Raw genomic sequence first — 72,089 nt, 5'->3', positions numbered from 1 at the left:
ACTAATCATCTAATTACACCTTTACCAATACTTTTCTTTTGTTTCTTTTTGGACGGATGATCAATTTGGTGAGCTCGTTTCATGCTTTTATTTTGAATGTACAATATATTATGAAGCGTATTCTTATCATGACAATGGTAGGAATGTTATTTATATGAATTAGTTTAACTAAATATGAACAGTCCGTCACTATAAGTGTCGACATATCAGGTATCAGAAAACCGGCTCCAGAGGCACGTTCCCGCCGTTTGGGAGATTTGTGCCATCGCCATATATGAGCTTATTTCATCATCTACCCGATGGGAGAGGAAAGGGAAGGGAAAGATGCAAGGAAATAGGAGTGGGGTCCCTTGAAGATGGAAAATCGCATAAGCAAAATGAGAGCATGTAGCTCCATACCACAATGGGTTCGAACAGCGCCCTAAAAAGGGCACTACAAAACGCATGAGCATAAAGAGAGCCTATAGCTCATTACCACAGCGGGTTAAGAATAACAGAAGATCCTGAAGATTCAGGTTTCTGCATTCAGTTTCACTTAGTGTTTACCAAGTAATTGGAATCGCATTTATGCGAAAACTGGACAGTTACATATCTGGTGATAAGAAGTTCCATAATCTGAATCACAACTATCACACACACGAATGTATCAGCTCGCTGAATATTCGCCATGTGATAGTTAAGTCGGCAGTGGCCAGTCAAGGTTGTAACCAAAAGACTGCAATTCTGCTTTGACAGATTTGTCAAATACACGTCCACTCGTCCCACGAAGGGAGTTGTGAGGAACATTTCCTATAAGCAAAGTGACAAGTGAGATTACTTTTTTTTGTTTCTTTATTAAGGTGAATTTTAGCACATTGACGAATGGCTAGTTCTTCACCTGACTGGAAATGCCAGATGGGCATCCCACGAAAAATGAGTAAAGAAGGATGGTCAGAGGGACCAGCATTTGAGCCCAACCAACGCAATCTTCCGGGGAGCCCACCGGTCGCGGCGGTGTGAAGATTCTTGCAGGTTTATTGAAATGATGGTGTGGTTGGGTTAGGAGTTACGTTGGTTGGATGGGACTTACCCCCGAAAGAAAGGTCTTCAGGGAGCCCACCGATCGTCCGATCCGTATTCTCTGACGTGGATTAAGTTGAGATCAGGTTGTAGAGTCGTCACGTGCGGTAGTAGAGTCTGGTTTCCTTAAGGAAGCAAATTAGGGCCGACAATGATGCGGGGTCATTTGCGAGGGCATCGTGGATGCTTCCGGGAATGTTATTAGTGCTTCTGTGGTGTCCGTAGAGAGGGCAGTGGCAGATTACATGTTCCGCTGAGTTGTGTACACCGCATTGTTCACACTCTTTACGGAAGGATCTGCCATCAAAGTTATAGGCAAAACGGGTATGTCCGGTCCTAAGGCACGAAATTATTTTCTGGTCACGGAGCGAGGAGAGCTCTTCCCAGCTAGAGGTATCTCCTTTTACCTTCCGAAGCTGAGTCGAAGTATTTTGGTGCCACTCATGGGCCCAATAGTGTTTGATGGATTTAGCGATCTAGCGTTTGACGTCTGGTGGCGGAACGGAAAGGGTAAAACGAGACATTTGGTGTCCCATACCAGCTAACAAGTCTGCAGCCACATTTCCTTGAATACCGCAATGCCCAGGAACCCAGGTAAAGGTGACTGTCTCTGGAGTATGGGCTCGTATACCCTGTATCCACGGGTGGGACGGCCGTTCTGTCTGCAAGGCTGATAGGACGCTTGCGGAATCGGTGATGATGAGGATTGGAGCACTCGCTGGTGAGATGGCTGCATAAAAGATGGCCGCTGCTTCGGCAGAGAAAACCGAACACTCAGTTGGAAGGCTTTGACAGAGTGTTAGATCAGCACCAGAGATGCCGATACCTACTCCACGCTGCGAAAGAGAGCCGTCTGTGTAACGGTGTATGTGTTCCGGGTATTTAGTGCGCAGAAGTACTAACGCTCTAAGCACCGTAGAGTCATCGCCACTACGGAAGGTCTTTTTTATCTGCTCGTCTACGATTGGAGGGGGAAGCTGCCAACTGCTCGCTCCGTGCCAGTGTACTCTAGCCACAGGGGGAAGACTGGAATTGGCAACCTCACGGAGGATACGATCTGCGTGATCAAAGAGAGCGACTCTATCGTTTCCAGCTGCTTTTGAATCGTAAGTAGCCGCCTTGCGGCAGATGGCTGCGTTCACTCGATGGCGGAATGGGAGGATACCAGCTTCTGCACAAGCAGCGTCGGCGGGGGTTGATGGAAGTAAACCGGAGATAGTGCGGACGTACCCGTTGAAAAAAAAAAGCAGATTTTGTTGGCTCAAACAGGTGATCTCGAGGCCGTAAAGTAGCCTGCTATCTACGATAGCTTGTGCTACCCTGAAACGCGTGGACCGATTGTTGGATCTATGCGGCTTGGATATCGTTTTAATGATGTTCAGACGGGAACGACAGTTCGTTTTGACAGCATTGAAATGCTCCTTAAACTGCAGATTACGGTCAATCAAAATTCCTAAAGTCCTGACAGTTTTCCTGTTTGGAATGGGTTGCCCGTCAATTTTGATTTCTGGACTCACTAGTTTATGTCGCGAGTTACAAACATGGCCGCGGCCGCTTTTAGCTGCGGAGAGGGAAAAACCAACAGAAGAAGCCCATTTATGTACTGCCGTTACTGCTGCTTGCGCTTTGACTCTAGTGCGCCTAGGAGTATGACCAATGGCTACCAGCAAGATGTCGTCAGCATATAAAAATATGGAAATGTCTGGCGGTAAGTTTTCAAAGACTCCGTTCATCGCTACCAGGAACAGCGTAACCGCGATGACCGAACCTTGTGGGACCCCAGTTTCTTCGGCGAAGGCGCTTGAGCTGTGGTTCCCTACTGCAACCCGAAAAGATCGATGCAGAAGAAAGTTTTTAAGGAGGCCGATCAGGTTCCCGGAGAAACCCCATTCCGTCAGTTGTTTTAGTACCAAAGGCGTCCATGTTCTATTGAACGCCTTGGAAATGTCCAGTGAAACTAGGTCTGCATGCTGTCATTTTGTCCGCGCATCATGAAGGAGATCTCCAAGGGAGGCGAAGTAAGGGTCAGTGCCGTATCCCGGCCTAAAGGCATGCTGTCGATGACCGAGGCGACCATTCGCTTCGAAATCGTCGGTTAACCATTCTCTCGACCACCTTGGAGAGGCAACACGTTAGAGATATGGGACGATATTTAGATGTATCCCGAGAGGCCACGTTGGTTTTGGTAATAGGGACGACGAGACTTTCTCTCCACTCGTCCGGGAATGAGCGCTGGTGCCACATACTATTGATTAGCTCCAACAGTTTCGCTTTACCTCCGAGAGGGAGGTTTTTTATGAGGGGGTAGCCAATACCATCGGGGCCGGCGGATTTGCCAGTACTAGACCCGAGGGCAGGAGGAAGCAATTCAACGGAGAGGTGCCACGGTCCTCCGGAATCACGAAATTGGATAAACTAGATTGGTTGTTAGCGATTCTTTGGCGAAAAACTGGATCGTATGCATCGATGCTGACTAGACTACCAAATTAATTTCCCAGGGCTTCGGCAACCGCAGAAGGTTCGGTGATCGTTGACCCTTGGATGTCCAGGGAAATCGGCGTGATTTTCCTTTTACCACTTAGGGCGTTAATCTTCCCCCATAAATCTGCCGAGGTTTGGGAAGAATTCATGGAATCAAGAAATTCTTCCCATGATAACCGCTTAACTGTCCTTATGGTGGAACGACATTTTATGTTGACGGCTCGGTAAATCCTGAGTTTATCTTCTTTCTCCGGATGGTCGTTCTTTTAAGTGCTCTCAGGGCTTTCCGGCGTGCTTTTACAATGGACCGGGTGTCATCAGACCACCAGCGAAGAGCTTTTCTTCCTGGTCTGCTAATCTTTTGGGGATGGCTGAGGCAGCTGCCTTTGTAATTACATTCGAAAAGCTGGTTAAAGAAGCAGGCTCTTCTAATTCGAGAAGATGATTGATGTTTGACTGGTAGATTTGCCAGTCCGCCCGATCGTAACACCACCTGGGGCGTCTGGTGATTGGCGGAGACGTGACCGCTGCAGAAATCTGAATCGGATAATGATCACTACCGTGCAAGTCGGCGCATGCTTGCCATAGGAACTTGTAAGCTATGGACGAAGCGACACGGCCGTTGTAGAAGGTGGGTGAACCGTCATTCAAGGATACCATGTCCGAATCTTCTAGGGCGTTAAGGATAGCTGTTCCGCGTGGATCTGTCCTATCGCCACCCCAGATTTGATGGTGCGCATTGAAATCTCCAAGGAGCAGTCGGGGCTCTGGAGTAGTCCTGATTATGTTTAAGATTTTCTCTTTGATTCCAGAGAGGGAGCCGCAAGGAAGATAGCAGTTAATGATCGTTGGCCTAAAGCTACCAACTAATCGAACAGCTACAATGGGTAAGTCACTGTCGATTTCTATAATTTCGAAAGGGACACTCAGCAAGACGCCGAGGGCTACGGTGTGCCGCACATTCCCGCTTTTCTTCATTGTCCTTCTGTATTTTCCACTCAGGGAGCGGTTCATAGCGGTAGTTGACGTACGATTCACCTCCTGCAGAGCAATAACCCAAGGGGAACTGACATGTGTCAAAAGCTCTAGATTGCTCAGATTGTGGTAAAAACCGTTAATATTCCACTGGAGGCAGAACTTGGTTGGATCGGGTAGAGTTGGTGTGGGGAACCGGGATCGGAAATCACAGTTCTCGGATGGCGAGTTTTTTGAGTGGGTTGATGAAGATGATGTGTCTTTGCTGTTCTCAGAGTGATGTCTGGGCAAATTCGGAGGAGTTATAGCAGTGGAACGATTCAGTGAATCCCCACCAGAGGGATACACCGGAGATCTTGACGACGCATGCCCCGGGCACTCAAACGTTGAGGTGTCAAGCCATCGGTGGTGATCACCCAGAAGCGGTGAAATAGGGCGTACAGCTGGTGTGATAGCGGCAGTGCTTGCATCGGAGTTGATTTGTTCGGAGAAAAGGGACCGGTTAAACAAAGAAATTGACCCGGGGGTGTCTGATGATGGTGGCAATAAAGCGGGTGGTGGTGGTGCCACTGCAATGGCGTCGGGGTTAAGGTTCTCAGAATACAGAGCACTGAAACTCCGAGGCTGGTCATCCATTAAAAGCGACCTGGGTGTCCAGTTGAGGCGTAACAACTCTGGGATCGGACGTCCGAAAAGGATGGCCCGGGAGGCTCTCAAGGTGGCAGTTGATTTACGATGGGGTCCGGAAAGGGGCGCTCGGAATGTATTGTGCTTATGACGGGGTGGTACTTACCACCCGGGTTGGAGTGCCCGGGGTGCCCAGGATTTTTCACGAAAGAATCAACTGATACGCTGGTTGACGATACGGCATCGTAGCTGGTTGGGTTGCTGGTATAGGTTACAGTATTTGCTTGATGGAAGAAAACTTGACTTCCCACGTTGTCCTTTGGGGTAGCGGGTAGAGCCCGACGCGTCCCAATTACTTGAAATACTTGACTTCCCACGTCGTCCAGGGAAGTAGGCTTGGCAACTTGATTTCCCTCTTCCAGGTCTTCCCCCAGCGCCAAAGGTTGTCCGTCAGTTCCGGAGTGGGAAACGACCGCACCGACGGGGCTCTGGCTACCGGGGGTTTTAGCTGGGCAACGAAGTAAGTGAAGCGGGAGCTCTTCGTCCATGTCGTCTTCAAGACGCCGGAGTCGGCCCAACGATTCCGGTAGGGGTAAAACGTCTGGTACATTGGCGCCCCGACTATCAAGAGAGACGGCAGGACTGTTATTTTGGGCTGCTGCGTGATGGACATCAGTGCAGTGAGAGACAGGTTTATGGCGTTGGGGTGGTGGTGAGAAGATGGATAGGATTGATGGACTTACCTTTTATTGGAAATCGCTGCATGGCCCTCGGCAGATTTTATCTTCGATTTTTTCTGTTGCTGAAACAGGGTCTCAGTGCGGTATATTGAGCTTATTGGCCTTTCACCGGGGGTTTTGGTGGGATCAACAACTTCCGCTACCTCTAGGGAGTAGGGCCCTAGTGGGGGATCGGTTTGGGAGTTTGAGGTGAGAGTGTGTTTTTAGACTGATGGGGAGAGAAGAATTCAATATTTGTGCTGTGGTCGGAAGACGTAGTGTCAGAGTGTGAGGGATCGTTGTCAAGCAATTTGTCTGGGTGCTGTTCATTAGAAGTAACGCTTCCAGATAAGATGGTGTCCTTGGCAGCTTCTAGATCGACAATAGGTTCGTGGATTTCGTTTTTACTGGTGGTAGGCGAGTAATTAAGGGTAGTGGCAGAAGCGATGTTGGTAGTTGCAGATGGCTCGGAGGTGTCAGTTTTCTCATTGATGGTCGCAGAGGAAATTGTTAGAGCTTTGGTTGTTGGTGAACGATTTGTTGAGCTTATAATGCTTGCTGCCGGCATGACAGCTTTTAGAAAAACTGAGACTTGCTCGGTTAGGAGCTGAATTTGCTTAGCCTGGTCAGCGACAATGGTCTTCAGTATTTCTATTTCGCTACTAACGGTGTCCGGAAGGGCTGGACGAGTAGCAAGCGCAGCCCGGAGCTCTGCTATCTCAGCGTCCTTGGCTGCTAGAACGGCTGATAGTTCTTCATTTCGTTCTTTTGGTTGTTGGGAAACCTTAGTAGCGTAGCTAGCCATAGTGGCGAAAATTCCACTGCCTCGGTTTTGCTCAACCAAGCGGCGAGCTGCAGGGTACGAAATCCCCTGATCGACCTTCACTTTTTGAATAGTGTTTTCATATTGCCACCGAGGACAAGAGCGACTCGATATCCTGTGAGATTACTCGAAGCATGGACAATTATGTCCCAACTCACCGGAAAGAGAAAATATCCAAATCACTAGGAATTCGAATGGACGGAGAGAACTCATGGAATTTGGTCACAACCAATTCCCAGTTTGTGGAGTATCAAAAATGCAAAGTCTGCGAATTTACATTCATATGTTCATAGAGACGTAGCGATGATCAGATAATGGTTCATTATCTGATACATACCAAATCGTCAACTCGTGACTGATTCTGTTGGAGCAGAGCATTATGACTAACTCTTCTTCTTTAGCAGATACCATGAAGGTTGGGCGATTTCCCATAATAAGTCATCCAAGATTTGAACTACTTAAGCATTCCATCAGACTGCAGATTCTCAAATTGATATCTGAGCTGCTCCAGATAATGTGATGAGTATTAGCATAACTGCCCACAATTAGCCAAAGTCTTTTCATAGGCAGCGTACGATAACTCGTTTGGAATCATCCGTTGGAGAAGGTTCATCATGTGGTAAATAGACCACAAAACGAAACAAGTACTTCCTATTGAGGTCACCAACAGAAATATCAATTGTGAAAGCACGTACATCTCTAGTTGTTAACCCAGAATTGAGTGTAGCAATGTTAGCGCTATTTACGAGCACGCAAGCACTAGGCCTGGCATGCGAGTTTACCATTTCATGTTTCTGAAAGTAGCAAAAACTAGGTCCACAAAGTTCCCCTCACAAAGGTTTTTGAACTAGCGCCAATTGAGCAGTATCATTTTGCATGAGTCTACAAAGATTAATCGTTGCTGATACTTTACGCTGAAGATTGATCTAAGCTACCCTAACCGTAGCCACTACCCAAACTGGACAGGATTAAGCTTTTCGCAATCTCAGCACAAAAAAGACCAGCAGCGAAAAAAAAACAGATCGGTATCTCTTAAAAGTCGCCAAAGGTGAAAAGCACAGAATACACGAAACCATAAAGGTGGAAATTTAAACTAAATTACAACGTATTAATAATCCCTCCCTTAATTAGCCTCAGGGTTGAGACTGAAGAAGAGCAGCCGACCATCTCGGAGAAACATAAGGTCACCTGAACCATTGATCCGGGTAGCACAGGAAGTACATAATACTGTAGAGGGCGTCCTGGTACTCCACAGGCTCCGTTCACGGTTAGGTTTTATTACGACCCCCCTAACCATTCATTCTTAGGCACGGTAAGCTTAAAGCCGCATGAAGTAGGGATCACCTGTGAGGTGGAGTTTTACCACCGGTACAGGCAATCCGTTAATTCTTAGCCAATTGAAACAACCGCTACCGTCACTACGCGGCAATCTAGGCTGATCGGGAAAAGGAAGCTAACATTGATGATAAACTCCTGACGTGCCCAAACAGCCAACAAGGATGGATGATCAATTTGGTGTGCTCGTTTCATGCTTTTATTTTGAATGTACAATATATTATGAAGCGTATTCTTATCATGACAATGGTAGGAATGTTATTTATATGAATTGGTTTAACTAAATATGACCAGTGTTGACATAAAATTTTATACATGTTTTACATGACAGTAGAAACCACATATCTTTATGATTATTAAACAACCTTTGAATAGTTCGACGATAAAAACGTCGACTTACCGTATGATCACGTTGTCCTTGAAGTACTAATAGGTAATTTCTTTACCTGAGGTTGCATGAATCGCATCACTTACTAAGGTGAATCCTGATCATGCATGTTATGAGAAAATTCAGTTTTAAAAGTACAGTCAATGATCAAAAGAAAGAAAAATCTTTTATGGAAATGTAAACAAGTGTATTACAAGTAATATTTAGAATAATATAACTACAAGTCAAAACCTATCGCGGCGCAATGGACGAGGGAAAGCTCACCGAAGCCCCTCTTGAGGACTGCTGGATTAGTGTCAAAGCAGCCTTTAACAACATAGCGGAAAATGCCATTGGGTTCGTGGAAGGAAATCGACGGAACGGTTGGTTCGACGAGGAGTGTCAGAGAGTTTTGGACGAGAAGAATGCAGCGCTGGCAACAAGGCACCAGTCAAAACGTGGAACGATACAAACAGAAGCTAAGGCAGCAAACCCATCTATTCCGGGATAAAAAGCGTCGCCTGGAAGAGTTGGAGTGCGAAGAGATGGAGCAGCTGTATCGTTCTCAAGAAACGTGAAAGTTCTACAAGAAGCTCAATGCATGCCGCAAAGGCTTTGTGCGGCGAGCCGAGTATCTTTGCAGACGAGCGTGAGGTGATTGAAAGGTGGAAGCAACACAACGATGAACACCTGAATGCGACAGAGGAGGAAGACCAAGGCAGCAGGAGGAATGGATTCATCAGTACGGTGGATGAAAGAGGCGTGCCAACTCCCATGATAAGTGAAGTTAACGATGCTATCCAACAGCTCAAGAACAACAAAGCAGTTGAGAAAGATGGTATTGGAGTGGAACTTATTCAAATGGGCCCGGACAAGTTGACTATTTGTCTGCCTCGATTGCTGTGTGAAGGTATCGGGTGCGTTATCGGACCCATTTGAAACACGAAAAGAACTTCGACAAGGCGATGGTCTTTCCTGCTTCCTGTTCAATATTGCGCTAGAAGGTGTTATGAAACAAGCGGGCTTCAACATTCGGGCACGATCGACGCGTAATGATCGACGGAGATCGACGGATCATTGGTAACGTCTGGTAACAACTGCAGCAGAGAAATTCGAAGACATTTCATTGCCGGAAGTCGTGCTTACTACGGACTACACAAGACCGTGCGGCCTGGACCATGTATAAGATGCTGACAAAACCGGTAGTCATCAACGGGCATGAGGCAACAAATAATATCAAGAAAAAAATAATTAAAGAATCTCTACATATATGAATCAGTATATCTAGGTTTATTCTCAAACTTCTATACGAAGCATGCACATATAACTTGCAGCAACTCTGAAATCGTCAATATTTTCATGACAAACGCGTCGTTCCTTTCCTGTAGATCCCCAAATCACCCACCCAGAACCCTCTCGATCGTCGTCACCATCCTCGCCTTCATCAGTATCACAAAAGCGGAAAAACCCGGGTCCACGCGCGTGTTTTATGCAGTTTCCATCAACCGGATGGAACGCATTAGCGTGGGCTCGCAGTGTTCAGCGTGCATCTTTTCCTGATGGAAAAATCTCGCGCATTTCGCACGAAAGGCTTAGGGGGTAGGACTCGGGAATGGGGGGGGGGGGGTTCCCAGCACTAGGACAGGATTTTGCGATTCGATTTTTCCTTTCTCCACTGTTTCGCAGCGCAGCTGTTGACGAGAGCGGGACGTGTTCCGAGGGCATGTGTTAGCTGGAAGCCCTTTTTTCTCGATGCAATTTCATCCGCGAGCTCTCTAGTTGGTGAGTCCAATTCATTGCATCCGCGATAATACCGAGTGCATGGCGTTTTGGTACACATACATACAGGCAAAAGCAATGGCAACTCATATGCACATGCACTGCATACAGGGTTTCAGTTTGCTTCGTAGTTTCTGCACAATCCATGTTTGCCAATCTAAGGGTATGCGATATGTATTTGTGTTTCGAACACTGTTGAATGCTTTTTCTATGTCTAGAAGAGCAAAACCAGTAGCATAGCCTTCAATTTTGTTGGAACGAGTATTCAACGGAATCATTCTAAATATCACATACCCTTACCATCAGCAGGCCGGCGAGCCTCGGCTTCCATCCAGTTCTGTGCCCGCGTGTGTAGATGTATTTTGAAAATGCATTTTTGTCCTTGCGTGGCATGCGAACGCGTTGCATTTGGAAGATGACGCGAATGGACAGACAGACGGATGAACGGACGGAAGTAATGAGGATCAAATTCGCAGTACACAACGGAACGGACTGGCAGAGGTCAGAAGTAGAGCGGTGGAGGATTCATAAAACAAAACAGGCCATATATAACCGCGCGCTTGTCCCGTTCAGCCTACGGCGCCTTTTACGAACGACATCAACGAGAAAGGATGGGCGCTATGGCGACGGTGATGGTGAGATGCTGGGGAAGGGTTTGACTTCGACGCTGACGTTGGCGAAAAGTGACGAGAACTATAGGTGTTCTGTTTGAAAAAGTTGATGCTGGTGAATCTTGAAAATGGACAACTTCTATTTTTCTGTCTTCAATGATTGTGTTATATATTTCCATATTTAAATTCCATTTTGGTAATAACAGAAGACAATTGAAAAAGGTGCAATGATTATCGTGTAAATTGAAACTTTAATTTTTAGATTTTGTTCATTATTTATTTTATTCCCCTCTCGTGCCTTCCAAGTGGTCTTGGACATAGAAGAAAATTTATACTTGTAGCAGCAGTCCCCCAAGAGTCGAAATCGTTCTCTAGATAAATAATCAATAACGGAACAAATTTGTTTTGGTATCTATTCTAACCAGAAATTCCCTAAATTCACCCACTATCTCAAAACGCACTATCGCATTTTTCGCACTGCCTCTTCAAATTGCATTTTTGCAACTGAGCGTTCGTTTCGCGCTCGCGTTTGTGAACTGATATGCGAGTCCCAGTCCATCCACTTCTGGCGTTTCCCAGATCTTCCGCCCATTCCTGAATATCCCGTCCCGTAGCAGTCTCGCCATCTCGACATCGTACAACCGACTTACAGTTATGGATCAACTAAGGGTCTTTTTCAAAACTTTGATTGAAAATCGTGGTGATGCTGTACAAACCAAATTAGCTTTCTGGAACTGAACATAGTTGTTTTCATAAATACACCTACAATTTTATGGTTATTTGCGAAATAGTCTGGATTTCAAGACAATTTTCAAAAGTTGTCCACCCCACAAATGTGCATTAGCGAGAAAGAGTAAACCCTTTATTATGGATCATAGAGATTCATATGAAATCCGTGTATTTCCCTATATGATTGACATTTTATTTACAATTCATAAAGAACAATATGGTAAAGCCCATTTTAATGTAATGTGAAACTGTAAAATTGACTAGTTCACACAGGAAAAACGTTTTACGTGATTGGAAATCTATTTGATGAGAGATTGTGTTTTTATTCCAACATTGATCTATATCTCTTGGGCGACTGTAGGTATCGTCGTCATGACGAAATGCATTTTGCACCCAACTCCCAGGGTGATGTCGCAGTCGCCGTTGGCCAATACCTAGAACACTATGTCCCAGTCCCATCATGGGAGGCAGAAGAGTGGGAATACGGTCAGGATAGAGAAAGGCTGGCTTTTTTTATACGATGCAACCCAAACCGGACCGGATGCGAGGTTGATATTTGCCTGCATCAGCGAGACGTTTGAGGTGCTCTTTTAGCGAGTTGCGCGAAAAAATATACAGGCATTGCTCAGATAGACATCGCTTGAAGAGTGTCCTGAGCGTGTATTTCGCGTGTTGACGGAATGCACGCAGCCCTACGCAACGGTAACCCTTTCGGGATGAGTTTTCTTGCTCAGACCGTACCGTCTGTTAATACTCTCCCTAGAAATCGAACAAAGGCAGATGTTAAAGAAAAGTCTTTCAAAGATCTTGAAAAAAGCAATTGATATACTCAGTAAGCACATGATTGCTTCTGAAATCCATGCTAAGACCTCTGAAAAAGTCCACCAAGAAGCGGTTTATCAATCATTTCCCCCATGATTCACGTCCACAAAACACGCAATCATTTTTTTTTATAGATTTTGAGCCCCTAAGGTGGGTACTGTCCATACACAATTTTTGAAAATTATATGAACCGTTGTCAGTGACCAGATTCCTCCTTTCCACCCACATGACCACGCGATTTATGGACGATCTTCCGGATATTGTTGGGAAAAGCCCGGTAGCAATTTAATAATATTTTTTCTTAGAATTCGTTGTGATTTTCCTCTGGAATATGGGTGTTTCAGGGTAACTAGTATTGCAAATGGTCTAATTCTACGTTCAAAATTGAATGAAAATCCAAGTTTTCAAAATCCTTGATGCCCTGGATTTATTTTAAAATACGTTTAAAGTTAGAATGAAAGACATTTTCGAATCATCCCATTATGACGAGCTGTCTTGATGTGAATTGAAATATTAACAAATTGAATTCTTTCTTAAACATTATAATATCAAAATTAAGATATTGAAACGTAATAAAATTCTGTAACTGAGCACTTTCGTGCAAGTTACAAAACACAACACAATTGCTCGAAAAGATTGTCTCAAGATCATTCTGAAAGTTCTCTTGCTAAAATGACATCAAAAAATCGCGCCAAAAATTCTTAAAATATAATGCTAGGAATCTATCAGGTATCAGTTCTAGAAACTTCAAAGAGAAATTGCTAATAGAGGATTCAAGGGCTCATTCAGAAGAATCCATGACAATCTTAGCATGAACTCAATAAAGCAATGAAGCAACCCGCTAGGGATCTGTACTAAGACATTATGACATCAGTCATGAATGTGAAGAAAACTCCTTCTGGTTCCCGCTTGGTGCTACATGATGAATACTCAAGAAACCCGCAACCATCTCTAGCAGGATATCTCCTGAAACAACCTAAGAGTAATTATACTAGGCTGGACACCGTTAATCGAAAAAGGGATATTAAAATCTTCTTATCAGTATAAGCGTAGTTTTAAAATAAAGCTTCGCACCCCCTTTCTCACCTCCACCTGAGAGGTCATCACGGGGTCCACGGACAAATTTAAGATTGACTGGAGTTAACGAACTGAGAATGCACTTGAATTTCTACCGGAAGTGACCAGAATCTTTTTAACTGTTCAATCTCAATGTACTAATTTCAACTGAGTTACCCAACCACGTCCTTGCAGTCAGGTGAGAATTAAGGAAGCGGTGATGGTTGATTCACACTCATATTTCAATCATGGAGTTCTCCCGTGAGAATAAAATTTATTTCAATTGAGACCATCTTCGCAAATCTAACGCATGAGATTTTGATAGAAAATTACTTGCTCACGATCATGTCGTTGTTGCAGCCTGTTGGAGCAGAGAGAAAACGAGACAGATATAAAATGGAAATAAATCTAATGATTCAAGTTATTTGCGACAAAAAATCGATTATGACAGCCATTAAAAACATTTTAGCTTAGCTTAGCTTAGACTGACTACACATATCAATGGTTGCTATTCCGTGATTGACCGAAGTCAGTGAAAATGCACAAAGAATCAACTAGAAGTTCGGCTGGGTTTAGCCATAATCTTCTTCAGTGTGCATAATTAAGTGCCTCTATTTATACATGGTCAATAACGGCACCGGCCACGTCCTTGCAGTCAGGTGGGATTAGGGGAAGGAATGTTAGTGTGTAACCTTTGCTGTTTGGAGACCGTGTTTGCCTCTGCATCTCCACAAAGGTTACTGGGAGGGATGTTTGTTAATGGGGAGGATCGTTGGGTCACAGGATTCACTTTGATAAGTGATTAGACCATGATAAATAATTATTTGTGAGATTTAACCCTTTGGGGCCTGATTTTTTCCAAGAACTATTACACAGTTTTTTGAACGCCTTTCAATAGTTTTAGTGCTCAAAATGCTAAACATAACAAGAAATGATGACAAATATTTTTTTGGGAGGTTCTAGGTCTTCCAAACTGCTCTTGAGTTCATAACTTGAAGTCTATGCTTGTAATAACAACCTTGTTCATCATACAAGGTGATGAACTGTAATCTACCGTATATTCTGAACCTTCTGAGTGTTCAGCAAATATTATCAGATCACTTCGAATGTCGGGATGTTCAGTACATAAGATCTACAACGCGATGAGAGTCAGGATTTAGTGGTAATAAATTAATAACCACGAAACGAAGCACTTCCGAAACATGGTGTATTCGACAAAGTTTCCAGTCATAATAAGCGACATTTATTGTGAAGCATCCTATATTATGTCACGTAAAAATATACGATTTTCAACCCCCTGCTTCTCACCTTTTGTTTGAGAACAATTTGTGAAAACGTCAGTAGAGTCTAAATTTTGCGAATCAATTTTGTGTGTGGCAATTTCACTATGCCCAAGGCAGTCAAGAATATTTTCATTACGAAAAGATCCTGGACCAACCGGGAATCGAACCCGGAACCCTCAGCATGGTCATGATGAATACCCGCGTCTTTACAGCTTCGGCTATGGGGGCCCTATATAACCTGGTAGATTATATAACTGAACTCTATTTAGCGAAAAAAAATCACTGCCACAAGGGCAGATTTGAAGTTCTGAGCTCCAGGATAGTTTGGAAAAGCTTTTGAGATTCTCAGAGGTCAATAGATTCCGTTTGAGTTGAAAATATTATTATTTGCAGCGTTGCCAGATCTACGGAAATTTCCGTAGATCTACGGAATTGAGCACTTTCTACGGATCCGTAAGATAATTCTACGGAAAATGCATATTTTCTACAGAAAGCTGCGGAAATTCTCATTATTCTACGGTAGTTTACGGATTTTTCCAACGGAAATCTACGGAATTGCAATGCCGGGGATCTCTCCCCCCGCTTATCACTTTTCGTCTACGGAATGATTTCCAAAGAAATCTGACATCGCAGATTATTTCTAGCGCAAGCAACTACTGCTGTAAATTTCGAAAATTGAGCTTCGGGATAGTCTGAACATCGTAGAATATCCCAGGACATGAAAAGGCATGTGAAGCAGCGTTTTTCTTGACATAATAGGTATGTATTACCAAGTACGAACATCAATTGTATTTACAAAAGGCATTTTAAGCTCTTTTTATACTAATTATTCTATTTGTCAGACTTCTGTATGTTCAGGATGTTCTAGGTTGCCAAGTAGGACATTAAGGCATACACCTAAAATTTTTCCCTGACAGGGAAGTATATTTGCAAGGCCTTTTCCGAAGACAGTAAATTTTATTCATTTGGTTCTTTTTATACAGCCATTTTCCGACTGCGGTCATAAATGACCGTGCCGGCCCCAAAGGGAAAACTTTGATCATTTTAGCGAGAAAAGTTACTGGAACAAGGGTAGACCTGAAGTTCTGAACTCCAGGGTAAATTGGAGGGCCTGGAATATCACCAACGTTCCTTGAAATAGCCAATTGGTCTGTGAGAAGATTCAGTGAACATGGTAGATTATATAACTTAACTCAGTTTAGAAGGAAATATTACTGGAAAAATAGTAGACCTGAAGTTCTGAAGTCCTGGGGAAATTTTGAAGGATCTGCAATACCTCAATCGTTCCTTGAAACAGCATTTTGATCCATGAGAAGGTTCAGTCAACATTGTAGATTATATAGCTTCACTCAGTTTAGAAAGAAAAATAACTGGAACAAGGGAAGACCTGTAGTTCTGAACTCCAGGGTAATTTGGGGGGCCTGGAATACTCCAAACGTTCCTTGAAATATCTTTTTGATTCGTGAGATAGCTCAGTGAACATTTAATAACTTCATCGTTTAGTAAGAAAAATTACTAGAACAATTGTAGATCTGAATTTCTGAATTCCGGAGTAAGCTGGGTGGCTCGGAATACCCCAAACGTTCCTTGAAACAGCTAATTGTTCCGTGAGAAAATTCAGTGAACATGTTAGATTTTATAACTTCACTCAGTTACTAAAGCGAGATAAATTACTTGAACAAGTGCAGACCTGAAGTTCTGAACTCCAGGGTAATTTGGAGGGCCTGGAATATCCCAAACGTTCCCTGAAAGAGCTTATTGATCCATGAGATTGTTTAGTGAGCATGTTAGATTATATAACTTCACTCAGTTTAGTGAGATAAATTACTGAAACAAATGTAAACCTGAAGTTACGAACACTAGGGTAATTTGGAGGGCCTAGAATACCCCAAACGTTCCTTGAATTAGCCTATTGATCCGTGACAAGGTTCAGTAAACTTGGTAAGTTATATATCTTTACTCAGTTTAGCAAGAAAAAATACTGGAATAAGTGTAGACCTGAAGTTCTGAACTCCAGGGTAATTTGGAGCACCTATAATATCCCAAACGTTCCTTGAAACAGCCTATTGATGCATGAGAAGGTTTAGTGATCAGGAAAGATTTTATAAATTCACTCAGTTTAGCGAGATAAATTTCTGGAATAAGTGTAGCCCTGAAGTTTTGAACTCCAGGGTAATTTGGAGGGCCCGGAATATTTCAAACGTTCTTTAAAACATCCTTTTGATACGTGCGAAAGTTCAGTGAACATGGTAGATTATATAACTTCACCCAGTTTAGCAAGAAATACTACTGGAATAAATGTAGACATGAACTTCAGATCTCCAGGGTAATTTGGAGGGCCTGGAATACCTCAAACATTTCTTGAAGTAGCCTTTTGATCCGTGACAAGGTTCAGTAAACATTGTAGATTATATAACTTCACTCAGTTTAGCGAGAATAACTACTGGAACAAGTGTAGACCTGAAGTTCTGAACTCCAGGGTAATTTGGAGGGCCTGGAATATCCCAAACGTTCCTTGAAATAGCTCTTGAGATTCTCAGAGGTTGGTAGATTCTATTTGAATTTGTAATGTTACTGTTTTTAACCCAAACAATTACTGTCACTGTTGTAGATTTCAAAGAGTGTGCTTCAGGACAGTTTGGACGTCCTAGAACATCCCAGGACATAGCAAAGCAAGTGAAATAGTGTTTTCGTTAAAAGAGTAATTCTGTATTATCTAGCCTGAATATCATTTATGTTCACAAACAGCATTTCACGCTTCGTATGTACTTATAGTTCAATTTTCCAAACTTCAGGATGTTCAGGATGTTCTAGGTTGTCAATTAGGTCATAAAGGCATATACTTCATATTTTTCTCTGATAAAAGAGTATATTTGGGACAACTTTGCCGAAGACAGTATATACATTTGTTCATTGGTTCTTATTTTACAGCCTTTTTTGTACTGCGGTCATATATGACCGCGCCGGCCCCAAAGGGTTAAACTTGCTTATATGTAAATATAATATTTTCATTTGATATGAACAATAATTATGCCGACATTTCAGGTGACGAGCCTTTCAAAGTTTGTTGAATAAAGTGAACCTCTCGCACGTCTACATTTGTAGTGTCGAACCATTCAAAGTATTTTTCAATTACAAAAATAAAGGTTAAAAGAAAAAGAGTTTTGAAAAAAAAAATAGATATAAATAATTTATGAATCAGAGTTTATGTTGACACTCACAGTGACAAACCTTTCAATGTTTGTTGAAAAATCATATTTACGTCTCAACGTTTTAACGATTAAAGGTGCAGTCATGCATATTTTATAGATTAGAAATAGTAGCATGAAACGAGCTCACCAATTGATCCGTCATCCTTGAGCAGCAACAATCCATTTTCAGCTTCACTCGATTGCTCGGCTATATAAAAGCACTCAGAAAAAATAGGCGCGCGACCCGAGAGGGAAAACAACTGACGACTTATCGGGCTTTCTTGACGCAGTGCCCAGGAGCAAGCGTCAACGTCGAAAGAACAAAAAGAACTAATCGAACGCGGCACTTTTTCACTTTACTCGACCGATGCGCGACATGTTTGATCTTGCCCTCATCGCCGGCCCCAGCAGGAGCAAGCGTCAAGGTCGAAGGATCAAACACAACTCCACAGCCATTAAAAACATTTTAGTAATAAAAACTTTTTTTAAACCGTTCAGAAATATGTCAACTTCATGATCAATTTGTTATATTTCCAGTAAAAGTGCGTGAAAAAGAAACCCTGTGAAAATGCATGCAAAAAAGTCAAATGGATAGGGGGGTCCGTAGCCTTGAGGTTACGCTTTCGCTTCATAAGCGGAAAGTCATGGGTTCATTTCCCAGTCACTCCACAAAAAAAAAACCCGTCCAGCCACCAGAAGACGCCGCACGGAAGACCGTGCTTTGGGGGAGCACATCCATCCTCTGTCAGCATCAGATGCTGACTGAGACAAACTGACCTCTTCGAAAGGCAGCTAGCCTCAAACGACTTAGGAGCACGGTAAAACGAACCACCGCAAGATCAATGGACTATGGCTTATGGAAATCGATTGGACTAAAACAGCAGAGCTTTCTCCTACCTGCTCGGTGTGAGAGTAAAAGAGAAGAAGAGAGTGAAAGCAGATGTAAATATAGATTAGTTAAAAGTAGATTTGTATCGGTAAAGTAGATACCCAGTAAACCACGTATCGTATAAGAATGTGCAACCAAAATCACATATTCATGCGTCCAAAATCATAATTGCACAAGATGCCATATTAAGCGTTCTCAATGTCAATACAAGTTGTATATAAATCCCCAATACGATTCATAAACGACAATCTGTTTTGACAACAAAACATGTCGTAAAAAGTGCAACATAGAATCACGTTATGTTATACAAACTGACAGATCATATATCAATCCAGTAAGCATCGTTTGAAATCGCAATAACTTAGCAAAAATTTCTCCCCAAACTTTGTCTATCTGCTGACGATGGGCCTCAAAGAACCAAAGTATGTGTCGCTTTACATGAAACATGTATTAACATCGGCAAATAATCACCATTCAGATAAGTAACCCTTGGTGGTATAGTGGTAAGATGCCCGATTCCTGATCCAGAGGTCCCGTGTTCGAGGCTCGCTGGAAACTGTTTTTTTTTATTTTCATCCAAATTTTGTGGCATCGTATATCTAATCGCAGAAAGTCCGAATAAGTCGTGCCAAGTACGCATATAGCCTCCACTTTGGTAGGTATATAGCCTTTTTGTGCATTCTATACGATTGAATTGATTCGTATAGAATGATGAATAACAAAAGTTATACCAACCAAAATGTTGACTGGGTACAGATGAACTGATTCCGGCACAGTAGTGGCCACGAGCACGGAGTGCTTTAAAAAAAAGGTAAACTGGATGAGCCAACTCATGCATGACGTTTTGGCTGTTTCTAATTAAAACAACTTAGAGCAACGTGCGGCAAAAGTTCAACCTTAGTGTTATGTATAATCATAATTTCCAAAAAAAAACTATACCAGTTGAAGAGAAATAAACAGGAAACAGTGAACCTTCAACATATTGACCATAATTTTGCTGAACAAACTTGTGTCAAAATGGTCACCTGTTTTTGGTTACAACAGTTTCAAAATTGATTGTCTTAAACGAACTTTTGAGCCACCGGTGGGGCAAGAGTTCAAATCTAATGTGAAGTAAAAGTTCGCTGTTTGAAACACGAAACTTTTATAACAGGCATTCTTTAAACCAGCCATAAACTTATGTTTACAGAATAAAAAAGCACTAAATTCTCTTCAAAAAAAATGCACAATACGGGTAAATTGTAATATATAAAATAAAAAAACAGTTTTCCAAAAAACATAATGAAAATGTGAAATTTTGGTGACTTTTTTGCACGAACAGGCAAGTTTCGCTAAATTTGAAGATAATATGAAGATAAATTGATGTTAATATGGTTATATGTTAGGCAATTTACATTTCTTCTTCATGGCATTAACATCCTCACTGGGACAGAGCCTGCTTCTCAGCTTAATGTTCCTATGAGCACTTCCACATTAAGGTGAAGCGGCGTGTAACTCAAAGAGTCATTAAAATCATCATTGATGTAATAGTAGTAGTGTCGCCTTTCCATGTATATTTTCAAAACAAACAAACAAAAAATATAACATTTTTGTTAAGCATATTTTTATGTAAACACATGGGAAATTCAGTAGATTGGCGAGTATTGGAAATCAAAATCAACTGTTCAATCGTACATATCAAAAGAAAACATTACAATTTAATGAAGGGCAACGGAATTTCTCTGTTTTTTATTGGATTTATCGCATATTTTTGTTATGCATCGGTACGGTTTATGTTTGCAAGGGATGACGGTGTTGCCAGGTGAATGGTGACAGATTTTTCTAGCAATTGTTATATGCTTGTTTTCGGAACATTTGCTGCATATTATAAAAACTTATCATTTTGAAAATAGTTTTCCATCACAAGATCACTGATTTAATAAAATTTTAATGATTTTTGTGATCAATCCACAGATAGAAACTCTGACATCACTGCGCTCAACGATCGCGATGATTGTGCACACACGATAGACGCGTCCCGACGCATCCCGACGCATCGCACTGTGGAGCTTTTAGATTATTTTGGGTGATCCAAATTGATAAACACTTGGTATGATTTTATGCTTTGTAGAGATGGTTTCTGTAATTTGAAAAAATTTAAAAACAAACAGCGTATGAGTTTCAAATTTCTATGCTCTACCCAACCTTTCCGCACTGAAAATTAATACATCAGAAAAAAAGTTGGATATTTTAGACTATAAACACAGGCATGTCTCAGTGTGCGGTGGCGGCGTCGATTCGCAGCAAGTGAAAACCATCGCCATAATAGTTTTGAGTGATGCGGTTGATAAAACTTTATAAATATTTGATTCCCGTTTGAAATGTGATCCTTTAAGGAAAGTGAATGAAAGATTTGTTTAGTGGAAGTGTAGTGAAGGCAAGAAGAAATCCAACAAACAAATGCTTGCTGCAGAATAACAATGGAAAAGGTAAGCACCTTTTATTTACAAGTGTAGTTGTGTGAGGCAATGAAATGCGGCATGAAATCGGAGATTTTTTTGAGAATATAAATCTCATGTATATTGTCGCTAAATTGATAATGCTATATTTGAAAGTGTTGATTAAATATTGAAATACCACCTGAAGCATTTTTCTTCGCATAAATTATCCATTGAATCAGGTGATAAGCAGTTATATTTCATCGATGTTGTAATTACCAATACCATCATAACAATATGTCAATGATTTTGGAAGAAGCCATTTTGTGATGACGCACCAAAAGGCCTTAAGGCCGCACGGGACGTCATCATAATCACCCTATCCATTTCAATAAGCAAATCCCAAGAACAACTCCATATATCGATGCGAAAATGTATCACTATGATTCTATATATGTAGTGCACAACCCGATAAATTTTCAGCTTCATCGGTTCACTAAAACTCGAGATTTGCTTCCACAAAGTGTTGATGATTATTGTTAGAGTGAGACGAAAGATAGGGAAAATAACACGGTCTCCCGTGTCCCCTTAACTGAGAGCTTTCTTTGCCAAAGTTGCCATTTTCGCATTCGTATAACGTGTGGCAGATACGATGATACTTGAAGCCCAGGGAAGTCAAGAAAATTTCCATTACGAAAAGATCCTGGGCCGACCGGGAATCGAACCCAGACACCTTCAGCATGGCTTTGCTTTGTAGCCGCAATAGAAATATTAGTAGTAGAACGCTAGTGGCGCTGTTGTCACAAAACTGATTTTAATTATTATTACCTCAAATTATGGGTTTTCATTGTTTGTTCAATACCATGTCGTTGTTTTGGTTTTCAAAATTATTTTGACACTTTGAGGCCCGGTACTCACGCTGTCAGTTCGTGGCAAACTAGATGTTGATTACACGAACAGCAGCGACATTAGCATTCTTAGGTTAATGCTTCTACTGTAGTCGCGGGCTCTAACCACTCGGCTAAGGAAGGCAATTTACATTTCTTTTACGTGGGCTTATATATGGGTCGAATTTTTGATCACTGATTCTAACTTTTGCTTCACTACGAGCCAAAAATTGTTTCTTAGCATTTATGCAAAAATTAATACACCACAAAGCTTCCTTATGATAGCACTGCGGAACACGTTTTTGTCTCCAGCATCAAAATACCTCTATTTGGTTAATTAAGGGCTGCTGAATCCATTGCCGTTTACAGAAATATCATAGCACGTCTAGTTTTTGAGATATTGGTTGTTGAAAATGCAAAAATTGACTATTTCAGCCAACTTGCATGCAAGTTTGCCAGCTTGTAAGACAATTTATTTGCTTAATTTGCCACAGAATTCAATTTTTATGTATATAACAATACTTATCATCGAAGTTTATAATATTTATGATGCGGAAAAGTTATTTTTTGATGGTTTAGAAAAGTATTGTATTTTGCCATACAAGAGAAATGAAGAATTTTTTATGGAGACTGCAAGCATGTTTAAAAAAGATCGGTTTAATCTAAATTTAATCGTAAAATTTCAACCAACAAACAAACAATTTTCACGTCAAAAAAATAGCCATGACTTTTTTTTAATATCAATCGATTTTTATAATATAGAGTAAGGTGGGACAAAAGTTCGATCTTAATGGAATAATCAATATTTCATTCATTTTTAGTTTATATATCAGTTTAAAAGAAATGAATACCATACATCAACATCAACATATAGGCTACGATTTTGCTAAACATACTTTTGTCAAAATATTTACTAATTTTTAAATATAACATTTGTAAAATTGGTTGTCTTAAACGAACTTTTGCCCCACCAGGGCAAGAGTTTGAATCTTGTGTGGCGCAAAAATTCGATTACTGAAAGACAAAATATGGCTATTTTATGACAGGCATACTGTACTCCAGCCATAAACTTTTGTTTGTAGCAAAATACACACTAAATTTTCATCAAAAAATTACCGAAAACAGGGTTTTATTGGAATATACCCAAAAATAGCAGTTTTTCGCAAAACTAAGTAAAACGTGAAATTTGGTACATTTTTCCGCACGATCAGGCATATTTTACTGCAATTAGAGGTTATATTTGGATTTAAAGCAATTTGTAATTTTTCCGTTCGGATGCCATTTCGTGAAATACAAACACCATTCCATTTTTATTTATATAGATTCTTCAGAAAAGAACTTACTAGATATATCTGTTGCAACTCCCAAATGAAATTCCTATTAGTCTTTTCGGTTAATTTTTAAGAAGTTAGATTTTAAAATTTTTAAAGGAAAACATAGAGCAATTTCTCAAGAAGATTGTGATATGTCGGAAACAATATGTTGGAGATTTATTGCACAAACTATTGAAGAATTTTTCTAGCACGAAATCTGAGGAAATTTTTGAAAGATTCATAAGAGTAATTCACAATGGAGGATTTCAAGTATAATTTTTTGAAAGATTCGTGAAACTCTCCAAAGAGATCATGAAAGGACCTTGATGCGAAATCTTTAATAATTAATGATTAAATTCCTGTAAAATCCACTAAACTTTCCCGAAGGAATTGAGTTTAGAGGTACAGGTATGTTCCGTTTTTATCGACACGATCGGCAATTTTCAGTTGACAAATACGTAATATTTTTTGGACAAAATATTTTACAAATTTGAAAAGGATATTGGAGTTTTGTCAGGATAAGACACATTTTCATCATATAAATGCACAGTATTGATGTTTAGGAGCTGTGAGAAGCATTTAGCTTGCTCATTGTTATAAGTTCGTTATGAAAGTTGATTGCAGACTCCTTTTAATCAATATGATTTTGTAATACATCATTGAAAGTTTGTTTTCTTGGTTAGAATGCAATTAATGTGATATAGAATATAAAAAAGATAATCGCATATATGTCCTTTGCACCATATTTGTAAAAATAACAACAAGGAAGTGAGTAAAGCCGATCATTATTTTGTTTTATAAGAGATTAAACAAGAAGCAACTTTTTTTCTACTATTCACCCTCATCCTTCTACTTCTTCTTCGTATTTATGACATTATATCTCAACTAAGAAAGAGCCGTCTTCCTAGCTTAGCGTTCTTCTAAATACTTCCGCAGTTATCATCTAATAGATATTTTGCCAACGTAATTTTTTTTCGATGTTTTGGCCAATTGAGGCGATTAAATGTAGAGTTATGTTGCAAAAGTTGTGAATTGCCAAAATTTTATCAGTTGTTTGAGGTGATGATCTTTCTTCTAAAGTTTTTACTGCCAAACCTACATGAGTCGATGTTTCATGAATCGATATTGACTCTTAGAATCTTACTAAAATAAAAACTTCATGATTACTTTGATGGCCCCCTCAAGCAGCTTTCCAAGTAATTTCTGTTCCATTAATCGATATTTCCCTGATGGGCCCTTCAGATATCGACTCATGGAGGTTTAACTGTATTATCAACTTCGACAGGGATGCACAAATCGCCAATCTAGAACATGCGCTACCATCGCCTTTTAGCTTTACGATAGATAACGAATAGACTAGCAATAAACTAACCCAAAGTTCTAGTTTTTTGGTAAGTAAAAGTAATATTGAATGCTAGTGATCCCGTCAAACTTCGTTTTACCATCAAGTAGGCTGCTGAAAAATTATATGAAATCTCCCATACAAGACGACAGATTAGTTTTAAGTTGTTTTTTTAGTTAATCCAGAGAAATTTCCAAATCCATTTCTTCACTCAAACACGTCAGAACACTTGACCAATGCATCAGTTAAATAATCATGTAAGTCTATTAGCCATGACATATAATCACCATTCCATTTTTATTTATATAGAAGTTCATCAAAAATACAAAAGTGTACAAACTCTACATCAAGCATCACCAAATTAGATTTTTTTTTTTGTAAGAAACTTTTTCGTTAAGTTTTATGAATAAGCGTATAAACGTGTTGCTAAAAGACTCCTTATTAACCTTTTAGTATCCATGTGAGGAAGGGGTTCATGTCTGCTCAAAGATCAAGATCCCAGCAAATTGGATTGGATGGCAATGTGCGTGACGGGGGAACGTCCAGTATCAACAGTTTTTCAAATGGTCGGTCATTTCAGACCTTCATCCTCTTCCTCGATGCAAACTCATTATATGGAGGATCCAAAATTTTCCATAGTTTGCTTAGTTCTACTGAACCTCCCCCCTACCCCTTGGGACAAGATCTTATCAATGTCTGTCTACTATGATTTGTGCAATCCTATCGAGTTTAAGAGATAGAAGACAATGTCCAAAATATGATGGGGTCGACAGTCTTATCAAAATAAAATAAACTCGATCATGTCTCTTGCCGTTGCCCAAACATTCTTTATTACATTTCCAAGTGTATCCGTTATAAAAAAAAAGAACTGAACATATAAGCGATTGTCCATCGATCATGTAAGGAATTATAAGGGAAAGAGGAGGAGGGGGGGCTTGAGATATAAGTTATTTTTTATTTTCATACAAAAAATCATACCATAGGTGGAGGGGGAGGAGGGGTTTCGAAAAACCGCCAAAAATAATATTACGTAATTAATAGACAGCCCCTATGTCTATTAAATTTACATAGGAAATTCTTAGATGTCATGTTGTATAAGAAAAAGGGGAGGTCTCTGTGACTCTCCTAAGTTCTTACTAGGACATGGCCAGATCAACTTTCGATTGTTGAAGGATGTGTCAATCTTGTGCAACAGAACATGCTATGTTTGAAAATTGCAATTGATTAGTGGATAGGAAGGAAACAATCCTTATTGAATCGTTTATGACTTGCCACCTACCATGGATTGCAGGTGCTCAACATTAACATAATGTCGCAAATTAAAATCTGAGGCTATTGAAAAGCATTTGAAATGCTTCAGAATAAGTAGGAAGACTTATGGTTTCGGCACCATTCGTCTATTATCGGCAAGCAAATTTCAAACACCAAATACACAGTTTCTTTTCTATCAAAACACAGCAATGGAAATATTCAGATGATTCTTTGTTCTGTCAGCTTCCCGCTGATGAGATTAGCGTAACGGAACAAACAATTTCGCCAGAGATGTCATCAATTCAAATGAACACGCCTCTAAATACGACTGACTTGGAGCTGCCGAACAGATTCGCCTGCAGCTCTTAGGGGTCATGCACAAATTACGTCACGCTCCAAGGGGAAGGGGGGGGGGGCAAGCCAAGCGTGACAAGGCTTACAAATTTGCGGAGGACTCATACAAAAAGTGTGACAATGGGGGGGGAGGTCAAAAAAGTTAAAATTTAGCGTGACATAATTTGTGTACCACCCCTTATGGGAAAGTTTCCGAAGAGAATCAGGCTGCCGACAACAGTCACACTGACAAGAGACGTTCGCAGCGTTGTAAAAACATTTCAAGAAAGATTTAACTAGTCTTTAGGTGTGAATCGATAGAGGATTGAGTAGCGCATAAATGTAAACAAACAAATACGTAATTTGTCTGCTGATGTCCGAGAAAATTACAAAAAAAGCGCGGCATCGGCTTAGACTGCCGAGAATACGTAAGTTCTCCTATTTAGTTTATATTCTCAACATTTTGAAAATTTAAAACAAAATCATTTTTGTGTGTTGATAAAAACGGAATAATTTGTTGACGAAATCGGAGCTTGACAAAATCGGAACGTGATAAAAACGGAACATACCTGTATCAAGTTTATTGCAAGTGGACTAATGTACGAGTTCACTGTTTGGCGTTTGAGCGGTGCCGTGTTTTTTATGTGGCCATGGTAACGAGTGAATTTGGCACTGCCTTAACGTCATATTAGATATCTCGTGCATGGATCCATTCTGTTTCTGCGTCAACAATTGGATCGCAGTTAGCCGTGCGCGTAAGTGGCTGCATTTAAAATTCTCGCGAAATATTACTAAAGGACCTATGTACAAATGAAAGATTCTCTCCTCTCTCGCTCTCTTTCGATTATTACAGTGGAATAGTAATGCTTTTGGGGAGTTTTTCACTACAGATCGAAATCCTTGACTAGCGTTTCATACAAAAAACGCAACAGAAGAGGTTAATGTGACTCAGTTATTGATCAAAGAGAAAGTAAACAAAGAGAGCCTCTCATTTGTACATAGGTCCTATAGTAATGTTTCGCAAAAATTGTCTGTCGCTTTTACATCGGTTTGGCATTTTTATTTTTTTTTATTTTTCATTTCGGCCGGAGAGAATTTGAAACGGGTGATGCCATAATCATTTGAAGAAAAGAGTTTGTGAAGTTTGGGCTGTAGTAGATGTATAACAAGGGGTGGATCACTCCTGATGCATTGAAATAATTTTATTATTTCAAATGCATTTAAATGCACACTCAACAGATTTTCAATTCATGGCTTGCTCCGACAATTGGCTGTTGATTTTTTGAAGTGTCAAACTCGTTTTTTTTCACAAACTCCAGTACACTGCCCATAACTGCAAAACAGTCACATTCGACATTTTTGACAAATTAGAGTTAATACCATGGAGAGTCATCAAATGATAAATACTTTCAATCAACTTAGTAAAATCTGTGAGATTGTTCTAGAAAATTCGAAAAAAATACCAAGATGTTTTGTCACATTGGCAATTGTAACCGCATAACAGTCACATTGAGGTTATACATGAGCCTCATAATATAGTAGTAACGAAATTTCTATTAGAATTATTTTTTGGCTATTCACCCAATATGCGATATGAGTTGTACAAAATTTCAGCCTCAAATAAGCTCTTTTGAATTCGTGATGAATTTTTGAAATTTTAGTTTCCTCCCATACTACAGTAAAATGAAAACTTGGTGTCCCATTTACTCAATGCCTACTTTTGTCGAATGTTACAAATATGCAGTTATGGGCAGTACAGTTGTCACCTCATCCAAAAACAGATTCAAAGAGGGACTGAAATATTTCTTATGGCTTATTTGACAATTAGTGAGCTTCTATTTCAAGTTGTTCATTCAATAAATGGTGAATTATTCTTGTACTAGGGATTTCGGTTAATTCCAACACCCTACTTTTATGGCAACAATCGCAATGCAACTTCGACATTCAACGGAATGTCAAGTTTTTGGATGCATTTACAATCACGTAGATGAAACATGTCCTACTTCAGAGGATAGCTTTAGTTGTGTTCTCTTTATTAATTACAATAAACAACTTCAAGAGTTTACCGTTCCCAACCTGTCCCCAATCCAAATCGAAACTGAAGAGAATAAAACAATAGATAAATATAAGAATCAGGGTAAATACTGAATATTGAAGAGTTTTTCGGCAGCCTGTCGCAAATGGTGCATGACTACTTTAAAACAATTAGTAACGTGGTTGAAATTTTCAGATTAAAAAAGTTTAAAGTTCTTTTCAAGGCATGAATAAAATATTTAAATAAATGACCGAAAGAACGTTGGGCTGAGTCATCATAGTTATATTGTTACAATGATCATTGGTGCTAAACTGATCATATTTCAAACATAATTTTCCCTTCTTTCACTGAAAGGCTGTTCTTTTTAGTTGTTATTCGACATTTTTCCGCAAAGATACACTATTCATATCACTGAGCCCATCCAACTAAACCGATTCGTGCCAAACGTTTTAGCTATTTTTTTCACAGGTCAGCTTTATAGCAAGAAAAGGTAATCTTACGTCAATTCCGCTACACATCTTTCAAATAGTGAAAATTGCATACAATTATATGGGAAGGATTTTGACAAAACAGATTAAATAACATGGATCGATCAGTCGCATTGTTTTATACTTATTATAACCAATCCTCTTGATGTAAATAATCTGAAAGTTGGCTACAGAATGTTTCATGCCAAAATGACAAATAATATGAGTACATATATTCAAGATACCAAAATGACAAATATCGAAAAATTCGGTAGGCTAAATTTTTCCGTAAATTTGTCGATCAATTGATATCAAGGTTGAAAATTAATTACAAAAAATGATTCTGGGGAATGGTTTTCTGGCAAATGGTCCTTTTTGGGAAATGGATTTCTGGCAAATAATACATTCTGGGGAATGGTTTTCTGGCAAAAATCATTCTGGCGAATTGATTCTGGCAAATGTCATACAATCTTAAATGCAATTCGATGTGCATTTAATGTACATTGAGAAAGTGATCCACCCCTTGATGTATAATATGTATGATTAATATTAGTTTGACGGCCTCTTGTTTAATAAAACAAGTGTTAGGCGAGGAAATTTGCAACGGTATGTTTTTTTTTCAAATCTTCAAACGGCTGGTGGCGCTCTGCTGTGCAACCCAGGAGATAATTAATAAAATATGAAGTGATTCCTGTGGTCCAGTGGAGATTAGAGTTAGTCTAGTCTATGTTTAAGAACTGACTAAAAAAATTTTGAACAAATAAGATTTACTCGATAGTGCAATTTGTTCCTGTAGAGATGTAAAGGAAAGAGGTGATTTGAAAGAATCACCAAAATTCGATGAATTAGTAAATGATAACGCAATGTGTACATCGGCAACAAGGAACTGGACAAGAACTACCTCCTGGAATCAGGAATTTGCAAGTATTAGTACAACGGGTGAGATCCTTCTTATATAGATTGATGCTATCATTGAATTTAATGTAACTAGCTGCGTAAAATTTTAAAACAGTTGTTTAAGACCATCTTCAAATCCTCAGTTTTTTTTTTTTTTTTTTTTGAGTGATCCTTCGCTCTCCCCCACACCAAAAAGCTCCAAAAGAGCCCCCTGGTAGTGGACACTCTTTTCTCAGCCATAGGCAACACGGCAAAATTGGAAATAAATCTACATTAAACGGCTGAGAACAAATAAAATAAAGATTAAACAAAATTAAATGAGAGTATAATATAAAAAACAAATAGTGCGCTTCTAGTGGATTGATTATCCTTTTAAAGAAGAACACATATACACATTTAAACTACATTAAAACATTACACCAAAATATATCGAATTGTTTGTAGACGGTTAACATACACATTAGGAGAGAAACGAAAGAGTTTTTTTTAAATTAACAATTGAGCTACTTGCGTTAATAAGAAACGTTTGATTCTATATTTGAATAACGAACGACTTATAATTATCTGTAAACCGCTAGGTAGATTATTAAATCTTGATGGCCCAATGAAAGTAAACCGTTTTTGTCCGAAATTTGAATACGCCCGAGATCGTGAAAGATGATTGATTTGCCTAGTGTTGTGTAGCCTTGGCATTACATTTATGGTTAAATTATGAATGCATCTTGGATTACGCAAAATATTGTGAATCATGAGTAATGTTTGCTCTTCACACATTCCTTGTAGTGGCAAAATATTATGTGGAAAATCTGAATACAGTTGAACTGATGGAAACAGGAAGGGTAAATTATAAATTTGTTTTATTCAACGATTTTGTAATACTTGCAATTTTTTCAGTTTTGATTTGCATGCTCTTCCCCAGACAATGATTAAATAATTAAAATGATAATGTATATGGGCGTAATAGAACATAAGCAAAGCTTTCCGAGAAACAAAACTGCTAACTTTTTTAAGAATGCCACACATGTGCGAAATCTTTTTTGCAATTTCCTTAATATGAGAATCCCAAGACAAAGTACAGTCAAGATATAAAACCAGGCATTTGAATGAATTAACTCGCTCTATGGCAGTGGTACCCATCATTAAATCTGGGACAATTGGAATGCTTTTTCTAGGAGGCCGAAAGATCATATGTTTTATTTTTTTCAAATTCAACGTAAGCATATTTTCAGAAAAATATTCTTGAAGCAATTGCAGGTCTGCTCTCATGCTTGAAATAATTGTACATGGGTTGATATTCGGGTAGAATAAAGCCGTATCATCGGCAAATAATCTTGGAGTGCCTACTAGACGAATCTTGCTGATGTCGTTTATGTAAATTAGGAAAAGTAAGGGTCCAATATTACTCCCCTGAGGGACACCAATGTGTAAGCGCCTCAATGAGCTCTTTTCTCCGTTGTATACAACGAATTGGCTTCTATTTTCTAAGTAACTAGAAATTATTTTGTTGGCAACACCTCTTATCCCATATTGTTCTAGCTTCCGCAGTAATATTCCATGATTTAAAGTGTCAAAAGCTTTTTTCAAATCTAAAAATAAGGCACCAACATACCTCTTGGAGTCGGTTTCCTCCAATATTTTATCGACTTGTTCAGTTATGGCAATTGTGGTACTACTTCCGCTTCGGAAGCCATATTGCAAATTATAAAGAGTATTATTGCTATCAAGAAAGCTAACAAGGCGGTTCATCAGCAATTTTTCAAATATTTTATTGAAAACTGATAGAGCCGACACAGGTCTGTAATTGTCCAATTGAGAGGAATCCCCTGATTTGAATATTGGAATAACTTTGGCAGTTTTCAGGCAGTCCGGGTAAAACCTTTCTTGAATCATTAGATTAAAGCATTCCGATAAAATACGGGACAATGTGATGACATTACTTTTAATTATCTTTGCCGGTATTTGGTCAGGACCTGGGCTCTTATTAGTTTTCAGCTCATTGATCAGAAGTACTACTTCATTTGCGGATGCTGGTTGCAAAAAGATTGAATGTGTGATAGGTTCTATGTGTCTTAATGGATTAGCACAAATTGGAGTAATGTTTTCTGCTAACTTTACTCCAACTGTTGAAAAATGTTCATTGAATGCTTCACTGATCAGTTTTCTATCACATATGCGTTCATCATTGATTTCCAGAGCTATTTCAGTTTTGTTCTGCAATTTACCCAGGATCAAATTAATATTTTTCCATAATTTTGAATGTGACGTATTATTCAGGAGATTTTCATAGTAATTCTTTTTTGTTTGTTTTTTAGCCAAATCTAATTTTTTTGAGACATGTTTCAACAACCCTGCTATGTGAGTGTTATTTGGATTTTGACGAGCCCTTTTCAAGTAATTGTTTTTCATTTTAATTAATGTCCACAAATTTAAGTTCATCCACGGGGATTGTGTACCTTTGATTTTAACGGATTTTCTCACTGTTTTGGTACAGTTTTTCAAAATTTGACAATATATCTTGAAGACATGTGTTTACATCTTGAATGGGTTCAATACTGTCAATATATGTTTTGAATTCATTTTCTAGTTTTTCATGATTTATTACCTTCTTGGATAATTCTATTCTACTTTTGTCAAAATGTATTTCAAATTCAGATAAAATCAAACAGTGATCGCTTAACTCATTCAATATGGTATGGTTGCGCAGACGATGTGCGTCATCCATTTTACATATAACGTGATCTAAAATATTTGAACTACATGGTCTTGTGACGAATGTGTTCGTACAAATGAAACCGTATGACTGTAGAAGATTTGTATTTTTCAAAACAGTGTTATTATTCGATAGATTAACCTGTACATCAGTGCTTCCCAAACTTTTTCAACTTTCGCCCCCTTGAGGCCAATATCAATCTGGAATCGCCCCCCTGATACGTGATTCAAATATTTTAATTAGGATAAAAAATGTCTTCGACTCGCATATCCAAAGAATCATAATAATCAATAAAATAATAATTATGTACATTTAAAAATATTTTCTTAAATATCGGTAACCTGGGGTGTAAATTATAATATCAATTTTAAAAATATCTTGCGTACATTACAAGCTACTGATTTAGTCGGTAAAAGTTTGGTCTAGTTTAAACTTAACAAATGTAATGTATTCATAGGCGCCTTGTGACGTAGTTGGGGGCAAAGTTCTCCAAAACTGAACCAATTGCAATGTTTTCCAAGCAAACGCATTTATTTATACATGAATATGTCATATTTGGGTGAACTGCAATTGTTTTGTTCGCAATTGTTCGTTTTTGAAAGATCTCACCTCGTGAATTATGATTTATCTGCTATTTCTAAAATTACTGGAATAATTTTCAAAAATTGTGAGTAATAAATGCCTGACGTTTCTTACGCTTTTCTTTATCCAATCCAAAAACCCTGAAAATTATATGAAAATCTAAAAAGTTTTTAACTCATTTATCAATTCAATTTATCAAAAGGGTATTTTTCTAACACCAAGAAAAACTCGAATTTTTCGTACGTTCTGGAGGTATAATACCAACGCATCTCTGAAATTTCTTCAAATCCATTTATAAATAGAGTTTTTTTTTTGTCCTTAGCATCACTGGAACGCGATTTTTGTAGGCTAAATTTTCCAAAATTTGTTTATAAAATGATTAAAAACATCACAAATGGTATTGTAGATTTTTTTGTAAAAACTGGATACCAGAAATATTAACTTCCAAACCTTTAATTTCTCATACAAAAAAGTATATATATTGGGCATCTGCAAAATCTCGTGAAAATCTCAAATGCTGACCATTCTTAAAACTCACATGATATTTTAAAAGCTCAATGAATAACATAAATATTTTGTGTTTGACAATCATGTAATGTTGTCTATAATAATTTTAAAATTACAATGATTAGAGATATAACGATCTAAGGTAAAATAGTCCTGGGAATATTTAAGTTTGGAATTGATTAGCCTTCAGATGTGTGCCTCCAAAGGTTATGAGTAATTATTTTAAAATGCTCCCATGTTAGCTTTTTCGCCCCCTTTCTGGATTTTTCGCCCCCCAAATTCTGTTTTACAAATTTTCGCCCCCTTGAGCCTGAAAATCGCCACTTTGGGAATCACAGAGTACATTCATGTCTCCAAAAATTAGGCAAGGACGATTTGTATTGCTATTGTTCAACCATGTTTCTAAACAATCATGAAAACTATTAAAATCATATGATGGTGGACGATATACAGCATGAACATCAAATACTCCCACAGGTAACAACAATTCTGCATGAATGTGATGGAAACCGTCACTACATGTATTTTTAACAACATTGTATTTAATTGTATCTCTAACAAACATAGCTAAACCACCCGATGAGCTTTCTCTAGAGGAAAATATATGTTTGTAACCTATCATAGTATACAGCGCAGTATTTTCAGCTTTAAGCCAGGTTTCTCCAATAATAATGACATCAATCGGAGTCACAAGGTGGTCTACTGCCAACAGTATTTCCTGAAACTTCTGAAAATCATTGATCCCACGAACATTCCACTGCATGACACGCAATTGTTTCGGACATACACTCCCATTAAACAAATTAAAATCATCAATATTGCTATGACATAAATTCAATGTTTGATCCATTGCGTCTACTGTTTATACACACAAAAGCACATAAAATACAAACAAATTAAAAATTGAATTATCTAAATAATTTTCTTATGAGAAGCTGCCTGTTCGAAAGAGGTTGAGTACCGGTCAATTAAATCTGCTAGATCTTGCCTGGTTCTAACTAAATCTGGTTTAGTATTCTCATCTTTTTTAACAAATATGCCACCTCCTCGTGAAGGCCACACGAACTTAATTTTGAATGTTTCCTGGTACCTACGCATTTTTCGAAGCAGTTCCGTAGCTAGCTGAGTTAGCTCATCCCTTATTGAAATGTTAGTTGGCTTGCCATTAATCAGGAAAGATTGGTCAATGTTCGTGGACAAAATTGAGCAAATGTCTGTTTTACGAGAAAGTACAATTTCCTTGACGTTTTTGTTTTTGAAAATTATTTGTATGGGTACCACCGCATTTGATTTGTTGTCAACATACAATCTTGTTGCAGATACAACGGAATTCGGAGGCAAGGTGATTCCAACTTGATCAAAAGTTTTATCAACCAAGTTCATGGTATTTTCATTTTTAACACATGGGAGCCCCATCAAAACAGCATTGTTTGAAATTGCTTTTCGATCAAATTTATCAACGTTATCCTCCAAACCATAGACAAAATTCAACAACTCGTCATGTGACTTTGACAAATCGGATACCTGCTGTCTCAAAGTATCATTTTCAATTTTCAGTTTATGGAAATTTGCCACTATTTCGTCGAACTTCGAAGACAGAAATTCTTGTGATCTCTCAATGGCCGCGGTTGCTAAACGCACCTCGGATTTCAACTGAGCCATCTGTGCTTCAACAACACTCGCAACAGTATCTTTCAATTCAGAGGCCAGTATGCTTATCGTTGAAGATCGACTGTTTTGCATCTCTACGATCCGTTTGTATATTTCCGAGCAGTTCACAGTGCAAAAGAACATATTTGATTTAGCTCGATTGATAGCACCACCAACAATATTTCGGCACTTAAAGTGAGCGCAAGAGAAACAATACATACACGAGATAATTTTGTTTACATCATGTTCACATTTCTTACATACAACGCAAATAGTTTCATTATCCATCTCAACTGATAATGCACAAGAATGAAGCAGAGAGAAAAACAAATACTTAAGCAGCGGAAGACAAACACAACTATATAACTCAAAATATACGTTTAGGCGTACACAGAACAATCTACTACTCTATATGGGTATCTAATATTTAGTGAACTCTCTTTACCGTGGAAAAATCTATAGCTTTTTTTAGTTGATTATTCAAAATTTTACATTTTCATATTTATCCAAGCATACTACCAGACAAGCCATTCCATCAAGGATCCCACGACTCTACTTATCATAAGCTAAGAATCTACTAGCTATCGTTCGGTGTTTGCTGAATCAGTTGCTTCTCCGACCACAGCCAACTCTGTATGCATGCAAACTGTCTGAGCACAGCCGCATACAGTGAGATTGGCCCTTGCCTTCCACGACAAACCACAAATGTGTGCAAAGGGACGTACTAGAAGAGCTTCGAGATTATTTTTTAGCCTAATAACTTTCCGCCACGGAACCAAACAATGATAGAACAGATCACCACAGTAGCAGCAGCAACAACAACAACAGCAGATGAGTAATATACAGTAAGGTATTACACTACGCCAAGCAAACTATATCATTTCCCAACTGAATGAGTATTCACCAAATTTATAACTCAATTTCTTCTGTAATTTCACGCCTTACCGTACTTATTATGAGTAACAGTGAACAATAATTACAAATGACACTCAACTATATGAAATGTTGAATTTTAGGTGAAGAATGTAATATTATTAGTCACATTTAATGAAGCACTAAAATCACTATATGTTAACCGCCACAAACAGTGTTGCCAGGAAATCCTCAGTTAATATAATAGATCATTTGATCCAAACTGCAACTGCCAGAAAATTGAATTATGCGCTAACACTTGACTCACATATAGTCATAGAACATGTTAAGATATATCTCGTTATTGAGAAACCAATTGCTCTTATTGATTCAGTACATCGTTTGTGGTTGGATATGTACTTTCAAAAAGTGGACAGTGATATTCTTGGAAGATCAAGTAGATCAATTGACATGAACTCTCGGATTTTTTAACGGACTTATAACATCTCATAGAAATATGAGTTAAATAATTATAACGCAGATAAGCATAAAGAACATGTTTGAACATGTGCCACTATTGAATATTGTTGAAATAGAAATTATGAATACAAATCTGATTACTCTAAGACCCACAATTTTCCAAACGTTTAGGATATCTTAACTTTTAAGATATAGAAAATTTGTTTGTTCATATTTTTATGCAACTAAAGGCACAACTTTACCGATGTGAAAGTGCACCAATATTTCTTCCATGATTTTATACTGCCCTGGGATAGAATCCTGAGAAAATTGAGATCCCATCTTCAGCTCTGTTTAGATCGGGGAGATATCAAGGCATGATTAAACCCATCTAAATAAGCTACAAACCTGGGGGACACTTGTTTATCATGCCAGTAAAATAAAACACTTGCCCCCCCATAGTAAAAAAATCGAGAAAATGGGGTTTATCAACGCTCCTTTTTTGAAGCTTTAGGATGTTTTACTTATATTGCTTTGATCGTGCTTCGAAATCAACTAAAAACGAATTCTGCAATGCCTGATACTTCTATATTGAAGTTGGGTCAATATGACCCATCCGTCCTGAACAGGTTAAACGAAAGTGGAGGCTGCTATGGAGAGGTGGCATGATTTTTCCCGGGGATCCCAGAATGCCAGAAGAAGGTGATGCAAAACGCAATGGTCGGTCAACTGTTATCGCAAAACAACTGCGTCATCATCATCTGCTGCTGCAACTCGGGCTTCCAGTTCGTGCCTATTGGTGTGTGCAATGTGCATGCGTACACAACTGATGAAAAAACCGGAGGGAAAGGTACCTTGGGGTGTTCGTGGGAGCGAGATGAATGAAGATGAAAAGCGCATGAAAATTATTTGCTCTACAATAAATATGCGTCTGAAGGTTTGAAATTTACAGCTTTTTTAAATTTCTGTCAAGAGATGGGCGAGCTCGCGATGAGCAAATAGGGGTGACAATGAGGGCGGGTGAATGTTTTCGCCAACGACTAACGTGTCAGATCCAATGAAATCCATAAATTGTCCGATGGAATCATTATGAAATTGTTGGACGTTGCATTACAATGCACTATGGTCCAGGAATCAGTTTTACGCGGAAAGATGCATTTTGAGCTTTAGAATGAAATATTAGACAAAAACGGTCTTCTACAAAGTTGCTTGTATTAGTTGAGCCCTTTGTTTGGTTTTATTGAAAATAAGGGTGGACCACATTTTCATATAAATTGTGTAACTAACTTTCTTATTTGTAGAAATTATATTATACATGCTTCAGCAAAGTTGTAGACCATTCAATTTCAAGCAACTTTGCCAAAAAAAGTTTTTTTGTATCTCTTAAATTGACCGATTTAGAGCTTTTTTCCTACGGTGACATAGGGTGGTCCGAAAAAAACTGGTTTTCTAGCTCTAGAGTTGTCAATTCAAATTTCTCATCAAAGTAGTCTATGAAACACTTTTAGAGCTTTGTAAAATGCGTAATTTGGTGAGTGAAGAAACTCGCTATCTCTTTCCGTTTAGGAGTTATTGTTGTTTTTCTCTCAAAAACATGCCTACTTTGATTGTGAATATCTCTGATTGGGGCAAACATAAAAAATATCTTTTGACGGCGTTCAAAAGACAAAATAAAATTGTATATTATATTAAAAATTACAGATGTGTTATTTTTGTAACTCTAATAAAACGTTTTGAAAGTCAAATATTTTTTATCACAAAAACTTTAATAACTTTTGAACTAAAATAGATATCAACAATCTTTTTGCATGAAAATTTGTGTTTTGTTAAGTTCTAAAAGTCGTTCATAGACGACTTTGACGAGAAAATAATATTAAAAAAACTAGAGTTGAAAAACTTATTTTTGTTGGACCACCCTGCGATGATTAGGAAAAATGCTTTAGATTGGTCAAATTTGGAGCTACAGAAAAACTTATTTTGGCAAAGTTGATCAAAATTTCAAGTTCTACCGCTTTGCCTAAGAGCATATACCAGTATTTTCGCAAATAAAAAAGTTGATTATATGAAATGTGTGATATTGTGGACCACCCTAGTTTCAAATGACACAGTATGAAAGCTTACATTTTTAGAAACAATTTTGTAGAAGATCATTTTTGTCTAAAATTTCATTTTCATGCTCAAAATGCAAACTAATAAAGAAATACATACTACGAAAATCTTCAAAATAGTTTAAGAGCCCTATCTTTCTTATTTCAGATTTCTCGTCAAAGTAGTCTATGAACGACTTTAAGAATTTAACAAAACGCAAATTTTCATGCAAAAATATTGATGATATCTATTTTAGTTCAAAAGTTATTAAAGTTTTTCTGTTTGAAATCCTTTGTTTTTCAAGGCATTTTATTAGAGTTACAAAAATAACACATCTGTAATTTTTTGATATAATATACAATTTTATTTTTTCTTTTGAATGCCGTAAAAAGATATTTTTTATGTTTGCCCCAATCAGAGATATTCACAATCAAAGTAGGCATGTTTTTGAGAGAAAAACAACAATAACTCCTAAGCGGAAAGAGATAGCGAGTTTCTTCACTCACCAAATTACGCATTTTTCAATGTTCTAAAAGTGTTTCATAGACTACTTAGATGAGAAATTTGAATTGAAAACTCTAGAGCCAGAAAACCAGTTTTGTTCGGACCACCCTATGTCACTGAAGGAAAAAAGCTCTAAATCGGTCAATTTAAGAGATACAAAAAAACTTTTTTTGGCAAAGTTGCTTAAAATTGAATGGTCTACAACTTTGCTGAAGCATGTATAATATAATTTCTACAAATAAGAAAGTTAGTTACACAATTTCTATGAAAATGTGGTCCACCCTAATTTTCAATAAAACCAAACAAAGAGCTCAACTAATACAAACAACTTTGTAGAAGACCGTTTCTGTCTAATGTTTCATTTTAAAGCTCAAAATGCATCTTTCCGCGTAAAACTGATTCCTGGACCACTGTGCAATGTTTTAAACCGTTTCATACCCAGATTGGATCAGAGGAATACACAATTTTGCTATGCATCCTCGCCACAAAGTGTATAAGTTCTTCACAAAATATAGTTAGTATGCATGTTGTGAGCTACCAGTCTTATGAGCGTCTGTATATGTTACATCAGAAGAGACAAATCTTTTCGTCCGCAAGTTCTTTTGTGGCCCATGTTAGGCAAGACTTTCACCAATGATACACCTTTCTTCCCGGTTTCGCACAGCATGTACTATCTTGTCTTTGGTGTATGTATTGGTGTATGTATTGGCTGCCTCGCAATTCCCATATCATCCACAAAGTAAACAAATTGATTGGATCTGTTAAAAATCGTACTTCGGCTCTGGAATGTTTTCACAATTTTGCCGCCTTGAAATCAATAAACAGGACCTGGTATGCACGACACTTTAAAAGGATTTGAAATATTATAAAGATTTGATCCGTTGTTGATCGGCAATCAACTTATCCGGCTTGATTACTTTCCGTGATCTCATTTTCTACGGGTGACAGACGACGGAAGATGATCTGGGTTTACATTATGTAGGCACTATTTATAAAAGCTAACGCGCGTAAGTTTTCACTATCCAAATTTCTATCCTTTTTTTGTGGAATGGACCAACTACCTCTTCTTATCACTCCTGAGGTAGCTGTTATGTTTCCCAGATTATGTTTCTCAGGCGGTCTTGAGCTAATAAATGGCATAAGTAACGTCTCTCAACGTGAAAGCTGATTGGTTTCCATCGCCCGCAGTACTGACGTAGACATGCCACATCTTACTATCACATCGCAAGGCTGCCTACACGTTTCAACAACCTTGCGTTCGTCTGTCGGGATGCTTCCATCCTTATCCCTGCTTATCTCAGCTCGCGGCACAAAGCCATTTCGGGATGCGTTAGGCTTCTTGTAGAACTCCCGCTTTTCTTGAGACCGACATAGCTGTCGAACGACTCCTCTTCTTTCAGGAATTCGTATGCATGAAAATTGATTAAAGACAAATTGGATTCCGATGCTACGTTTATACTTGGCTAAACGTCATGCCCTATGGAAGTAAAAAAACGATTATATTGCGATATTAGTTGAAAACAGATAAGCTAAATAATTTTTACATAGTACTAGAAAAACAAGATACTACTATTTAAATTCAGATGGGAGTTCGAAATACGAATTCCCTTATAGTTCGTTAACAGTTTAATCAACTTTTTGTTAAGAAAGTTTGTAGCCAAATAACATGGTCCATACATATTTCAATTTTTATGGACAAAACATAGGAGACAAGCAGTAGGGATAATCTGAATATTCGAACAAAAAAACCTTGGAGAGCATCATATTAAAAGTAATCCATTTATCTTGTTTTAACATTTATTGAAATATTTTGTTCGGTTTTGTCAACAATCAAATCAAAATATTTCGAAAGTATTGATTGCAATGGATAAGCATTTCAGAAATGACCTTTAATAACGTTCTCACTATCGGTAAATTTTGTCAAATTTAAAACATTTGAAATAGGTCGTCCCCATTTCATGTTAAAAGTCCACTAGCTCTGCCCCAAGCCGCTCTCACCATTCCCATCATGCAAATTCAAATATTAAAATTTTATGATTATAGCAGTGCCTAGTCACTCTCCGTGAAAAAGCTATTATATTTCCAGCTATTAAACTACAGCATCATCATCATCTCCATCGTCGTCATTGCCATAACAGTACTCCTCCAGCAGATCCTTCTTCTCAACACCCAGGCCATTTGTTCAAATATCCCTCTGTTCGAGACATAAATGCCTTAAGGGCATCACATGTGTAGAACGCCTTCTGTACACTGGAGGCAGACCTTCTCTCTACTGGTTTATCCGCTCAAGTCAAACGGCAAACGGATGGATTGCGATTGATGTTGCCCTCAACTAGACCTGTGCGTCGGTGCGCCATAAGCCGATCAGCATTGTACTCCGAGAATTCCACCAGAGTTGTGTTCCGGAACTCTTTCCAAAAGTTGCTGTATTAGGATTTTACAAGGGTTTTACCGCTAAATTTTTCATGAATAACTTCATAAATATATTAATCCACATGTACTCCTTATAGATTTATCAATATTTCTCAAAGAATTGTCTCCATGATCTTTAAAAATCCTCAGTATTGTAGTGAATGAGCTGATGCAAACGTACGCCAAACAATTCTTTCTCAAGACGGCTTCCCCATTAAACAATTAGATTTTGATAAATCTTGATCGGTTGTTGGCAATAATTCAATGAAATTTTTACTAACCGTTGTATCGATATATATCCACTTCCATATCGGTCGCAATCAGTTTCAATTCGTCTCACTGTGATATAGTCAATGGTCAAACCTTTGTTGACACAATTATTTTGACCAAACAAACACATGACGGCTCACAGTGCAGTGAAAGCAATCGCAATCAAAGAAATCGTTGTCTACGCCGAACAACACGCGCACATTGATGCGCACAAGTTTTTTCTTGGTCCGAACGAATGAAAAACTTTGTTTACGCTCCTAATTATATGCGGTCGTTAGGGGAATTTATTACAATTTCGTAAATTCTAGAAATTTCACGGTATGTGATTAGAATGAAATCCTTCAGTGACGATGTATAAATGTTCTCCATAAGACGGCATCCACAAATAACGTTACGCTCTAGGGGAAGGGGGAGTAGGCTCAAGCGTTATGACGCATACAAAAATTTTTAAAAGCGTTACGGGGGGAGGGGTAGTCGGTCAACAATTTCAAATGTTAGCGCTACGTAATAAATGGACGCTGCCTAAGTTCTCGGTGAAGTAAGCCACAGAGGGGGACGGGTAGCAATTTGTTCGTAGACTGGTGTGAATCAGTCGATTGCTAAGCACTTTCCTCAGATCGTCTTCGTCCATGCAATTTCGGTGGAAAAGTGCAAAGTGGATATTTGAACTGAAGTTATTCATCGAAATACAGTAGTTTTATTGCATTTTTGGCACATAAGATGAATTTATGACTTGGACGAATCATAACAGTTTTCACAAAATTACCCTTGGAAAATTAATGTATCTCGCAGGTTAGCTTGGCTGTCCGTCGTAGTGAAATATTTTATGTTTGATACTACGAATAATAGCGCTTACGACGAAGTAGAACATAACCATATTCGATTCGGTTGAAAACACACTGTTAGCTGTTGCCGTCTCCGCCACCAAACCCTGCGAGCGATGTGACGCGGGTTACGCCTCCGCCGCCAGTGCAAAAATATATTGGCGCACAGGTCTACCCCCAACCGTTCCACTTTGGACCGGTGGATTTGCGTTCGTGGTAAATCCGGAGAACGGAGTGAATGTAGCTTTCAATGAACGCATTCCTTGCCGGGGATAAACTCATCCCTCGCATGGTCGATGTTTACGGCATTGAGGCAACGACTTCAGAGCTCGGCGAAGACCTGGCCAAACGCAGTCCTAGAGGTTATGAGCCATAAAAATCTACGTAATTACAGCTGGAGTCGATTTCTTACGTGTCATAAACTTAAGGCGGGAAATTTGCTCCGGTCCATGCGATTTACTGATTGAACAAATTTAATTGAAACATTTTCAATTTCAATTTGTAAGCTGAGACCGGAGGATCATCAGCTGAAATGAATTTCATCATCTCGAATCCAATTATCAACGATTCAACAAATAACCACTCATGCTTGGCACTTTTCTTCTGCACACAAAGCCAGACGTCGACTTGGACGACGAGGACGAAAAGCTCTGCCGCTCCAGATGGTTTGTTTGAATTGGAAATGATTGCACAAAAAGTCATCTGTGTCAGGAAAAGAATGTAAACTTTTCATTGCAACGAGCAAACTCGACTCGAGTGTGATTCTTTTTGCTCCTCTGTTTCACATTCCTGGCATCCCCATCCTTATCGTCCGGAGCAGAAGCGCATTCATTTCCTATGCACACATTCCCACAACCCTGGAGTCCTTTTTATAATAACCCATACCCGTTGCTGAGAGGGAGGGAGGGGTCAAAGACGAGCGGTGAACTTGGGTTCGAATGATGGCTGAACTCGTTTTACTCGTTGCTTTTCTGGAGGTTTCAGAAGGCATCTTCCAGGTCTAGAACCGGGGAAAAGAAGGTGGTGGCTCACAGAAGGAAGAAAAAGTTAGTTCTCCGGGATATCTCCAGGCAAACACAAAGATTGGCACGTTGTATAACGGGTGGCTGCTGGGACGGAAGAGTATGGAATGGTTTGAACTTACCATTGGCGTTGCTAGGGATGGATTGATATTGAACTTCAAGTTATGTTCTTGCTTATTCCTTATTCCACCTTTGGTGTAGCTGATGTGATACAGCATTTCACATTCTAACCATGAATCATGTTAAACTTAGGCGGTTCAATCAGCAGTACTAGCCGTATGCTAGATAAGATTGTAATCGTACTCATGTATGGAATTCCTGCTTGGAACAAGACTCTGGAAACAAAGCGAAACCGCGAAAAGCTGAACAGAGCGTTTTGTCTTATGAAAGCGCGAGTCTCGATTGCGTATAGAATTATATCGTTCGATGCGGTATGAGTTATAGGGCACTTGCAGCCTTTGTTTAGTGTGCCCAACGGACCCCTTTGATTTTGCTGGGAAACGTTTCGTAACGTATTTTCCGTTTCCAACCGTTACCCAGCAAAATCAAAGTGGCATCCGACCGGAATAGCTTGACAAGCAAGACAGTGGAGTAAAGTCTCACATGACCCAGGCGTACGGCTGGTCCCAAAACGTAAGGGACGTTGAAGAGACAAATTGCAGCCAGAGCGAATAGAGCAATTAGTAACGAAAAGGCGTAGAAGACATCAACGAACTCTCAGCCCCCTGAAGTAATACCATGAGGTAGTTCCAGGGTGACATCGAACATGTAGCCCAATCCAAATAAAGGTGGCGTGATACAAAGTTATTTTCCCCTTGTTTTCTCTGTTACGACACTCGAGACGTGCATCCGCAGTAGACCGTTGGGTGAGAACCACAGAACCTATACCCCATTAGCACCCCTGATAGCCGGATTAGGCGAAAGTTTCTAGCTTGGCTAATAGAAGTGTGACGTCAGAAACTATCGTAGCGCTAACATTTGACACTACCTGGTGATGAAAAAAGCAGAACTGAGCCCAAAACTACACGACATCAACGATATGCGGTACCGACGCCCACATCAGTACAAACTGTCGTAATTGAAACAACGAGATGTTGCCGTGCAGTACATGTAGCATCTTAAGGTTGCATTGCCAGTCCATCATCTCCTTCGAAGGTTCTTGTTGAGAACTTAACGATAGGTTTGATTTCAGATACTCCATGGTACCGTAAAACGGGGTAACTTTGAAAGATTTTTCAAAGAAAACTTGAATATTTATGCATGTTGTTTCAAAGAAGTATAAATTATATTTTTAAAACAAGTACTGGTATTCTAACTATCGATTGCAGTTGATAGATTACCAAAATATTAATACTGAATGGATACATAATTTTTCATATAATCGAAAGTCGGTTTTCTGTTTTGCGGTAACTTCGATAATGGAGTATTGATTAGAGATGGGCAAAACGGTTTATTTTAGTGAATGGATCCGAAACGAATAATTCATTTTAGTGAACCGGATCTCTTGAACGATTCAGTGGCTCAGCGGCTCGCATAGGAAGAGCGAACTGAACCGAACGGAAAAAAAGAGCGGCTTACTCCCTGTTGCTCGACATACATTCTTCTCCAGAAACTCACGATATATTTGACCGATTGCCCCTACCCAAACCAAAGGGAAGAAGCAAAAGGTGTTTTGCAGGTGTGAGCACTTTTGTTCTCTCGGTATGTAAGTGGGCGGGCCATATTAGTTGTTCAGCTGTGTATGCTGAGAGTGCGAAATGGCAGCAAATTGTGTTAGCATGTGTTCCGTGGCGCGCAAACCAAGGTACCAAGGTGGTCAAGTGTTAAGGGTCCCCCAAATCTACGCGACTTTTTACGGCGACAACGACAAAAATCGTCGCGATTTCGTTGTTGTGTCGCTGCAAGCTTTCTTCTATGAAACCATCTTGACTGACACGACGCGAATCGCTGCGAAATCGCGTCGCTGTGGATTAGATGCGCTCTTCAAATAGTGCATGCAGCGAAACATCAGTGAAATAGCGACGATTTTTTGTCGCTGTCGCCGTAAAAAGTCGCTTAGATCTGGGGGAGCCTTTAGGCTGAGAAACGAACGAAGTGGAATAGAGGAAAAATAACGGATCGGTCTTTTTCCGTATCAGTTTTTTTCTGATCCGCGCTGATCAAATGAATAGGCTCTCGCCAAAAAAGAGCCATGGATCACTCGTTTTTTTGAGTGATCAAGGTCTTTTGAACGGCTCTGATTCTTTTTGCCCTTCTCTAATATTAATCGAACAAAATTTAATTAAATACGGAAAATTTATAGGGCGTTGCATACCTCTAGGCGTTTAACACTATATGGAAATTTCTGACTTAGATTACAAAAATGGTGTGTGAAAATGGTTTTCGCTAAGAGATTTGAGACCGAATTCATGTTCTACTACAAATAAGCTGTCAAGGATAAGTGACAAACTCATAATGATTTCATGAAATAGTGATCGTAGAACAGATTGTTTGTGAGCGTTTCAAAATTGCCAAAATCTTTTTATATTTGCATATACAGGGGATAGGCAAAATGATTGAGATAGGCAAAATTTTGCCCAAATTCAAATGCTTATAACTTTATGAAAAATGGATGAAATTGGATGCATCTGGAAGCAGTCGACGGCAAATTTGGTCCAGTTTTAGGAACTTCCTTGGCCATGCATATTGGCAACTGGACACCGGAGATGTTCCGGATTCTCTGAGGTCATGTCCATAGTCATTTTTTCTGTCGCTTGTATTTTTGTGTGGTGTAAAGTTAAATAGATGTTTGCAATTTTCCTAGAAACTAGAACTAATAGGAAGTTGAATGCCACCGGACGCATTAAGATTGGTTGGAAATCTTCAGAAATATGACCATTTCCGTAAAACTGGTTCCGGAAAGCATGGTCAGTCATGTTTGTATTTCCAATCATGTAAATATTATCCGGAGCTATATCCAAGCGGACACCAACCTTAAAAATGATAATTCCTGCAGCGTATTCAGAACCATTAGATGCACAGACCACTCTATAGAACGTTCCAGGTGCCCTGGGGGAAGTGGTCAATTAGGAACATATCCGGAACCATATCAATATGGGCATCAAACTTCATTATTTTCAAAGGTTATGCTTTCCGAAGCATTTCCAGCATCACCGGCTGCCATAACCACTTTATAGTAGGTTCCAGGTGCCCCGGGGGATGTGGCCAATTCGGAACATGTCCGTTCATCTGTTTAGAATCACATTCTACCATAAACAGTAAGATCCATGTGACTTGGAAAATGGCGAGCATTTTCAGAACCACAAGATATAATAATCACTCTATAGTATATTCCAGGGGCTCCTAGAGATGTGGCCAACTCGAAACATGACCTCATCCCCCAGGGCCCATGGAACCTACTATACAGTGGTCATATAAATAAGTTGCGCTGTAAATACTTCTATTAGCATCACCTTCAAAAATCTTGATGTTTTTACCCATATTGATGTGTTTTCGGGCATGTTTTGAATTGGCCACATCCCCGGGGCACCTGGAATCTACTATAAAGTGGTCATGGCAGCCGGTGGTGCTGGAAATGCTTCGGAAAGCATAACCTTTGAAAATCATGAAGTTTGATGCCCATATTGATATGGTTCCAGATATGTTCCTAATTGACCACTTCCCCCAGGGCACCTGGAACGTTCTATAGAGTGGTCTGTGCATCTAATGGTTCTGAATACGCTGCAGGAAACATCATTTTTAAGGTTGATGTCCACTTGGATATAGCTCCGGATAATATTTACATGATTGGAAATACAAACATGACTGACCATGCTTTCCGGAACCAGTTTTACGGAAATGGTCATATTTCTGAAGATTTCCAACCAATCTTAATGCGTCCGGTGGCATTCAACTTCCTATTAGTTCTAGTTTCTAGGAAAATTGCAAACATCTATCTAACTTTACACCGCACAAAAATACAAGCGACAGAAAAAATGACATTTGGACATGACCTTAGAAAATCCGGAACATCTCCGGTGTCCAGTAGCCAATATGCATGGCCAAGGAAGTTCCTAAAACTGGACCAAATTTGCCGTCGACTGCTTCCAGATGCATCCAATTTCATTCATTTTTCATAAAGTTATAAGCATTTGAATTTGGGAAAAATGTTGCCTATCTCAATCATTTTGCCTATCCCCTGTATACCCACAAATGTTCCAACGAAAATAGCTTTGACATGAAGTGTCATACTAATACTCTTTACTTTTGCATTCGTTTTGCTTAACTGATTAACATAAACTTTGTTATTTCGTTTAGTATGTTGTGGGTCTCGCACTATCAAAGTTACCGTAATCCGGGGTACCATTGATCAGCGGGGTAACATTGATCGGAATGACCCATCTCGTAAAACGTTCGTATCATCATTTATTGATGAAATATTTCCAAAGCATGAATCGCGCTTCTCCTTCTTTTTACGTAAATTTAACAACTTTTTGAAACAACGATTTTATTGGTAAAGGATCACACTATCGAAGATTTATGTCTCACATAAGTTGTGCAAGCGATATGAGCAAGGAAAATGTGATTATTACTAAAAATGGCATCGCCAAAAACGATTCCGTTGTCAAAACATTCATAAGAATGTTCAATTAGGCAACATTAACGAATTACTGTTTAGAATGTAGAATTTCCGTAGGAAATTGCCTACCTTTAGGCATATTCTGCTGTTCGTGGTGTTTTTATTTTTGAAATAACTAAAAAAGTAAATGATTTGTAAGATTTTGGTTTGCTTTAGGGGCCATGATTTATGTAAGTAACGACATTTTCACTATAACCGAACGTTGATTACATGGATGATCATTGTTACCCCATATCAGCTAAATCATAAAATCACTTTAAACTTTTATTTAAACATACTTAAATCTTTTGAAAACAAAAATATTGTATATAGACACGAGCACTGGGTACCAGTACTTGTTTTAAAAATACAAAACTTCTGACATATGGATTTTCAAATGAAAAATTTAAGAAATATCTCAAAAATTGATCAATGTTACCCCGTTTTACGGTACTCCAGGATGTTTTAGAGGATTATAATACAGCGTGGACTGCAATGATGTAGCACTGTGCCCTGAAAAGCGTTAAATCATGCAGACTTAAGGTGAAGATGCATCGAAGCCAAATTTCAAATTTTAAAGAACACAAATCTGAAGAACCGAACGCCCTTTTGAGCTGAAAACTTAATCAATTGGTCATCACCAGCGAGTAACCAATCGATTAAGTTTTCAGCTTAAATGGATGTTTGGTTCTCCAGAAGGAAGGGGGTGCCTAGAAATGAAGTTGCTTTAATGTTCTCAACCTTATCCCATCTTCTTTGCAGTATGGGTTATAGGTTATGTTTGAAAATATCACAGCAGGCTGTGATTCAAAATGGTTGGCCACTTGCCTGCCCTGGCTGATAATCAGAAACCATAAGATGGAACAGCTACCGGAGGAGTTGAAGTAATGAGTAATATGCCTTTTCTAGAGACAATCTAAAGTGTCATCACTATCCTATGTCAAGAACTAAAAAAAAAAACAATCGTATTAGTAGGCGTATACTGAATTTGAATCGTAGTAGTCTTTTATAATTTCAAAAAAATATAACCTCAGTTACAATTTTACAGTCACCAGTCTTTTCCTAACTTTGCCATTCACTACAGGTTATTGGCCTAGTATACCGTCCGTAACCTTGGAAACGAAAGAAAAGAAATTTGTCGGTGGAAGAAAAAAATATTCAAGAATTTTTGAAGAAACCATGCCAAAATCATTCCAACAGTTGGTAGGTAACAGTTATCGAAACGCTACCGGCGGAACAGTGTACGCTCGACTTTGAAGACCAGACTGCTGAGCGAGAACGTGAAACGCCGGAACAACTACGAGACGGAGAGCCTGCTGGACGGCGAATCGGCGTTCTACGGTGACGTTGTGTGACGTGTGACGTACCGATTCCGAGGTCCAACAAGCCCCTTGGAGATGTGGTATGGGCACACAGCATATGTGTCTAAACTCCGCATCTGGGGAGCGAGCTACAGTTTCGTTCTCAATGAGCTGGGATGCACGATCGAATCAGGATGCACGTAGCAAGGAGCCGGAATCGTGTCGAAGAGTGATGCCCATGTTGGTTAACCGACAACCAGGACGATGAAAATGATGGTTTTGTTTCATTCAAGATGGAGAAGATTAATACAAGGAGAAGTACACATTCCTGCTTGAAATATGCGGTAAACGCTGAGAATTTTGTGCCGGATTTCGTTGAAGAAATTAAATTAAGGGAAAACTGCCCACGGTACTGAGAAGCCGTCGAAGCAAGCTGTAATCACTAGCAACAAAAAAAACCTGAAAATATTTTTTTGCAATTTCTCATCGTAATAGGCTGTTTTTCATCACGCCAATCTGTCATGAAACGGCCTACTTTCCTGCACTGAAGTATGCAGTGCGGGAATTTTCATTACGCAACTGAAACCAGTGCTGTAATGATTCATTACGCAACGCTTTCTCATTACGCAACTGTTTTGAGCTGCGCAATGAATCATTACACAACAATTTTTGAGAAATTCTAAAATGATGGTGAATGCATTCCGATATAACTTCTGATGCCCTCATGTGGTCTTCTACGAAATTGCAAAAAAAGTTGTACGTAGCTCGTTGCAGAACTCGATTTTTACAGCACTCGTCGTTATTATCCTACTCGGCAAGCCTCGTAGGATAAATTTACAACTCGTGCTGTAAAAACCATCTTTCTGCAACTTGTTCCGTAAACTACTAGTATGTATACAGAGAAGCGTAAAAAAGGTTCCAATTGAACTGTCAAACGTGGCCCCAACCATGCAATTAAAATGAACATCGGAAAGTTGTTTCCCCATAGTGGTTTCTGCGCTCGTGTACATACACGGTACATGTCACCAACACTACTTAAAAATTGCTGGTTGAAAATATAAACAAAGATCAGCTGTTCCCAGCAAAATCAAATGGCAGTATTTTCAACCAGCAAAGCTGCGCATGTGTTCGTGACACCGGTCGGCGAGAGCTCAATTGTTTTTTGCACGGTGACGTCATCAGAAAATCACTCTCTTTCCCTCCTTCGGGAAATCTGAAAACAACGGGTACTGGCACCATTGTTTTCAAGTTTTGTTGAAGAGCGAAAGAGAGAGAATTCCAAAATGCTCTTTCACTCTTTATCAAAACTTGAAAACAATGGTGCCAGTACCTGTCAACTTTGACAGGTACTGACACCGTTGTTTTCAGATTTCCCGAAGGAGGGAAAGAGAGCGATTTTTTGATGACGTCACCGTGTAATGGGCAATAAGAGACGACGGATATGTGTTAGTGAAATGAAATACGACAATGACGTCATTGATTAGTTTGGGTTTTTATGGCGACGCATGGGATGACACTAAAATACTGTTCGAACTACCTCAATTGGTGGGCTTCGTGGCCGTGCGATTAGTGTTACCAAGCACTTAGTCGCATCGAGTAAAGGATTGCGAATGATGTTGGCACGCGTTCAGTTTCTCGGAACCTGTTCAAGCTGTATGGAGCCACAGTTTGATGGAGTATCCGATATAAAGCACCGTAACCTTGTCGACAACTGAAGCGGAGTGTTCTACTCTGGCAGACGTGGGATGCGAAGTGATTTGGATTCAAAAGGTATTGGGTGAGTTGGTCGTGCAAGAAGAGCAACCGCCATTGTACGAAGACAACCAATCATTATGGAGCCAGCAACCAATTGCCATTATGGAGCCAGCTGGACCATCGAATCGTGCTCAGCTTAATCGAAGGTGGTTGCTACAGTAAGCGATGCATCGCTTGAACAGAGGAGCAGCAGAAGCAGGGAAATGGTGGCCAGCCATTCTGCTCCGACATGACAACGCGTTATCGGGAGGTAGCCGATCAACGCTAGGATGTGCAACTTGGGGCCGTTTCTTTAACTATAGCATTATCAACGCACGCTGTCCACACATAGGGAGTCCTGACGACGAGAAGGAGATGTTCTAAGCGAGGCTGGAGCAAGTTTGTGACGAAAGCTTGCCGCGTAACGTGAAAATCTATGTTGGTGACATGAATGCATAGGTAGGACGAGAGGAAATGTACAGACCGATGATCTGGTGGAGCAGCCTGCACTTCGTATCGAACGACAGCGGCCAACGATTGCAGCCTCTCGACGGCGACTAACTCGCACCAAAACCGTACGCCGCGACATAACATCAGCAGTTGAAAGTGGCCCTACCAACGGAAGAGCAGTTTGGCGCCGCTACCTTCGAAGATGGCTGGAGGCACATCCAATCAGCCAAAGACAGTATTGCAGCAGCAGAACTAGGTTCAGCGGCTCTGAATCAAAGGAACGACTGGTAAAATGGCTAAAGCGAGCACGGTATAAACAGACACGAAACACCGGCCTTCCGGAGAAAGAAGCGTCAGCAGGAGGAACGAGATCGCGAAGCGATGGAAGAGCTGTTCCACGTTATGGATGCACAGAAGTTCTACGGGAAGCTAACCCGCTCGCCCAAAGGCTTTGTAGCATAAGCAGACATTTGCAGAGACTGTGACGGAAATTGTCTCACGAACGAACGTGAGTTGGTCGAGAGGTGGTGACAACACGACGAGCACCTTAATTGTGATGTGCCCAGTAGCAAAGGTGGCACGGAAATAATTCTGAGCGAGCTGCTGAGACACAGCAATTCAATCCTTCGAGATCAGCTATGGCAGATTATGGACAAACAAGGTTTCCCGGACAAACTGATAAGAACGATCAAGGCGACGATAGAGCGTTTCTGATATGATGTGCGTAAACCGAGTATTAGGAACATACTCGAGTCCCTTCGGATCTCGCAGAGGGGTATGGTAAGGTGATGATTTTTTGTATCTATTGTTCAACATTACGTAAGAAATGTGATAAAAAGAGCGAAGATAGACACGAGTGATTCGATCTTCAGAAAGTCCGTTCAGCTACTTGCACGCTCAAAAAAGAGTTCTGGAAAACGTAAACTGTCAAATATACACCATGAACTACCATCATGTTTACGCAAAAACATGATCTAGTTCACGGTGTATTTTTGCTTGTTGACAAGTTCACGTCTGCTGTTCACGTATACGAGAACGGATTTTTTTCTGTGTGGTTTCGCCGACAACATTGATATTGTGGCACGAAACTTTGATACGATGGCGGATACGTACATCACACTAAAGGCAGAAGTTAGGCAAATCATACTGGATATCAATGCGTCGATGGCGAAGTACATGATAGCGAGTACACATACCTACTTTGAACTCCACGGAACTCTTTGTTAAGCGAAGTTGGCTATCTACAAGACGCTAATCAGACCGGCACACTTCAATGGGCACGAAACATAAACCCTACGTGAAAAAGATCAACGTGCTCTAGATTTCTTCTAATGGAAGTTCAGATCAAGCTCGATCAAGTTGAGGACAATCTGCAGACCATTCGCAGAATGCGTGGCTGGCGACGGACAGAGTCTCCTACGAACAGCAGGGGCCAACCATGCCTTAGCCTGCCCGGTAAGTTAAGTAACATAGGTACAAAATCCGTATCCTCCGCCGGTAGATCAAAGAGCACACGGTGTAGCCTTTTCAGCCTAGAGAGAAGCCCGTTGTTCCTTGCGGTTGGTTTATTTATCGAGCTCGTTTAACGTTAAACGAATTTCGTTAGAGCATGTCCGGTCAGAGCATGTTGGGGGCTGGGAATCAACTAGCCAACGAAGCCAGGGCATTAAAGCTCATTCAGTCTTCAAGCGACGGAAGCTTAAATCAATTTTTAGTGCAATGAAGGAAAACAGTGTGTAGCGGCGAAGAGTAAACCATAAGATCGCTGAACTCTACGGTGGTCCCAGTATCCTCAAAGTGATAAAGGAGGATGGGTATACGCTTAAAAAAGAATTCCGGAAAACGTGAACTGTCAAAAATATACCGTGAACTACCGTCGCGTTAACATGAACGTTCTTGGAACCAGGCAACACAATTATCACGGATGAGTGAACAGATTGTTTTCAGTGTACACTGGGCATAGCCTGGGAGGGAGGCACCGATACTACACACGAAATATGACACAAAGTTATTCCGAACTGCAAGAAAACTCCAGCTTGCCAACGACAATCAAGGCAGACTTGATGAAAATCGCTAGTTTTCTTTTATTGTGTTCCTTCGATCGTTCTGGACAAACATGGAAAAAGGGCTTAAGTTTTCTATGCATTTCATTTTTGTTTTTATTGGAAAAAGTAAAATGATGCGTATTTGAATACTTTATATTCAATCAGAATAAAAGGTGCTATTGTGACATTACTTTTGAATAAGCATGAATAGCTTTTCAATGGATTTTTTGTCACATTTGATAAAATGCAAAAATATGTTTTAATCGATTACGCGCTTTTATCATGTTTTTCCATTGTTTTAGATCTGGGCTCAATGCGACAGTTCGTGACAGCAGAATCTCGGCTCACCTTGACGTACATAAATTTCGTATCGGTTTCTCCCTCCCAGGGCATGGCATGTGGTATGATTGCCGGATAACAATCATTTAGATAAGGGTGTTAGCTTCAAACCATATTGAAACAAAAAAAATCGTGAAGCGCAGCAAGCTATGTGTACTGACTAGGTACCATAAACGCTCAAAGAATGATTGATTACATAGGTCCGGAGCCAATATTCCAAGAGATTCTAAAGTTCCGCAGACAGATATGTCGAAAAATATTGCTGTTTGTGTTTGACGTGCAAATTTTCTCTGAATGGGCTTCAAATGGCCGGAACACTTGTCAACCGTCATCAATATTGGTGGTGACCAAGCAAAGAAATATAGTTTACGCAACAAGTTGTAGAATGACGATTTTTACAGCACGAGCCGCACATTTATCCAACGAGGCTTACCGAATAGGATAATTATGATGAGTGCTGTAAAAATCGAGCTCTGGCACGAGTTGCGTACAACATTTTTATGCAATTTTGTACAAGACCACTTGAATGTATCAGAAATCATAACGGAAAGCATTCACCATTATTTTACAATTTCTGAAAATGGTTGTGTAATGATTTATGACGCAACTCAAAACAGTTACGTAATGAGAAAACGTTGCGTTATGGATTATTACAGCACTGGTTTCAGTTGCCTAATAACTATTACCGCTCTGTAGAATTCAGTGCAGGAAAGTAGGCCGTTTCATAACAGATTGGCGGGATGAAAAACAGCCTATTACGATGAGATATTGCAAAAAGCAATATTTTATATAACCTTCCTTGTGAAAAATCTTACCACGTTAATTGTTTCCGCATTTGATATTTGCATTTCAAACGCACACAGCAATATGTATAACTATCTTACTGATTAAACAAAGAGTCTTAGCGGTAAGCCGACGATGCGAGTGTGGGTGCATCCAAACTTGTCGATCTAGAATATATTTTATTTTATTGGTTGGTCAACTCCCAGGGTATAGAAAAGCTTCTTGCAAATACAAATGAAAATATAATCAATTAGGAAATAAAATTCGCTTCTTATAACTGTAAAAATGTTATTGAACACAAAACCGGGAAGTTTGAGTTTCTTGAGATACCTATGCTACCTCTAGATGAATCCATCCCACTCCGCCCCAGCTCAACAAGCAGATAACCGGAGAAAAACTTCATCATTGTATGATCCTGGTGGCCACCGACTGCAATGAATGGAAAAGAAAAAGTAAAAATTACATTTTATCTCTTTGCTTTTCACTTGCACGGAAATCCAACCAGGAACCAGAAGCTGCTCTGACTGGGTTGCCATTCGCCTCCTTCCACCAAGGTCCACTTTGTCCGTAAGAAGAGACGCAATCATCGAAAGATGATGTTAGTTGCTCTCCACAGCTCATATGTAAAGAAGCAACTGGCGATAGAGACGAAGGTGGCAGGACGGTAGGGGCACTGGATGGAGAGGAGGTTCCTTTTATATTTATCTTCGGATGGAATAATTAAACATTTCGCAATCAACCAACGAACGACTGCTACTACAGTATGACCCATGAAAAATTGCGAAAATCATTATATCATATTTTATGATAATTTGTTGAGGAAAAATTATAAAAAAATATTTATAAATCGATTTGTTAAATCTGTTAAGACTCTGTTTTATGTATTCGGTATTATTTTTATCTGTTACTTTATCATTACAAGATTCACTTTCAAGTTTTATCATGCAGTTATCGACCCAGTAAGCACGAAAACACAGCATAATAACATCATTATTGGGCAGTCAATAACTACATTTTGTGGTGTCTTCACAGAGAACAGACATGGAGGATCGAACAAAATTCCGTCAAAATCATGTGTAAAGTCAATCATCGCGCCAACGCAGACAGCGCTACATACAAAGTGTAAAAAGCGGCAAAATTGAACCTCCTATATTCTGACAACAGCGTCGCGTAACAGGAGCTTAACGACATACTTTGAAATGACCAGTATAAAGCTTTACACACGCTGACGATTAAATATGAACTGTTCTGTTCTCTGTGGTGTCTCCTCGATGTTTAAGCAATCTGGGCATTCCCGAATCTATGCAGATACTGTCGCATTTTTATTCGCCACACTGTTATTTTCCTTCCCTTCAGCTTGTTCTTGTTCTCGTCGTCATCGTATTCTTTTGCTGCTACCATGAGTCGCAGTCGCAGGAACGCAGATGGAAGTCGAGAAAAAGGGACCGAACCCTGCCTCCCACTTACACCCACTCCCACCCAGACACAATTTTTCATGGGATCCATCCAGGCAGTGAGTTTCTTTTCATTTTATAATTTTCTAGCAGCACTACTTTTTAGTGCTGATTGGAAGCAAACAGAGGCAAGATGGGATTGGACGGAGCGTCCTTTGCATTCGGTGCAAATGATGCTTTCCCATTCCTATGTGGGGTGTCAGTTGAAGTCAGGTACCAACCTCTAGCTCTAGATGTGGACTACAGCGATGATGGTGCCCACATATATGACCGGTTGGACAGTTTGCATTCGGATGGAAATTTATATTTATTAGTCAAGTCCCAGGAAATGACCTGTGACTCCCTGCCGTAATTTATTATAAATATTTGCATTTTCCGAAAATGAGTTCAAGGATTCAAATGAAAATGTACGGTTGCTTTTATTCAGTATATTGAGATTCTGAATGAGTGCCTGCCCAAAAAACAGATTGTCAATGTTGTAGAATCATGTCAATTCTCAGAAAGGTGAAATAATGTTTAAAATACGTGTTAAAGAAGATTGAAGAGTTTCTCCGGTTTTTTCCAATAAGTTCGTTATAATTTGTGAGCAAACGATAAAGAGACCTTATCGTTTGCTAATATTTGATTGTTTATACAGCCGTGTGCTCCGATAAAATTTGGTATAGAAAATTCGTATCATTCAGCCTTATTAGTTTCACTGGAAAACCATGATCAGAGATTTTTGACAATAGCTTATTTCTTTCCAGTATTTCCAGGTAAGCTGCACTTACACAAGGAACCAACCATATACATGCTTGGGACTAATAGGCTCCTTCAGTGCATAATGGCTGGTGATCTTCTATTTTTAGGCAACAATGGCGCATGTTACGTCTGAACACATATCAATGAGAGGGAATGAATGTTGCTCTTATACTGGCCCACTGTGGACCATGGAGTCCGACTGCATCTACGCCAGTTCATGCGGGAGTGTATGGGTTGAGGAGTAAGGCATGGCAGAGAGGTTTGCTGTTGGTTAGCAAGCTGCCTACCCCCAAGTAACATTAGTAGCTGAACAACAGTTTATTCTGTTGAAATAATCTTTAGAGTAGTTTTTTTCTGTTCGGAACATAAACCACTGCGACCAATATTTGATCTATCGTAGTATATCCCGTGTCGTTTGTGTAGTGCATGTCGTTTTACTGTGTCACTATGAAGAAGAGATAAAGCGGTTTTCTTACAGTTGTAATTCCTAACTTGATCACAGGAAAGGATTCTAACTGAAGGGTTCCTACCCTTTGAAGAGTGTGGTTCATGCACTCTTCACAGGCGCGCTCCTTTATCAGGCAAAATCGGATCCCTCGATAAAGCCAAGATATTACACCGATATTGTCCATGCACCAGAATCCTAGTCCTTACTTCTTCAAATTAAAGAAATAAATAAAAGATTAGAAAACAAACTGCTGAATTAAACTCATTTTTTTTTCCTTGTCTCAAGATCATTCTCGGCAACTGGGAAAACCGAGACTTGTCACTTTCAACAAGGTTTAACACTTAAACTATTCGAATCTTGAATCCTGAGAAAATTGGGAGAATCTCTCGCGTATCGCTCTCTGTAACTATCATAATATGATGCACATTATGAGATACTGTTTATCGTATACTGCTACAACTTTGATCGGATTGGGGGGTAGTAGTGCATGATAAAACCCCTCTAAACATGCTCCAAATCTGGGGGACAGTATTGCTATTGGAAGTTCGTGTATTATTTATCGTGTCAATAAAAAAGAAACACCTTTCCCAACGGTAAACAAGCGAGAAAAATTGGATTTTATCATCGTTCTCTCTTTGGGGCTCTCGTTCACTACTTCCATTTATCAGACTTGTTACAACTTGCGATACATTGACGATCTTGAACCGCAACAGATGGGATGTTTTTCTTTGCTTGGTTTGATCGTGCTTTACTAAATTGAGAGCGAGTTCTGCAATGCCTGGTTATAGATTAAAGGCTGGTTTGCTACTGACAAGAAAAGGAATCGCCTATCTCGATGCGTGGAAAATTTCTTCCCAGAAATGGTCCAGAAACTCACATTTTTCTGATCACAGTACGCAGTTGAGAAGAAATGTCATTTCAAAGGGAACTCTCTGTAGGAAATTTCTTGACCCATTCAGTCAAGGAATTTCTTTACTTTTCTTGAGCGGAACAGCATACTTAGCTTAAAAGTAGAAAAAAAAAGTAAAAGATATGGCTACAAAGTATGAGGAAAGGGACGATCCTGGGATTGAACCTATGACCTTCTACTTATGAAGCAGAAGCGGCAGTCCAGAGCTCTGTTCTGCAGAACTTTCTAGCCTCAATTTCCCAAGTATTCTAACCTGTTTCCGCCTGGACCACGCTTTGTTCAACCACTTTTCGCTGACGAGACTCACTCGTATCGTTGCTTATTGCGGAACTATTGGGTCAAAATTATAATCATAAACCTGTAACTCACACCATTATTCACAGCCGACGAACTCCAACAAGCATTGATCGGTCTTGTGATGGTTTTATGAGAGGATTGCTTGAGTCACGAAATCGATACTGTCCAGACTAGAAGGCCAGCGAATTTTAAGAAATCAACTCTATGAACCTTGAATCTATTCTTCCGGGATGGTCTACTTCATATTATGAAAAGCCTGCCACTCTATATAGAAAACACCACTAACTTCATGGGCGTAGACAGGAAGCTGCGTGATCTTTATAATCAACACCATCAACAAACAACGCTCTACGCAAAGTCTGCTATTCCGTTGTATTTAATTCCCGCTAACGTTAGGTTTCGTGCTACTTCGTCGTAAGCGCTATTATTCGTCGTATCAAACTTTAAATGTTCCACTTCGGCGGATATTCAAACCTACCTGCAACATAGATTTATTTTCCAAGTGTAATTTTGTGAAAACTGTTACGGTTCGTACACTTGTACACCAAAAATGCAATAGAACTACTGTATTTCGATAAATAACTTCAGTTCAATTACCCCACTTGTTTCGCCGAAATCGCATGGACGAACACGATTTTAAGGTGTCCCCGATCGACACCAGTAACACCACTTTACGATACAATTTTCTTCCCTCTGCCCTGTGTGGCTTACTTCGCCGGGCATTTATTTGCACTATGGAATACCTCCGTACTTCTTCACTGAAGGATTTCATTCCAGTCACACGCCGTAAGAGTTCTATAAGTCATGAAATTATACGAAATTCTTCAACGACCGTATACAAAGTTCAATCCGTCGAATTGAGAAAAAAAAAAGCTCGTGCGCGTCAATGTGTGCGCGATGCTCGGCGTGCAAAACTATTCATTTGATTGTGTTGTTTTCACTGCGCTGTGAGCAGCTGTCATTATGGATCGGACAAAAGGAATTGTGTTATATATTTGTTAAATGTTTGAGCTGAATTTTTGTGGCGAACATTGAATTTTAAAGGATGCTGAAAGAATGGAGTGGGATGCCCGTAGATCTATATGTGCTAGTAAAACATTTTATTATAGCACTGATATGTTGTATTTTGACCACTCACTATATCACAGTGAGCCGTAAGTTGTAAGACGAATCTGAAAACTGATTGCGACGGAAATTCAAACGATACGACGAATTGAGAATACGGTAAGATGCAATTTCATTGCTTTATTTCCAAAAAGACGATCAAGATTTATCAAAATCTTATTGTACAATGCGAAAGCCGTTTTGGGAGAGAATTGTTTGGCATAAGTTTTTATCAGCATCATTCACTGCAATACTGGGTAAATGGCAGGTTTTCACTGATCAAAGCTTAATACCATGGATACTAGCACATCATTCTAACGTTTGGTTGGTCCAAGATCCTTTGGAACTTTTTTTTTGTAGAAGAAAGATACTAAAGAAGACTCAAACAAACACTTTCTATCAGGCGTTGAGTTTTACTGCTGATTAGGTTAATCCAAAAATGTCATTTGATCATTTGGAGTCAGCAACGGGTCAGATAAAAAGTTACCCGTAAAAAAACTCGCTCCCTTATGTGGTAATAGAAGTAACATAAAATAAATTAAAATGACTGAAAGCTCATCGACGTTAGTTTATAAGAGTGCCCAATGCTAGTCATCAATGTGTGAGTAAAATGTGTGGCCAATTAATATCCAATCCATATCCAATCCAAATCCCATTTGAATTCACTCCAATCCAATCAAAATCCATTGCAAATCATATTCAAATAGAATCCAAATCCAATTCAAATTTAATCCTAATGCAGTCCAAATTCAATCCAAATACAATTCAAAACTAATTCAAATCAATCCAAATCCAATACAAATACAGTCCTAATCTAATCCAAATCCAATCTTAATCCAGTGCAAATCCAATCTAAATTCAATTCAATTCAAATTCAATACAAACCAAATCCAATAAATATCCATTCCATATCCAATCCGAATCCAAATCTCACTTGAATTCAATCCACATCCAATCGAAATCCATCGCAAAGCATATTCAAATACAATCCAAATCCATTTCAAATTTTATCCAAATGCAATCCAAACCCACTCGAAATCCAATCCAAATCTAATCCAAAACCAATCCAAATCCAATTGAAATTCAATCCAAATCCAATTCAAATCCAAATCCAATCCTAATCCTATAAATATCCAATCCAAATCCTATTTGAATCCAATCCCAATCCAATCGAAATCTAGTGCAAATCGCATTCCGATACAATCCAAATCCAATCCAAATCCGATCCAAATCCACTCCGAATCCAATGCAAATAGAATCCAAGTTCAATTAAAATCCGATCGAAACTGAATTAAATCCCAATCAATATCCAAACGAAATCTAATTCAACTCCATTCCAAATCCATTCTAATCTAATCCAAATCTAAACCAATCCAAATCAAATTCAAAACTAATTCAAATCAAATCCAGTAGGAATACAGTCCAAATCTGATCAAATGCAATTCCATTCCAAATAAAATCCATGAACAATTAAAATCCAATCCATTCCATATTTTTTTCAAATCCAATCTAAATCCAATCCAATTCCAATCCAAATCTTATCCGAATCCAATTCAAATCCAATCCAAGTTCAAATCAAAATGTAATCCGTATCTAATCAAAATCCATATTGAATCCTATTCCAATTTGAGTTAAATCCAAATCAAATCGAAATCCAGCGCAAATACAATCCAAAACCCATCCGAATCTAATCGAAATCCAATCAAAATCTAATCCAAATCCAATTCAAATCCATTCCAAATCCACTCCGAATCTACTCAAAGTCCACTTCAAACCCACTCCAAATTCAAATACGAGCTCGATAATCATAAATAAAAGAAATCTATTTTATGAAATGCTTTTACATCTGGTACACTAACGTTAAATTTTCGAACTATATAATTATTTTAACAATCGCATCACTTCCAAATTTTCAACAAATATTCATCCCATTCTCATGCCAAATCATATTTTTTTTTTTTGCTCATCATGTATTTTTTTCTTGTTTCTTTTCTCCTCATTTTTGTGGCTCATATTTCATTCCTTTTTTTTATCTTTTTTTTTCGCATGCCAATCCTCATTTTTTTGCATGCCAGCAATCATATTCTTCCATCATTTATTTTTTTTTCTCTGGCCAATATCTTATTCGCATTTTTTTTCCGCATGCCAATCCTCATTTTTTTGCATGCTAACAATCATATTCTCCCATCATGTATTTTTTCTTTGGCCAATCTTATTCTCATTTATTTTTTGCAAACCGTCTATTTCCACCGGAATGCTTTCAATCATTTATTTTTTATCGTCTCTCTAGCTTTTTTTATTCATCTTTCTCCGTAGCTTTTTCTTTTTTTTCATCTCTCGCCATGCAATCTTTTATTTTTCTTTCGAGCACTATGTCCATTTCTACCACAACCACTTTTCCTTACCTACTTTTCAAATACGCAAATTGGTCTACCAACTGCGCCAATGTCGTAACCGGAACTTCAATCCGGACTAATTCGCCGGAACAAATTTCTATTTTTTTACCGATGCCGACGGACAGAGGGCGATGCCACTCGCTTACTCATCCGTTGGACATCAGAACTGGTGACTCAGCCGGCTGCAGTGAGGGGACTCTTAAAAACCTCACTGCTGCTGCTACTGCTCCGTTTAACATTTGTCGATCAACTACCCGATTCTCGAACTGTCGGTTGATTTTATGCAATGTGAGAGTATGCAATGTTCGACGTCGTTTTCGTTCCTTCAATGTGTTGGTGATGAGAATGTAACATTTTACTCACACATTGATGACTAGCATTGGGCACTCTTATAAACTAACGTCGATGAGCTTTCAGTCATTTTAATTTATTTTATGTTACTTCTATTACCACACCTTAATCTAGGATAACGCATCAAAAGCCATTGGTAACCATGTGTAACTCGTTCATTTTAAGCAAATGTATGAATAAGCATCCACACCAACACAACGGGCAGATAGAGGATGACCATTTCCTAGATAACCTGAAAATTCATTAAAATGCACAGAATCGAACTGTACAGCACATGATTGCAAAAGGCTATTTTGGCGAGATTATATATAAGCTTATACTTATAAGTTATACAAGAACTGATTCTTTTCTCCTTTCATTTGTTTTTTTTATCACGCTCAATGGTGTGGGTGCTCTAGTGTAGATGTTGTTGTGAAAGTTAGAAGAAAATAATATGCACTACGCCCAAAAAAAAAATATAAAAAATTCTAATTGGGTAATATTTTCATATGCATTTTGATGAGTCTGGAAAGCATGTGCAAGTTTCGTTGAGGAAAAGAAAAAAAACTGTGTCCCGGGCCCGATCCATCTGACAAGCGAATCGGGCCCTCTGTCACCATAGAAGATCCATCCATGTCGGTAGCTTGGCTTGACACGTGCCTTGCTTTGCACGCCACGCCACACATGCAAGTACAGTTCTGGACAAACATTTCAAAAGGGCACATCGACATTGGTAAATATTGGCTTAGCAAAACGCTGTTGAGCCCAATTCAACTCGATTACGCTCACCAATACCAGTATCAGGAAGAGCTAACATCAATCTTTCTGATAGTAGCATTAGTTTGGGTGGGCGGGTCCAAAAAGGGCTCAACAGCAACGTTTCTGAAAAAAGGCTCAAGACCTCTTGGGCCCTTTTCAAAAGTTTGTCCAAAGTTTTCTGATGCTCCAAGCTCCCAGCGCTCTCAGCATAGACAGACAAATTTGCCTCGTTCACTTGTAATACATACAAACGGAATATAAAGAGAGAAGCATCTCTATTTTGGTCTACCTGCATTGTACCTTCGTAAGATTACACAGCGTAACAAAAATGACATTTTTGCGTGTCTCAAGGATCAAATTATGTGTCTTTAGTAGATTTGGGGTTGCTAAATCTGGTGCCATTTTCAGAAATGTTCCAGCACGTCACAATTTTTAGCTACAGCTCGCCAGTTGTATAAAACACTGGATTAGATTCATGTTTACATGAAATTTTAGGTACAATTTATCATACTTTTTTTTAATCTAATCCACCAAACATGCAAAATAGAACTTGAACTTTCATTTTAGACATAATTTGATTGAAATTGCGCGATTAAATTTCGATTAAACCGATTTTTTCGACATGCTTGCAGTCCCCATACAAAATTCTTCGTTTCTTCTAAATGGCAAATTACAAAAATTCTCTAAACCATCAAACAATAACTTTTCCGCATCGAAAGTATTACAAACTTTGATGATAAGTAATGTTATACACATAAAGTTTGAGTTCTGTGGCAAATTAAGCCAATATATTACCTTACAAGCCGGCAAACTTGCATGCAAGTTGGCTGAAATAGTCATTTTTTTGCATTTTCAACAGTCAATATCTCAAAAACTAGACGTGCTATGATATTTCCAAAAACGGCAATGGATTTAGCAACCCTTAATTAAGTGAATAGCGGTATTTTGGTGTTAGTGACAAAAGCGTGTTCCACAGTGTTATTGGTTACAGTTGTAGATCTGAATACTTATACTTGAAGGAGTTGTTAGATAACCTTTAATTTGTTGAACGCAGATGAACAGTTGGAAACGTTTCTGGAGATACCAACAGCCTATCCAAGAAGCTGTGATGTGACATCAACGGCGCGGGAAGCGAGTGGCAATGGTCAACCACAAAGACGAAACGACTGGTTCGATGAAGAATGTCAGAGAGTGACAGACGTGACGAATAATTGTAGCCGGTATCCGACAGAACAGAGAGCAATACAGGGTAGCAAGAGCTGAAAAAAAAGCAAATCCATCGCAGAAAGAAAAGGCAGCATGAAGAAAGTGGGGTAGCTGAAGATGAAGATAACATAAACCGGACTAATTTGCGGAGATTTGATGCAACGGTCAAAGGCGCGCGGCACAATACCGTACCCGTGCCCGCCAGTTGCAATGATCGAGAAGAGGATTTGCAGACCGATAAACGGCGGTGACTGTCTGGTAGGAGGAGCACTTTCAGCAATTGTTGAATGGTGAAAATGTAAATGTAATGAGAAACAGGATGGTGATGATGACGATCAAGCTGTAGACCAGTGCTTCCCAAACTTTTTCAACTTTCGCCCCCTTGAGGCCAACATCTATCTGAAATCGCCGCCCTGATATGTGCTTTATGTGTACGACAAAAAATGTCTTCGACTCGCATATGCACAGAATCATAATAGAATAACTTTAATGTATATTTAAAAATATTTTACCTAATATCGATATCTCAAAATTACTAGGAATGATTTACTAGATTGCAATTTATAATAGCAATTTTAACAATATGTTGCGTGCATTGTAGGCTACTGAATCAGTTTTCATTGCAATATATGAAAAAGGTATTTTTTAACACCAAGAAAAAATGTCTCTAAAATGACTTGACCATAAGAAAAGATAAGAATGAGTGCAACCGAAACTTCTAAATTGGTACTGTTTTTCTTTCTGTAAAATATCTGGATTACAACGAAAAACTATTAGCTTCCTAACCTCAAAGTTCCCACATGAGAAATCCCTATATAAAATATTGGGCATTTGCATAAAGTTCTTGAAATTCTCAAATACATGTTTTGTACATTTAAAAAATGTTGTGTTTTGAATGTTATCTGTGACTAATCATCCAACCCTGTGAAAATCTCAAATACCGACCATTCTTGAAACTCACAAGACATTAAAAAACCTGAATGCATAATATGTGTTTAACAATTATCAAGTGTAGTCTATCATAATTTAAAAATGACCCTGATTGGAAATATTTCGATCCCAGGTAAAATATTCCTGGAATTAGTTAAGTTTGGAATTGATTAACCTTCAGATGTGTGTCCTAAATAGGTTATGAGTAATTATTTTCAAATGCTCCCGTGTTAGTCTTTTTGCCCCCTTTCTGGATTTTTCGCCCCTCAAATTCTGTTTTACAAATTTTCGCCCCCTTGAGCCTGAAAATCGCCCCCAGGGGTGCGAATTCGGCCACTTTGGGAATCACTGCTGTAGACCAACCTACCATTGGAGAGGTTAGCAAAGCTGTCAGCTGAAGAACTGTGAAGCTGCTTGGAAGGACGAGATCCCGGTCGAACTCAAGCACGGAAGTGAGTACTTCTGAATCTATTAGAGGACAAAGAAATTGACTATCCAATCTACAAAAAAGGGTATAGGCTGGAGTGAGCCTATTACACAAAGATGACCTTGCTGAATTTGCCCTACAAAAAACTGTTACGCGTCTTGTGTAACAGACTGAGACCGCTCCAGGAGTCATTTGTCGGCGAATAACACGCTATTTTTTGTGAGGGCCGCTCGACAACGGAACAGATGTTTGAAGGTGGCGTACGATTCAGTGAAAAGAAATGAGCTTGGCAGATAATATCTGAACATGGTTTAACGGCGACACAAATTAGTGCATTAGTCCGAATTGAAGAAAAGACATGCACATTCAAATGTGTTGTTCAACATTGCTATTATGAGATCCGGTGTGCAGAGAAGTGGCACTATCATCACACGGACGCAAATGGAATCGATCGTAGGTCAGTGGAGGAGGCCTACGTACATCTAATGAAGAAGACAGTGAAGATAGGCCTGACCATTAATTCTACCAAAACGAAATACTTGGTTGGAAGGGATATTTTTTTTTTCTATCTTTATTAACGAGATTTTTAGCCCTGGGCTAGTTCATCTCGGGACCAACGGCTTTACTTCCCTTCCGAAGGAAGTCGTCACTGAAATTTTTAGTGACTATCTCGGGGATGGGATTCGATCCCAGGTCCCCGGCGTGAGAGGCGTGTGTTCTAACCACTACACCAGGTCCGTCCCCTGCAAGGGATATGTTTGAAGTTGTTGAAGAGTTTGATTATCTTGCAACACTTGTGACATGTGACAATGACGTTTTCCGAGAAGTGAAAAGACGAATTGCGGTTGCGTATAGGGCTTTCTACGAACTATGTAATCAGCTAAAGTCACGCAACTTGCAAACGGAAACAATATTCGCCCTGTATAAATCATTGATACTTCCGGTGGCTCTCTATGGGCATGAAGCAAAAACGTTGAAAGTGGCAAACCAGAAAGCCTTCGGTGTTTTCGAGCATAAAGTGCTGTAGAGAATGCTCGGTTGGGAACTTAAAAGTGATGTGTGCACGAGTTGTATCAAGTGTAAAAATATGTGAATATTATTAAGCGTGTGAAATACGGCAGACTTCAGTGGGCTGGTCATTTAGTGCGAGTGTCGGAAGAAAGAATTGCGAAAATAATATTCAGCAGGAAGCTCAAGATATCCCTAGTTCTCGATTATGATCCACCCTAGCCTGCAGTTAAACAATGCACAATTTCCCTTGATTTACGAACTGTTCGAGTTGTTTGTTTGCGGTTCGATGCATCTCTAGCAGGCATCATCTACCCGGCTTACGTCGGGGCTTCTGACGAAAACACCTTCCGGGCTTGAGCTCTGAAGCTATCGTCGTTTGCAACATCTCCACATCAGATGGGATACAAAGCTTCTTTTCTCCATGTTGCAGCATCATAGTTCAGGGGAGGTGTGGTGGCATGGGGAATGAATTAAATGTTTTGTGTAGTGCAGTATTATGAAACGATGTAAATTATTTTTTGTCCCTACGTGTGCATCTCGGGAAAAGTTTCGAGCCAAAGACCTAACAACAGTTGTGCAATGGCAGCATGGGCAGAGACAAACTTTCGCTTGAGTGTTTTTAATTTTATAAATTGCTACTGTTGTAATACACGTTAATTCCTTGTGAGTGCTTTGCACTTTGAATAAAACATTTCCAACCGAGCAATAGACACATGGGACTGTTTCTTGAAAGGATATTGAAAGATAATTAATTTATTGGAATTGTGATCAATTTGCACTTCGGAACCGGAACCTCTTGAGGGGGCTTGTAATAGTAGTATTTCTCCCAAAAAAAAACCGAAAGCCTTCCGGAGCAAGTTTAATCAACTAAGTAATGTTCCCCATTCCTTGTGGCAGTCGGATCTAATGTGCCATTTTAAATCAATTTAATTGTAAGCCAGATGGGTTCCATTGGACGGATCTGCAAGAAAAAAAAAAGTGGTGTAAGAGAAAGTCCATTACGACATTGGACGACAATCTTTTGGGCACCAGAGAGAAGCTCGGTCGACCACAACCGAAGTAATGGAAAACAATTGATTATTCTTTATTGGACTTTTACGAGGCACAAATGCTGAAGATTAGTTCTGCTTCTGTGGAGGAAACAAAATGGCACCCTAATGGTGATTGCCAGAGCAATCGTTATAAGCTAAAAGCACTCATTACATTGGATTAAAAATTGATGAAATGCTTTAGGACGAGTATGGTCTTTCTTCACCATCGTGAGGTCGTCTATACAGTTCAGGAACAGGAATAGTATAATAATGTTGATTAATAATTAGACTCGACTTGTTTATAGATTTTTATCTTTATAGCCTGGTTATCAGCGTACCGGAAGTCTTATCCCAACTCTGATCGCTGGGTCGACTTCTTAGAACGGATGTGTACGAAGAGCTCCAGAATAACTACGATCAATGCCCAATTCAATCCGGTGGCCCCGCCAGTGCAGATGTGTCCTGCGGAACTGGTGAACAATCCTTGGCGCCGGGGGAAGATCTGGAGACCACGTGGGAAGTGAAAGTTACTGACAGGTCGGAACTCGAAAGTTTCTACCCACTTCCACGAAGGACACATTGGAAGTCAAGTTCTTCTACCAAAAACCTATGCCAAATATTCCGTACAATCTGGATAACCCAGCAAGCGGACTTTTAAGCATTTTGTTCACACCCCATGATCTAAGAAATCATCTTTCATCTTATAGTGCGCATCGTACCTTCGTGCTGTGCGTACACGAATTCTCTCTGCTCTTGGAAGTTTTCTTAAAAACTACCTAAAGCAATAAAACAGTACTTTTCAGTGCTACAAAAAACAGTACTTTTCAGTGCTAAAATTAAAAACGGTACTTTTCAGTGCTACTAAAACAGTACTTTTCAGTACTATTTTTTCTACTATTGATCCCTTTACGATCCTTGTTTGGACCCGTGCCTTCGATTTTTCGTTGGACCCGTTGGCGAAAGCTAGCGGTGGTAATCCTTCTTGGACACCGTCTTGGGAAAAAACCTTTCGAAGGTCACGTCTTCTTTCGTTTATTAATTAAACATGGTATCAACAACAAACAAAAGGAAGGGTGAGTCTCTGAATTCACTACTTCCTTCCAAAAAAGTGGGTTTTAAAACTGTCACTACACGTGGCAAGAATGGAAGAAAGGACGCTTCCCCGGAATGCGAACTTTCTTCCAAGGGTGAAATTAATAATTGTATCGAAATGAGCAATCAGTTCGATGCTCTAGACAAATTTTCCGAACACCAAATCGAAGCAGCCTCTAGCCCAGGCTCTTTGATTCAAGTGAGGAAGCAAAGAGTGCCGCCTATCGTGGTCAGTTGTTCCGAATTTGGGGGATTTAGGCAGGAGATCTTGAACTCCATTAGGGGAATCAAGGTTTCCTTCCAAATCGCAAAGAAAGGAGACTGTCGCGTTTTGCCGGAAACTCTTAAAGATCGTGAGCCTCTTCTCAAACATCTTGAAGAGAAGAAGCACAAATTTTTTACTTATGACGACAAAACTGAACGTTTGTTCAAAGTTGTCTTGAAAGGTCTCTCAAGTGACTATAAATCACCTGAAGAGATCAAAAATGGAATAAATGATTTACTTGGATTTTCCCCAGTCCAAGTAATCATTATGAAAAAGAGAACCCAATCTGGCATTGTTTGGAAAGGGCTTTCTCAAGAATTTTATTTAGTTCACTTTAACAAAAAAGAACTAAATAATATTAAAGCTTTAGAAAAAGCAAAACTTTTGTTTGATGTCCGTGTGACATGGGAACATTTCCAGAAACCTGGAGGAAATTACCAGAACCCCACTCAGTGCCGTCGGTGCCAAAAGTGGGGTCATGGTACAAAAAATTGTCGCATGGATGCTAAATGCATGATTTGCGGAGGTTCTTCTCACGCCAAAGACGTTTGTCCAGTGAAGGAAGATACCACCAAATTCATATGCTGTAATTGTGGAGCTAACCATAAGTCCAATTTTTGGAATTGTCCTTCACGCAAAAGGGTCATTGAGGCTCGTGCCAGGCAGATGAAAGATAATATCCGTTACGATAACGGTCGTTTCCGGAATTTGCCTGGTAGAGTATCGAACAATGCTCATTTTTCAGTTAACGATCGCTTGATCATGAATCATACCCATCAGGAAGATCATAATCATGCTCATTCACAAACTAATTTTAATCCGTCGGGTAGCCGTTCGAATCTTTCTATTTCGAATGTATCTACCCACGGTAAATTCTTTGCCGATATCGTAGCAGGAAATTTGAACTCCTCCCCTGTTCGATCAATGGGTACCCATTCTACTTGTTTCAAATCAAATGGAAAAAACCCTACCGCCACAGGTAACTCCGTTTCTTCGTCTACCGGAAATTCCAATGGGAAATCACATGACATGTCTGCCTCTGATTTTAATTTTCTAACTGAACAATTGAATCTTATGATTGATGCAATGTTCAAAGCCACCACTATGACTGAAGCAGTCCAAGTAGGTGTAAAATTTACAAATCAAATTGTTATTGGATTACGTTTTTCTAATGGATCCAAATAATAATTTAAATATTTTAAATTGGAATGCTCGTTCTCTGAATGGTAAAGAGGACGAGCTGTTTAATTTTCTTACGGTTAATAACGTGCATATAGCAGTTATTACCGAAACGTATTTAAAACCTAGATCTAAACTCAAAAGAGATCCTAACTTTTTTGTTTATCGTAATGATCGACTTGATGGGGCATGTGGGGGAGTTGCAATCATCATTCATAGGCGTATAAAACATCAACTGTTTTCATCATTTGAAACTAAAGTTTTTGAAACTTTAGGTGTTTCTGTTGAAACATAGTTTGGTAAATATACTTTCATAGCTGCCTATTTGCCTTTTCAATGCTCTGGGCAGCAAGTTAATTTGCTCCAAACTGACTTGCGTAAATTGACTCGCAATAAGTCAAAATTTTTTGTCATTGGTGACTTTAATGCCAAACATCGGTCATGGAATAATTCTCAAAGTAATTCCAACGGCAGAATTTTATTTGATGAGTGCTCTTCAGGTTATTTCTCAATTCAATACCCTGATAGCCCCACATGTTTTTCCTCTTCTAGAAATCCATCTACGATTGATTTGGTCTTAACCGACTCTAGTCATCTTTGTAGCGAATTAGTTACTCATGCTGATTTTGATTCTGATCATGTCCCTGTTACATTTCAAATATCCCAAAAAGCGATTCTAAATCCTATCAGCTCCACTTTCAATTATTTACGAGCCGACTGGAATATATATATATAAAACGTATGTTGACTCTAATCTTGATGTTAACATTTCTTTAGAAACTAAACTTGATATTGACAATGCTCTTGAAACTTTAACAAATTCCATTGTTGAAGCCCGGAGCATTGCAATTCCAAAATGTGAAGTAAAATTTGAATCCGTGATTATAGACGATGATCTTAAACTCTTGATCCGTCTTAAAAACGTGAGGAGAAGGCAATTTCAACGCACTCGCGATCCTGCTATGAAAATTATATGGCAGGATCTGCAGAAAGAAATCAAAAATCGTTTTGCTCAATTAAGAAACAAAAATTTTGAAAATAAAATTTCTCAATTGGACCCTGGTTCTAAGCCCTTTTGGAAGTTATCTAAAATCTTGAAAAAACCTCAGAAGCCAATACCGGCATTGAAAGAGGAAAACAAATTATTACTAACTAATTGCGAAAAAGCTCGAAAACTTGCTATGCAGTTTGAAAGTGCGCACAATTTTAATTTAGGACTTACTAGTCCAATTGAAAATGAAGTTACTCAGGAGTTCGAAAATATTCTCAATCAAGAGAACGTTTTCGAAAATGCCTGGGAGACTGATTTGGAAGAAGTGAGAACTATTATTAAAAAATTCAAAAATATGAAAGCTCCTGGCGATGATGGAATTTTCTACATCCTCATCAAGAAACTTCCAGAAAGTAGCTTATCATTTCTAGTTGATATATTTAACAAATGTTTTCAATTAGCATATTTTCCTGACAAATGGAAAAATGCTAAGGTTGTTCCAATTTTAAAACCAGACAAAAATCCTGCAGAAGCTTCTAGCCAGTGTCGTAAAAATTCAGCCGAATGATACCCGATCAGTGCGAAAACGAACAAAAACAAACTCCGCTAGCAAGAAGCCAATCTGACTTCGAGTGCGAATGCGACGAGAAAGAGAGTGGGTGCAACACACGCACACATTCAGTTTGACCCACTGTTGGTGT

Source organism: Aedes aegypti, chromosome 1, assembly GCF_002204515.2.
Source record: "Aedes aegypti strain LVP_AGWG chromosome 1, AaegL5.0 Primary Assembly, whole genome shotgun sequence".
NCBI classification, from domain to species: Eukaryota; Metazoa; Arthropoda; class Insecta; order Diptera; family Culicidae; genus Aedes; species Aedes aegypti.
This window is presented reverse-complemented; position numbering follows the sequence as displayed.